This window comes from Thunnus maccoyii, chromosome 21 (genome assembly GCF_910596095.1).
Source record: "Thunnus maccoyii chromosome 21, fThuMac1.1, whole genome shotgun sequence".
Lineage (NCBI taxonomy): Eukaryota > Metazoa > Chordata > Actinopteri > Scombriformes > Scombridae > Thunnus > Thunnus maccoyii.
Window position 1 is genome coordinate 1,046,169 of NC_056553.1, and position 72,089 is coordinate 1,118,257.

At 39.1% G+C, this 72,089-nt stretch overlaps 2 protein-coding genes across 3 annotated transcripts in view; both read left to right on the plus strand.

The window, feature by feature from the left end:
- The first annotated feature begins 30,378 nt into the window (after window positions 1–30,378).
- LOC121888531 (5'-AMP-activated protein kinase subunit gamma-2-like) lies at window positions 30,379–57,743 on the plus strand. The gene is made up of 18 exons (XM_042400132.1): window positions 30,379–30,441; window positions 32,122–32,315; window positions 32,486–32,603; window positions 38,806–39,214; window positions 43,865–44,061; window positions 47,839–47,887; window positions 51,808–51,917; window positions 52,798–52,879; window positions 53,047–53,105; window positions 54,106–54,151; window positions 54,242–54,296; window positions 54,471–54,597; window positions 55,686–55,851; window positions 55,960–55,997; window positions 56,088–56,234; window positions 56,383–56,476; window positions 56,601–56,789; window positions 57,685–57,743. Exons 1-18 carry the CDS (start codon window positions 30,388–30,390, stop codon window positions 57,741–57,743), a joined length of 2,193 nt encoding a protein of 730 aa, XP_042256066.1. The 5' UTR covers window positions 30,379–30,387.
- Window positions 57,744–69,384: 11,641 nt separating this feature from the next.
- The window catches only part of LOC121888123, a 28,954-nt gene continuing 26,249 nt past the window's right edge, over window positions 69,385–72,089 (plus strand). Inside the window, exon 1 of one of the 2 annotated variants that reach the window (XM_042399496.1) lies at window positions 69,385–69,465. The gene's annotated coding sequence lies outside the window, so the exon portion shown is untranslated. Of the gene's footprint in view, window positions 69,466–71,750; window positions 71,954–72,089 lie in introns of those variants that run through there. The other variant, XM_042399497.1, reaches the window with a different exon arrangement.

Genomic DNA, 72,089 nt, shown 5'->3' on the forward strand with positions numbered 1-72,089 from the left:
TTCTATAGCAGTTTTTATCGCCTCCACAAATTCCATGAGTGCATATGAAGTTGTCCTCTTGTTTCTAAATCCTTATTGTTGATCACACAGTATATTATGTTTTGTGATGAAGTCGTCTAATCTCGATTAGAATATTTTTTCCAGAATTTTAGAGAATTGTGAAAGCAATGAAACAGGTCTGTTGCCCTTAGCCGTTTTCATTTTACTTGGAAAAACGTTGGTTTTTCAGAGACTGACTGTATATGTATGTAATGGGTTTCACCTCACAGTCAATTATACTTTTGACCAACGACATATCAATGTCATTCCAGTCTGTCTGACTTCTTACTCTGAAATCCTTTAACAATGATTATAATTTCTTTTTCATCTATTCCCTTTAAAAACATTGATTCTTTTACATGTACATTTTTACTTTCCAAACACCAACCAAATAATCGTTAAATTCATTGCAACTAAGGTCATATCATTAATAGTTTTATTGATCTTCATTAGGAAGTGGTGTGGGTATCCTGTTTTCCTAGTTCTATTTCTAATAATGTTATTCAGTACTTTCCATGTATTTTTATATTATTTTTGTTGTCCTCTAGTAAATTATTGTAATAATCCCTTTTACTGCTTCTCATAATTCTTGTCAGTTTGTTTTTATATGTCTTATATTTGTGTCCCACTTCTTTTGTTCTCTTCTTTAAAAAGTCATTCTATAATACATTTTTCTTCTTACATGCATTTAATATTCCTTTAGTTAGCCAAGGCTTTTCAGCAGCTTTATGTTTTACTACTGTCATTACTAGAGGACAGTTTTTGTCATTCAGAGTGGTTGTTATGGACAAAAATGTGCTTCATCTACATCTTCCACATAGACTTTGTTCCAATCTTGTATCATCAGATCTTTTTTTTTAAATGATTAATTGCACCTTCGGTTTTTTGTCTAATTATCTTATAAGTTGTCACATCTTTACTTGTCCTTGTACAGCTCTGAATGACTGCAAACACCAGAAGATGGTCACTTGTGTCATTTATGATTAGTCCACTTATTACTTTCATGTAAATTACATTAGTAATTATATCATCAATTAATGTAGCACTGTGTGATGTTATTCTGGATGGGTATGTAATTGAAGGGTATAGGCTCATACTGTACATTGATGAATTCTGTAGTGGTATTATGTTCTAGTGGGTTGAATAAATCAATATTGAAGTCCCACAAACAAAAAGCATTTTCTTGTTATTTATGTTCTCACACATCCCCGACAGATTATCCCTAATTGTATCAATACATGATCCTGGAGTTCTGTATACACAACTTATTAGTATGTTTTCTGATTTCTCTGTTTCTATTCCCACTGTGGTGCATTCCATGATATTTTCTACCACTTGTGACATGCTTTTGATGGATTTACTTTCATAGTTTTTGTCGACATATAAGGCAGCTCCTCCACCCTTTTTTGATTTTGATTTGTAAAATACATCTCATATCCCTCAATGTCTACCATGGCAGTTTCTTCCTCAGTAAGCCAAGTCTCAGAGATTGCTATTGCAGGGAATTGCCTGTTCAGTTGTGTTAGACAATGTCTGAAAGGTTTGAATTCAGGCTCCTACTATTGAAATGTATGATAGATATTACTCTATTCATCTCTAAATTTCTGTTACACTGTTCTTCAGTATCGTATTCGCAATGGCTTTGTGTGTTGATGTAGAAATTGTTCTCAGGATCAATATCATTTTCCATGTCATGTCCTTTATGTTCAGTGAATTCAAAGGTTTTCAGTCCAAGTGTTTCATATTCAGATATCAGTTCTTGTTGTTGATCAGTATCTCCAGTTGGAGATAAATGACATTTGTCATAGCTTGTCATTGGTTTTGATTGTCATGGTTTGCAGATTTATTACCTTTACTGATCTCCCATCGGTTGTCATCTCTGATGCTTATCCAGCTCTGCAATGTCTTTGATGGCCAGCATTTTGACCTCCTCTGGTGGTCCATTTAGTTATATGTGTACTTTACAGTTTGATGTCCATGTTGATTGAATCCTGTTTTGTTTCCTCAAGATACATGTCTGTCTGGCGAAGTCAGCATTTTACCTTGTCTGGTTCTCGTTGATATACACATTGGTTCCCTTCAGCTTTCTCACCTGCTTGAGCAGTGCTGTTTTTTGTTTTCTGCTTACAAAGCAAATTATCATGGCTGGTTCAGATCAGGCTCGATGGGCTCTCCATCCGCCGCCACAGCCCTGGCGTATGACTGGGGCCTGGTTTCCAAACCGCTAACAATAAGGTAATTCATCCTGGAGTATTGTTCCATGTCTGCCACACGGCCCCCAGACATGGTTATTGATTTTATCCTTTTCAATATTTTGTTTTTTTAGTTCCTTTATTTCTCCCATCAAGTCCGTGATCAGTTTCTGTTGTTTTGAGATATTTGCAATCTCTTCCGACATTGAAGTCATGGAAAAAACAACCTGATTGTGACTCAGAAGCAAGTGTGGAGTAAATTCTGTTGGCTCCACCAATCCAGAGTGCTGCTCTTTGACAATGACCTGCTCACCTGTTCAATCCCCACTTTTTATGCAGATTTCTCAAGAGTTGGTGGAGCCCAAAAAGCTGAAAGGTGAGTGAATATTGAACATATATTCATCTGATGCACACAAACTCTACTCCAGTGGGATGATCATGTTGATGTGGAGTTTAAAAGCTGGATTCAAATGTCTAAGTTTCTACATAAATGCTGATACTGACAGATCTATGATGAGCCTTTATCACCTGATAGCATCAGACATGTCACAGCTAAAGCACGTGTGGGTTTGGACTGCTCCAATGTGCTTGAAACAAATTTAAATGATTGACAAACATATAAATAATAACCATTTCATTTCAGCAGAAAACATGAATTCATTGGATTTCTTTAAACTAACAAACTGCCAAAGTTTGACTGGATTTTTGTTTTTCAAATGATAAGAATGATGAAGTTATGAAAACACTGAAAAACCAGCTGGGCTGAGTTTTTGATTTATTTGTTAATTCTTTGGGCTTTTAAATCCTCTTTTTTTACTGTATGTTTTCTTTAAAGATCCTGTATATTTTACTGTTTTATTTAAACAATATATGATTTTAACAGCTCTTTTTAATGTACTCAAATAAAGTCTAGATATATGTTAAACAGATGGTAAAAATGAGGGAATCATTGGGAATGTGTGTCAAACTTTTCACCACTGACCAGAAGACATGAAAACTTTTCCAACTCAGTCTTAAAATGAAACTGTTGAAAGGAGACTTGTAGGTTTTCTGCTCAGCAGCTGGATGCTGTTGGTGGTTTTGTTATGAGGAGAGCTGTTAATGATGTACATGGAGCAAGAGGAAGAACATTTATTCCTTTAGTTGTTCTCAGTATCGATGGTTTCTTTGTATCTTGAGATCTTTTGATGCTGACTGGATTCAAACCTGCACTGATTGCAATTGAAAGTTCTCATCACCTGAAAATAAGGAACAGCCACAGTGGTGATGATTTGAGACATAAATGTCATTTATTAAACCTTAAAGTTTGAAAATTACACATATTCAGTAATCTCACAGTGTTGTCAGTTTTAAGATTCTTACAAAATGTTGTTTAACAATAGAGAAACACTTGAGAACTGAAGATGTTGGTGGGAGACTTTCTGCTACTGTAATTTCAGCTCTTTTGAAAGACATGGATCCACCTCACAGAGTGCAGCGATCAGAGCTGAACTGGCTTCTGTTCCTTTTTTTCGCACCATGTCAATCACCTGCCGTGCTTTATCTGCTCTGTTCAGTTCTCTGGCAAACTCCATTTCATCATCATTTATGATCTCACGATCCAGGAGTTTATCCAGCAGCTTGCGTAGATTAGGTTCAGACACTCTGGCAACAAACTGTTCCCGAACAGACTTCAGCTTTGTTTCTGCGGGGACACTCTCTGCCACTCTCGGAGTCTCTGCCGGACCAGGACCTGGAAGATGAAGAAGTACCTGTGTTCAGTAACCAGCTGAGAGCTCGTAGACAAGGCAGCAGCAGAAGCTCTGATTTAGAGCTGAAACTGACGATTATTTTCATTACTGATTATTTTCTCAATGCCAAAAAGCGTCCATCCCAGTTTAAGGCGACATCTTGAAATGTTTTGTTTTGTCAAAAACCCAAAGTTATTCAATTTACAATTAGTTTACATTAGAGAAGCAGAAACTAGGTAATGTTTGGCTTTTTTTGATCAAAAAATGTCTTAATAAATTGTGATTAATTTTCTGTCTATTAACTCATTCATTAATTGATAAGTGGTTTCAGCTCTACATTGTTATGTGTTGTTTAATTGGTGTGTTGGTTGTAAAAAAAAAAAAAAAACATTAATTAGCTGCATGAAGCCCCTGTCACTGACAACTTTATGTTTTATTCATTTAATAAATATGCTTTTTTTCTGATTTTTCTCCCTGATGCTGCAGCTTTTGTTCATCAGTGATGTTCTGTCTCCATCTAGAGGTTGAAACAAAGAACAACACTCTGACCTGCTGACAGTCTGTCCTTTGTTTTTAATCCTGTTGCACATTGTTTTATTTTTCTTTTCTCCTCTCCTCATCTGACATCAAACCACATCATCTTCTGTCTGTATAAGTTCAGAATAAATTCATGTAAATGTGTCTCAGATGTTGAGAGCAGCTCTCAGCTCTGAAGAACATCAGCAGTCTGTATGTTACTTTGTGATTTAGTCACATAAAGTTCTCTGACCTCAGGAAGAAAAGTCTAAATGTTTTTATTCATGTTAGCAGCTTTATGGGTGTCAGTCTGTCTGTCCAGACTGAAATATCAACTATTAGATGGATTGTCTTAGAAGATAACTCCTACTGACTTTAGTGATCATCAATCCTCTCCTCCTCATCAGGTTTGTGGTTCAGACTTTTGTAACAATATGCTACAAAAATATTTTTTGAAGCTTGAAGACGATTCACAATTTAACTGATTTTTTTCTGTATAAATTAAAATGACTTTTTCTCAAAATGATGCAAGACTGCAACAAGATTGAAACATAATATTTTTTAGGACTTTGTCTGCAAGACAGCTGAACAAAAATAACAAAAACCCACACTTCCTGTTTCACTAAGTCACTCCAATCTGCTCCAAAAGCTGCTTCAGTAAAGTTTGGATTTTCAACAAAGCTGCAACATGCAAACTCAGTGGGACTCACAAATGACCTGCAATTCATGAGCAAAGATTACTGGTGAAATGTGACTTTGATAACATGAAACTGTAACACAGGTCTCAGTAATGACTATCATTACATCTAAAATCATGAAACATTTCAAACTGTTATGATGTGATATAAAAGCATTTCTCTGACTGATGTGATGTCATGTTTGTCTCTTCCTGTGACTGACCTTCTGCTCCTGAGCTGATGTTTGGCAGCTTCGTCACCAGATCATTTCTGTTGATCTTCTTTAAAACGCTCTTCATCACCCTCACAGCTCGATCAAGTTGATATTTCTGCACCATCAGATCCACAGTGTCCTGCCTGTCTGCCTTCGCCAGCTGGTTTGCTTTGATGGGTTCAATGTCATCTGCCTTTTCAATCTTCAGGTGCCACTTTAATTTCTTGAATTCATCATCTACTAAATCATCCAGAAGGTCGACGAGGTCCTCCTCCGTCATCTTGGCTCTCTGGTAAAATCAGAGAACATTGAAGGACAGTTATACAACAGTTATGTTTCTGTCTGTTGGTGTTTCTACTGGATCTTTTTCTACTGTTCTGGAACTTTCTATCATGTCACAGTCTTCCTCAGCAGATGGAGTTTGCACAGTTGTCATGGAAATGTAGATGTTCAAATATTTTACAGGCTTATAAATTAATAAAAGTGATACAATAGTTGACAAAATAATCTCCATGACAGGTCGAGTTAGTCTTCTGCTTTCAGTCCAACCTTTTTGTTGTGGTTCAGTGAGCTTTTGTGTCTTTATGTGTTTGTTTTGGTTTGTTGAAACTGTGGTGAAAATTGTCAACTGAGAGCGCTCTTGTCTTCAAAATTTAAAGGACTGTTAAATCCATCTGCTGAATGCAAAACTGTCAATGAAGACATCTAAGTGATTTCTAAGCCAAACAGTTCCCCAATAAAGAGTGAAAGTGAAACATGGTGACTATCCTCCTGTAATATCAACCTTTTTCATCCTGTTTCGTTCTTCCTATCTGTCTCTAGTTATGATGAATCACGTCCTGACTAATGATGCTGATGTAAGTTATTTCTCTTTGAACTCTTTGTGACACCAGAGAAGATCAATAAACTAAGCAGGTACAGTCTGTGATTTTGATGATTGAGTAAAGAGTCTCCAGAACATTTGGAACATTTTCTGTTCTGCAAATAAGAGTTTCTTTGTGTCAGAACTGGATCTTTAATTTCTAACAATGCATCAAAACAATGGAGAAAAACTGTATGTAGCATAAAATAGAAATAGTTAAGCACAGAACAAGTATCTCTGTTTTTTTGTACTTAAGAACAATACTAAATGTTCTTCCACTGCTGCCACACCTTCAAACCGTCTATCGGGGTATGTAGTCTGACTGGTCTGATAGTAAAAGACAGTCTTCTTATCAGTCTACACTACTTAAACTAGAACCATGTGTGTTTTCCAGATACCACAAAGATAGACTTTGATTCTAGTTTAAATCCAACAAACAGACATCAGTCTTACACCAAACGAATTTTATAACGATTTAACTGTTGCAGACAGATTTCCAATGTCGGAATAATTTTTTTTGTTAGAGTTGTGAAGCTCCCGTCATCTCAGTCGTTTGGTGTAAGGTCATAAAACTCAGTCCGAGCTGTCTTAAGTCACTGACATTTCGATAAAATAAAACATGTTTAATATTATCTGACGTCTTTAGTCTTGGCTCTTGCAAATAGTGAAGTTCAATGAAATAAACATTGTCAACAACCAATATTTGCGCCATCTCCTGCACCAAACCGGAAACAGCAAACAGGGTGTTACTGTAACGGCCGAAAAAACTCCTCAAATACCGTCTCACACAAACACTATAGACGGTGAGCTAACAATGTTATGAGTCAGTGTTTAATTCGGCTTGTATCTGATCCACCAACCAGCTCGTATTTTAGTGAGAAATGTATTTTTTGGAACGGTTCGCCTCTCATTTCCACCGTCTTCTCCCGCTAAAATGGCGCAGCTAACCAACGGAGGCTGGGGCGAGTTGAGGCGACAAAATCCAAAATGTTAAGTTTGTAGAGAAATACAGTTCATCTTTATGGATTATATTGATGCCGAATTGATAAGAAGACTGTCGACATATGATGCCTTTTATGTTGTGTTTCTAGAGTCGTGTGTTTTTGCGGACACATAAGGAATTATTAATATGTCATATTTCTTAAAGAGAGTTTGGTGTAATATTGTCCCCGGAGAGCGCATGGAGCTTCAGATGAATTCAAACCGCTTAACACCACCACAGAAACACCAGGTAACTGCTAAAATACGATAACTTTGTCTGACGTTGACTGCTGTTAGTTATTGGTTTGATTAATGGTTAAATAATGTGTTTTTATTGATTACTGACGGTGGCTGATTGTACTCAGTTTCTAACGGCGGTCTGCAGTAAATTGTCTTCCTTTGTTTGCATGTTTTTAAACTACTTTCCTAATGAAACATGATGTGATAGTTATTAATGACTCCTGATGAAAATTAAAAAGCTCAGTATTCTTTTTGCCCTTTAGTTTCCCTTTTTATAAATTCACATTAATATTTATTCACCCAGAAAAAAATCTCTGTATGATATGAGCTCCTCTCTGTATTTACTGCTTTTCACACATGATTTCAGGCCAGTTGGAGGAATTAAACCTGACTTTCTGCCTTTGTATAATTGTCCAGGCTGCTGCTGTTTATACTGTATTTCATTTAGTTTTTAAACAGAAATCCTCCAACATCCATCAGCTGAATGATGTGTCCATCCAATATTTACTGGTTGAAGTGGTTTCTGTGGGCAGCTGTATAGACTGTGTAGCTGTTTAGGACAAGTACAGTACAGGACGACCTTTTGAAATGTGATTGGCTTCACTGATATGATCTAAGAAACATTAACCCAAATATATTTTTAAAAAAAGTGAAAATGAGTTAATAACAGGAACAATCAGCGTCTTGTGTCTGTTGTTTCTCTTCACAGTTGTTGTTGTTCAGTTATAACTGAATGACTTGAGTCATTTACATTTCCTTTTATGGCTGTTATTTTTTTCAGAACAAACCACTGCACACACGAAGGCAGCTTCTGTTTCTGCTCTTGTAAATTTCTTGTAAATTTCAGGATAGGAAATAATCTCAAAGGGAATCTAGTTGTAGTCTTGTAAATAGTGACCCTGCAAGATCCCCAGTCTTTGCAAAATCTTAGTGTGTGACTGAAAACTCTGTGACTTCAGACACATTGTCTTTAGATGTGAGAAGGTCTCAAACTTAAGTCTTTTAAAAGTTTTTTCAAAGTCTTCTAGTGTAAGCTTGACATTAACTGTGACTTCTCTTTATTTTAACTGCAGCAGTGTGTCACGTTACATCACTGAAAGTATGCAGAAACCAGGAAAAGAACAAAGGAAACAACTTTGAAGACGTCAAAACACTGTGATTTCATATTTAATTGCTTAGTTGACACAATTTTCAACTAAACAATTAATCAGTAAATAATCAGCAGATTGATCAATAATGACAGTGATTATTATTTGCAGCTCTGATATTAACACTCACCCTGTCTCAGACTGTTTTCCTCCTTCTGATCTGTTGACTTTAAAATGGAGTCTGACTGAATACTTTAACTTTCACTTCCTATCTGTTTGCTCCTCCTGCCTTTTTCCGTACTGGAAGTCACGTGTGTGTGTGTGTGTTCATCAACTAGAGAGGGGGCAGCTTTGCTTGGGCTTGCAGGTGTTTGACCAAACCTGCATAATTTGGCCTCTGTTGGCGTCCTTCCATCTTCTACATCTGGTAAAGTTCTGCTAATCACCGTCTAAAATTGCTCTGAACTTTACAGAATCACTTCACCGCTCAACAGTTTGACTTCCTCATTTTACCAAAAAATCAAAAAAAGTCCATTAAATCTGTGTTCTGTATCGACAGATGAAGTCAAACACTCCACCACTACTGTCCACAGAGACCAAACCAGACCAGCTGATAGTGAAGTAATTATCATAGTAATACTACTACAGTTACTACTACTACTACTACTACTACTAATAATAATAATAATAATAATGATAATAATAATATGTCAACAATGTTCCTCCATCAACAGTATTTATTTAAGTATTGATATAAATTTAATTACATTCCTTCAGAATAAAAACATACTTTCTTCTATTTTGGACATTATTGTAATTTTTATCTATATGAATAATAATTCACAACAGTCTTAACTGTATGAGATTATTGCCATAAATACATTATAATTGTAATTCAAAGCAGTTTCTCATAGTACTACTGCTTGTAGTTCCATATTAAAGTACATGCGTTTAAGGTGTTGTGTCAACTTAAATTGCTGCCACATTTTCTGGAGATCCCCTCTGGTTTGTAGAAATAGAGGTATGTGTGTGAAAGAGAAAGAGATAATATATGAAGAGGAACTATCACTCGTCTTAATTTGTGTCCATAAATTCATGTTTTCTTAACGTCTCCTTTTAAACGCAAAACACAGAATAATAGTCAGAGCACTTCCTTGTTGCTGAAACACTTCAGATCAGCAGAGTAAACTACTGAGTGTGTGTTATAACGGCAGTAGTGGATCAAGGAGTGATTTTGGACACAGTGGGGACATGAGGAGTCTCCTGATGAACCTTTGAACAGTTGTTAAAGTCATAAACTAAAGATCCTGATAAGACGTGACAAGGTTAATGTTTAACTCCAACATTTGGACAGTTGATATCTCGCTCAACTACCAACCTAACTTGACTACAAGCTAACCAAACCTAATTAATTTTCTAAGTTATGTTAGCTGACAGCTAACGTAGCTAATGACTAGCTAAACCCTGTTATCTTACTGAGTGTAGGTGGCTAACAGCTATCAGACAATTAGACTCAACAACATGAACACAGTGAGGCTTACTAGAGAGCGAACTCTAACGCTACATTTTACATCTGAAACCAGAACTGCTCCAAAACACCTCCCTGATATTCATTGTTAACATCTGTAGGAGGACAACTGCTTGTTCTTTAATTCTGTTAACTAATCTTTGATTCTTAAGGAAAATAAGAGACAGACTCCCTGGATTCTTAAGTTTGTAAGAGCAGACCCTCGGCCTGCAGAACTGACCTTTCTAACTCTCTAAGTGGGGGTTGATCAGTGATACCAGGGGCGTCGCAGTTGTGGGTGTTATGGGTGTTGTGACACCCGCACTTCCACAGAAACATAATCCCCCCCACTTTTTCCTGAGGTAGTCATTGATGAAACGAAACTGAGTTTCCCATACATGAAAAACCTACTGGTCAAGTTAGATTAATTGAAGAGCCATCCAGCCAATCACAGCCATTTGAGTAACCCACCAGGTCAGGGAGGAGTAAACAGTTGAAGTATTTTTATATAGTAAAGTTACGTTTATGCATTCAGCAGCAGTGCTTCTGTTACTCTGCAGCTGGCTGTGATAACAGATCAGAGGTATGAAACAGCTATTTAACTAGTTAGTAATGTAGAATTTTCTTTTGTAACTTTGTCTTGTTATGTGATGTGTCAGCTCAGCTAACATCATTGAACATAAATGAAATAGGCTATCCTAAATGTAAGCCAGGTGGCAAATTTGGTTTTTAAAGTCACTTCTACTGTCGTTTTTAAATAGTCATAGACAAAGGTGAGCATTCATATTTAAGATGTGTGACATCTGTCTGCCTTATGGTAAAGTCTTAATGACCAAATTAATGTTTATTAGCATGCTAATCGCTAATTAGCCACCATGCTTTGGCAAGAATATGTACAAGTTCCCTCTGTGTCCAAAATGTAAACTCACATAGTTTATGCTGTTTTAAGCTAAATGTCAAAGGAATATGTTGCTTTAGACGTCATAGTTTTACTCCTGATGTCAGGGAGTAATGTGTGTTTTGAATTTAATATAAGTGAGAATGAGCTATAGCTTGTACTGTGTATTAAAGCTAGACCACAGTAATAATACTATTTATTATTGAGCTTAAAAGGGTTCAGATGGTTGTAGCTGTGGTTTGTGAGAGCTTGCTCATTCTCTGCACTCACTAGCCTCAGCCTGAAGACAGCTTAGGTCGCACTAGTCCATGGACTCAGAAATGACTCTTTACTCATACTGATTTGTTACCAGGTTTCAATTTGTTTTGCATCTATAACTATCCATTTCATTTTAATGGAAGTGTAAGTTTCCTTTCATTTCATGTCTATAAGGTATGTAAGGAAGTAGGATAAAGATACTCTGTGATTATCTTAAGCATAATAAGGATAACTATGCTCCAGTGCAGCAATTCATACAAATAACTGGATGTAAGTAGTAAACTGCTACCAGACCCTAAATAAATTCTCCTGAGTTGTTACACTCATATAGTCTCAGTAACTATTTATGATAAGCTGAAGTGGTTACAACTACAGTAGTAGAAAACATTGTTGAAATGCATGGCATTCATTTTGATTTTGCATGTTGCCCCTGAGTGATGCTCAACAGACTCAGAAAGACCTCCTAAGAAACCATTACGTTGACAACCATAAGTTGAATCATGACACAAACTAAAAGCATGATCTGACCCTAAAGGCCACTTGGATCGGAGAAAAACAACTCCCACCTTAGAGGGAAGACAGACTCTTATCAACAAAGCCATAAATCTAACCCACATTCCTGAGGATTATGGGAAGGCTCCCTGCAAATCTGACGCAAACCTGAAATTCATGTGAATTAAATGTCTGATCATTATGCAACTTATATCATGTTATTTGTCATGTAAATAGAAGAAGAATGGTATAACTTTCATATGTGTTGACTATCTACTAAAGAGATATAAGACTTGGATTTTATTAACGTTTTATACTAAGAGGTAACAACACTGCTCCTCTATTGACAAGAGTTAAATTCCCTTATGTGAACGGTCAATGAATGTTTGATAACTATGTATTTGTATTTTAAGTGTTTAACTTGTGATCTATTAACCTCATAGACAATCATACTCTAGTAGTTAAATTAGACAAGTAGTTGTGTTGAAAGAATGAAGTTTCTAAATAATAGGAATGTAAAGATAATATTTCAAGGATATGAGGTTTAAAGTTTTCTCTTATTGTTAAACAATAGTCAGTGAATGCTTTTATATTATGAAGTAAGTTTAGCAACTTATATTTAAATATGTTTCTAAAGTAATCTTATCACATAAATGTTGCATAACTTCATTTCTTTTCACTATAGTATTAAACTTTATTTCAGTATATGGTTTAAGATGTGTAGATAGTTTGAAAAAGTTGAATCAATGCAGGTTGTATGTTTAAACATCATGAAGTGTTAATATGAAGGTTAATGTTTGTTATTAGAAGAACTGACTTATCATGAATCATGTAAACTGTTTAACTGTTTCTTGAATGGTTTTACAAATATGAAACAAGCTGACAGGACCGTTATCAATCAGAAATATCATGAATGCTTGGACATTATGAAAAGAATGTGTTTACAGCTTTAATGTGAAATAATAGGCAACAGTAACTTGAAGTGTGAGTTTTTGCATGTAAAAACTCAGGATGAGATTTTCCCAAATTCCTTTACTTCAGGAGGCGCAGACTGCAAAGCACCAGCCACACCTAAAGCCCCTAGAACAAAGAAATTGAATATTCATCAATAATTCAGCGCGAAGCCCTTTAGAAAACGCCCAAACTCCTCCCGTTTTATTCTTCGAAAAACAGCCTCGAGGAGATTCCTCTTTGAGCTGGCCTCCATGAATTCAAGAAAACTCTTAAGACGTCTCTTTATTTTTCAACCAAATATATCCGTATTTAGTCTTTTATTGAAACAAGTTAATTCGTTTCTGTTTTATTAGTAACATTAAGTTTTGTATTTCCACGTATAGTGATTTAATTGTGAAGTAAACACGTACAGTATTTTATTTTGAAGTAGACGCCGCCGACGATTTGAGCGTAGTCAGACTAAACTTTATTCGACACTCAACTTAATTTATTACAAGCCAAGTAAAGCCTGGACGTAAGCTCCTGAAGAAGAAGAAGAAGACGAAAAAGAAGGCTTGATACTGAACCTGCTCTCTGAGAGCGATACTGAAAACCAGAAGTGAAGCAGGCCTAAAGACTCTTTCAGAGCAGCCTGGAAAGGCCTGATTCTTCACTGGCCTTCAACGCCTCTGCATGAGATGCGCCACAGCCCACAGCTGATCCGGGCTCTTTCACTGCAACACCGCTGGACCTGCCAAGGTGACGCTCCTACAACGACGCTTCAGCTCAACAGTGAGGCACAACATGGCTTTGTGATCAAGGGCTGAAGTCGAAGAAAAAAAGTTTAAGAGTTTATTTAGAGAAGTTGAATTAGCTTCCCCCTCAGCCAGTCTTGCTGAATAATTTTCTTTATTATTTTATAATCATCCTTAGGCTTTATTTATTTATTTATTTATTTTACTTAAGACGTTTAGCTATTAATAAATGTCTTCATTTATCCTAAAAGTGTTTGGTTGTTTCTTTGAGCTGCAGTAAACAGAGGTCACTGTTTGGGACAAGAACTTACGATCATCAGACTGATTTATTGATTAAATTGAGCAAGGGTTAGTGCTCCCCCCTGGCATTAACAGTCATTACCATCAACATGTAATTAACATTCATACTCCTACATCTTTTGTAAAATAGTGGTGCCTTGTAATCCCATGTGGGATGGGCCAAATGACACACAAATAAAAACAAAAACTAAAATAAAACTATATTCATTCATTCATCAAAACGCCTCATTTATCATTAATGACTTATTCAATCTGCAGAAAATACATTTTATTTTGCTTTTTTTTCTGACCAGAATAATAAGTCAAGAATCAGAGTCAGGATTTAATAAGAACCAGAATCAGAACTGATTCAGAACTGATGAAATCTTAAAGCTCATCTATAACTTGGAGATTCTTCTGTGAAATAAACAGAGTTGGAGGAAGTATTCAAATCAATTATTCAAAAGTATCAATACTACAGTGAAAAATACTCCATTACAAGTTAAAGTCCTGCATTGGAAATGTTACTTCAGTTAAAGTACAGAAGGATTAAAAGTGATTACAAGTAAAAGTACTGATTATGCAGAATGGCTCCTGTCAGTGTTATTGATCATTATTATTGATGCAGGTAGGAGGTATTTTAATGTTGTAGTTGGTCGAGGCTCATTTTAACTGCTTTTATTTATACCAATGCATCATATTTTATTAACTGTTCACATATTTAGTTTGTGAAATCTAAATCTGAAAACTACTATAGCTGTTAAAGAAATCTAGTGGAATAAAATGTACAAAGTATTATTAAAATGTGTGTACTCAGGTTAAGTGCAAGTAGCTGATAATTGTAGTAAAGTACAGCACTTGAGTAATTGGACCAGTGGAAATAAAAAAAATAAAGATGATGTTTTGGTTTTACTTCAACATTGAATCTAATCTAGCTGCAGCAGCAGTTTTACAACCTTAAAGCTACTTAAGTGGAAATATAAGGTAGATTAGAAAAAGTGAATAAAATGTCAAAGCTTCTTGTTTCACAGTTGATATTTATGTAGATTTATTAGAGTTGTGTCCATGTCACAGGTTTGAACCCAGCTTGTCTCCCTGTGAGACAAAAACACACTGTTGTATGTTTGAATCTCAGCTGATTGTTGATGCAGCAGCACCACCTGCTGTCCAAACCAACAAACTACCAGCTGGAGTCAAATCTCTCCATCTGTTTTTAAACCTCCACACATCACTGCTGTGTGTGAGTTGTTGTTGCTGTTTGACTCATTTCATCATCTGCAGCTCACTGAAGGACAAAACACACACCTCTGGAGGAAATGTGCAACACTTGAATCTTCATTTACACCAACATGTATGAAATATATCAGTCTGTATAGAAGTTGGACTGTGTGAGAAGTACAAGTTAGAGGAGCTGCGAATGTCAGGATGTGTGTATTTTCTACAGTCTGATACAGAATATTAGCAGATTATAAACAGAAACATGATCTCACACTAAGAAGAATATCTGTAGATAAACATCAGTCATTAAATGAAACCAGTCACACCTGCTTACATACATATAAATACATGATTAGTTCTGATAAAGCTCAGTCATTCATTAAACAACAGCACCACCTGCTGTCCACAAGAATACATTACACCCAGGATCTATATTTAATCACTGACACATGAAATATGATCAAACTGTTTTGTTTGGTTTGTTATTGAAAGAATACAATTTCATGTTAACTTATTGTAGAGCCCATTTTATATTATGAGTTTTTTTTTCTTTTTCTCAGGTGGACTTAGCGGTGAATGAAGTAAAAGTAATAATACTATAATGCAAAAATACTCTGGTAAAAGTCCTTCATTTAAACTTTTACTCGGTACAGAATTATTCTACTTAATCAATGGAAAAACACTTATTATGCAGATGTAAACACAATGGATTCAGTTCTTTGTTTAGAATCAGAAATTTAGAAAGCCCAAATAAATAAAGAAATGATGGTTGCAGATTTTTTTGATGTAGAAAAAGAATACAACATGCTGTGGAAGGAAGGGCTCCTCATCAAGCTAGATAGACTAGGTGTGGGAGGCAAGATATATAACAGATTTCCTGTTTGGGAGAAAAATACCAGTGAGGGTAGGTGTAGGTGTAGTGTATTTTAACACTGTTTGAATTAGATGAGGATTATTTAAATACTTTATATACTGTTGGTTTGTGTAATCTATAAAAATGCATTATATTTTATGATTTGATCTTGTTTTTTTTATTTTTTATATGAAATATGACGGGAAACAGCTGTCAGATTAATGTGGAGTACAATGTACAAGTTCCTCCAATTGAGTCTCACTGGACTGCAGCTGAACACATTAGTTTTATTGGATGGCAGCAATTGTGATGGTAATTAAGATAGAATAGAGTGGAAATGTTTTTTTTCTTTTCTGCTCTTTGAAACATAAAAGCAACCCAAGAACATGTAACATAAGACAAGTAACAGACTGGGTGACATGTTCCTTCATCATGAAGAGTTTGGTCACGTTAGTTTGTTTAGAAACGGCTCCAAAGACTAATAACAGCATCATGTTTCCAGTCTCTGGAGAGTAGTTCTGTGTAAGGCAGACGCCACTGAGCATGTGCAGAAAAACAAACTACCATCAACATCATCTTCTTCATGATGAAGGAACATGTCTTCCAGTGCAGCGGTGTAACTCACTGACGTGTTTTAAATAGTTTCTTGACAACAACGGAGGAATTAGATATATCAGGCTTTGATACACACACAATACTTGTTAGTAGATCAGTTCACTGTTGGTTTGGATCCAAACATGAAGACAAATATAGAAAATCAGCAGAATGATGCTTTAATGCTTTATCTCCTAGCTCACTCAGCTTCATCTGGAGGTTCCCACTTATTCTGCTGGTGATATCAGCCTCTACTCTAACAGTTTATTCCTGATTCTACAGTTCAGGTGATCAGGTCAGGTCAAGTCGAACTTTAAAACACTCTGAATCAGGGTTTTGTAAACAATTTCTGAGATTGGTTGTCTCACTTGAAAACTGTTAAGTCTCCTCAGAAGATCAAGTTAGTAAGAGAACCTCAACTTAAGGTCCAGAACTGAAGATATTTGAAACTTTCATCAAACAGAAGCTCCTCGGTTGAAGATCTTGCCATTGTTGTTCTCTGTAAATAGACCATCACTAACAGTCAGTCAGTCATTGCTTTCCACTCTGTTGGGTGCTTGTATCGTTCTGTGGTTACACTGTTTGTCCAGCAGAGGGCGTCTTTGACCAGCGCTTTGTCAGTTATATGTTGCAACCTTTTTGGCTTTTGACGTCTTACAAAAAGCAGTGTGTAGTCGGGGTCACATTTCACATGTCTATGAGTTGTTAACAGCTCCACCAAATAGTGATTTTTCCCTCTAAACTTCTCATATGCTTTCATTTCAATAAATGTTCAAATGATCCAATATTTCAGCAAAAATCAAAGATTAGAGAAAAAGTCCAAAAACTGAAAACAGATTTGTGTATCAGAACTTTGTTTTTTCTTCTTTCCTCTCCCATTAATCATCTCACCACCCCTCAGATTTATCTGCTGACCCTTTGGAGGGGCCCGACCCCTAGGTTGGGAACCACTGGACTAAACTAGCTAACTGTATATAAAGTAGTGTAAACTAGCTCCACCTCCAGCAGCTACAACAGTAACATGCTGCTCTAACACTGATGCTTCACTATTAATAATCTAATGATGTCATATATAATAATATATCAGTCAGAGGGACCAAACCACTACTTTTACTGCAATACTTTAACTACATCAAGCTCATAATCCTTATGTACTTTTACTGCAATACTTTAACTACATCAAGCTCATAATACTTATGTACTTTTACTGCAATACTTTAACTACATCAAGCTCATAATACTTATGTACTTTTACTGCAATACTTTAACTACATCAAGCTCATAATATTTATGTACTTTTACTGCAGCAGGATTTTTCATGCAGGACTTTTACTTGTAATGGAGTCTTTGTACACTGCTGTATTGGTACTTTTACTGCAGTAAAGGATCTGAGTACTTCTTACACCTCTGTATTAGCACATAAGGAGAATTAAAGTCATGAATTTAACTGATTCAAAGCGCCTGACTTGATATTTCGGGGGTGTGGACGCAGGTTAACGGGCCTCTGGAGTCATTTTAGTTGTAGTAATTGTAGTGGTACTACTAGCAGTAGTAGTAGAAGTAGGAGTACAGTAGTAGTAGTAGTACTATATCAGTAGTAGTATTAGTAGTAGCAGCTGTAGTAGTCATAGTAACAGTATTTTCTCTCCTCCAGTCCAAGAGCGCGCGTTGCGTCGTGCGTAATCCCGTGTCCGCGCGGCTCTCCGCGGCGCTGCGCTCCGGCATGGAGCCGCACACCGCCGCTCTGTGTTCCCGAGGATTCACCTGACTGTTACCGGTTTAAATGATCCGACCAGCGTCCTGACTCCTGCAGGGAATCTGCGTCGGACTCACAAACCGCTCACCGCGTCGGAGGAGCTCCTGCTCGGCTCGTCTGGATCCGACCAGCGGGGCGGAGCAGCGGGGGGAGAGGAAACACGATCCGCCGGTGTTTTCATCCTCCAACCTGTTCACAGCGCGGACTCCACCTGCGGACAGCTCACCTCTAACCTCCTCTGTATAAGCTGCATATTGTTTTCTCTCTATATATATATCTTAAAAGTGTCATTATACTGTATATTATAGTAACCCTATAATATACATTTGAGATATAACTCAGTGAGGGAAATATTACAAAGCACCAAAGGACCGACACAGTATGATGTGACATGAAAGTGTCATCAAGTAAACTCAGTGTAGAGCAACACTAACACTCTGAGTCCTACTGACGAGTATTATTATTAATACTATTAATATTTACTACCAAAACACGCCTGTATACCAGCACAGTGATACTACAGTGATACTACAGAACACACAGTACTGTAGTAGTACTGCACAGAGCCGCAGGAGCGGTGTGTCTCCTCTGGACGTTTGGAGATAATCTGATAATTGAGCTCAGCGGATTTTGCTCCTGGAGATGAGAAGCACCGCAGAGAGGAGTAAGGGGGAGAGGGAGGAGGAGGAGGAGGAAGAGGAGGAGAGGAGCTTCAGGAGGAAGAGGAGGAGACCGCTGAGACTCCACATGCCTGTAAGTCTGTTGATGTACGTTAAAGGACAAAACCGCTGTTTTTATCCAGTATAATATCAATGCAGTCTAATGATTCATGGTCAAAACTCAGATCTCAACCAACTGAAAAACTTCTTCGTATTTATTTAAACATTTTCTGTACAAATAACAACATAGCTACTGACCACAGTATCATGTGAGGAGAAGTTTCCTTTGTATTTTATTCATTGGTGCTGATTGACGAGACATAAAGACAAACTGAAAGACATGAAATACACAGAAATCCCCCGAAATGAAGAAAAAAACCACATATACACTTATATGTACAGTCAAACTGAGGAAATATGACAAAACAAAAGAAAACAACAACAATAATAAATTATAACATGCGAGCCAGTTATTCTTGATCAGACTGGTTATACAGGTCACATGTGTGAGACACTCCAGTACACCAGCAACTACGACCTCAATAATAAACATGAAGTTGAATTATCACTTTTCTGACAACGTCAACAAAAACTGAAAATTCACTCTTCATTCTTTGACATCTTCAGCACGCCGTTCTGCAGTGCAGCTTCATACTGAAATGATTAAATAATCTTTATTCACTGTGTTCGTTGTTGTCAGGCTGTTTGTTGTTTCTTCAGTATTTGAACTGAGACGACAGAAGAAGAAGAAACTGATAGAAACAAAAACTGCATCTGATGAGAGAAAGAACTTTTAGACGGAAGTAGACAAATCTGGTTGTGATGTCACATCCTGTCCTTTAGTTCACATATTTTCAAGTTTATGTTAAACCAACAGTCAGGAGCCCAAATGAACATTAAATCTGTTTTTCTTGCTGTAATCATTCCTCCTGTTCATACTGACCACTAGAAGATCCCTTCATAATGACCTTACAATGGAAGTGATGGAGGACAAAATGACATCACTTCCATTGAAAGCACATTTGAAGGATCTTTTAATATCCAGTATGAACAGGAGGAATGATTACAGCGAGGAAAACCTCTTTCACTGCTCATATGGACACCTGACTGCTGGTTTAACACACATCTGCCCTTTAAATGTATGTTAACATAAATGAAGAGTTTAACTTATAGATGACAGGAGTCTTTATTTCAATGAAAAAACTGCTGATTAAATCCAGTGAACATCATCATCATCAGAGCAGCAGACTGAAGCTTTAAAACACCTGAGTCAGCATCGCACCATCTGATTCTCACCGACATCATCACTGTGATGACGAGGCGGGAGTGAAGCATGAGGGCACACACACACACACACACACACACACACACACACACACACACACACACACACACACACACACACACACACACACACACTCATGGGAAGTGCTCCCCTGTGTGTTCTCAGATGTAATGAGATATGTTGTTGTTCAATGCTAATCAGTCCCAACATGAATTAAAGGATCATTCTGGTGATTTTTCTATATGTTTCTTCTTGTCAACAAATCTCATGTTTGGATCCAAACCAACAATGAACTGATCGTTAGTTTATTCAGAAGTTGTCTGAGAATTAACACAAATATATTCAGTCCCTCCAAAAAGATCTGAAAGTAGAACTGACGGCAAATTTCTCGCTTTAAAATATAATTTCAATCAGTGTTTATGTACAAGTGTTTAAAAGAGATTTATCATTTCACTCCTGCAACATCATCTTGATATTTACGTCTTTCTTACTCACCACTTTCTTCTCTCTTGTCAAAACGTGGCACCTACATTACCCACAATGCACCTGGAGATTGAGGATGCTAATTTCAACTGTGATGCGTTCACAAAAAACAGTGAACTGAACTAACGATTCAAAGTGATTCGTTATCTCCATCTCTAGATCAAACCAAAATCTATTTCCTGTAACGGCGGTGAAAAAGGATTTTATTTCTTCTCAGGCAGCAGCTCGTTCAAACTTCTCCAAATAGATCAAGTTCATCTCTAATCCAACACTCAAAAATATCTGTTTGATCTGTGGAGATTGCAGTTAAAGCTCATTATTAACATGTTGTATCTGGTTAGTTTAACCTGTACGCAGTGTAAAAACGACGGTGTGGTTTTATGGAGTGAAGCCTGCAGCCTGCAGGGGGCGCTGACAGCACTCTATACTGTTACTATTGTTGAAATAGAGAAGACGTTTTCTCTCACAGTCGCTCCAGCTGATTATAAACCACAGAGCAGGAAACTCTCAGGTCAGAGTTCATAATCTGAGCGATAACACACTTAATGATGTGACTTTCATGAATCATTAATCCAGATTTTATTTATGACCCATTTGTATTCAGTTCAGACTTTATTGTCCTGAAGGAAACATGTTTCTGAGGATTAACAGTAAAAACATGTTGTAAAAAATATCATGATATTTTTTAACCAAATATTGATATTGGAACAATATTGTAGAGATGAATACTGGTGCTTTCACAAAATATTTTCACACTGATATTTTTGATAAGTAACCATCAGTAATGTGGATATGATGACTAAGTGGGTAAATAGGATAATAGAACAGCTTCAACAGTCTGATAAGTTCAGAAAGTTACATCATTTTACTGTAAAGCAGCTTTAAAACCAAGAAAAGACAACACCATGTTACCATATCTGTAAACTAAGACGATATCTAGACTCACATCATGATATCGATATAATATCCACATATTTCCCTACTTCAGTGTATTAAATGTGATTCACAAACTGGTACGTATGCAAACACGATCTGGTTAGAGTTATCAGTGTCTCAGTGTACTTACAGCTATGGTGGACACTGCAGAAAAAATATATAGTATATAGTTTATATATATATATAAACTATAATGCAGGACTAACTGGAATACTGTTATATTTACAGACTATACTTAAATGATGGATTTCTAAAGTGGAAGTGTTGGTTGCTGCTTCTTCAGCTCTTTTCTGGCTTTTAGTGACTGACAAAGATGGAGGTCAAACATCTCTTCAGACTGCTGAATGTTTACAGCAAGAAAACACCTGAGCTGCTGTCTAATGATTCAGCCCCATAAACCACCATAAACAGCTGCTATCAGCCCGCAATCTGACCTGAGAGCAGCGTCGTGTGTGTGTGTGTGTGTGTGTGTGTGTGTGTGTAGATGATGGTTGTTTGGGTTTCTACTTTAAATCTACTGTAATCTGTTTAAATCTGTCTGTTGTCCAACAAATAGCCTGATCCCTGAAGGACGAGACAGAACAGAAGAGTTGTGAACCAGGTGATGCAGCAGAGCACTGCTGTGTAACTTCAATGTGACATTTAAAAACAGCAGAGAGACATGAACTGCCTGTAAAACAGCCGAATACAAATTATTTCTCAATTTGAAGCCAAAATACAGAAGCGAGTGAGTTTCTCCTCCGACAACAAAAACAACAATCAGACGTTTTTTCAGACTGACGTGAGAAGAGAGACGAAGAAGTAAAAACTGTGTTGACTTCCCACCACAATCACATCACATCCATCAGTAGCTGTTCTTCAGCTTTTGATCACATCACATGTTCTTCCTCAGCAGTAATTGTCATTAAAACTATTTTTAAATGTCAAGTGTCATCTTATAATCTGAGACTGAAACTTCTTCTGGACCTTTGAAACAGCGGCTGAAAGAATCTCCATGATCGTGTTATCTGATCAAAAGCTCTGGAGCAGCCACTAAATGGACCTTGTGGTGTTTTGTTTTGTTTTTTTTAGCAGCTTCTGTTCCCAAAGTTAAGAGTGAACTTTGAATCTCGTTTCTGACTGTTTGTACTGTACCGTCAAACCCGCAGTGATTATGAGCAAAGGAGGAAATCAGGTGACGTTAAAGAGCGACAGAGTCTACGTAGAGAGGAGGTCGTCAACAAAACATCAGACTTTAACGCCACAGATCACTGTTCACTTGCTTATTACAGAGTTCCTATTTTAAATATTTATTTAATTCCTCCTCGATGTTACTGAACGTAGAAACTCTCCTGGATAATTTAACGATCCTTCATGTTTATATTCTGACCACCAGTTTATATTATTTACACTTTGTTTCTGAGAGATTGGCTAAAAAAATACTACAACACCCATGAGCCTCGGCTGCTGTTGCCATGGAGAAGGTATGGGTGCGAATCAGAGCCGTTAGTGGTGCACATGACTGAATTTTGAGCTTTTTCCTCCTGAAATCAAACTAATGTTCTACCTCGAAATATTTATCTTTATTTAAGAGTTTCATGTTGATCAAACTGTAGAAGAGAGAACTGAGAGTCTCCGAGAGAAACACGAACAGGAATTTTCTCTCTGGAACACATAGCTCCTCCCACTTCCCCAGCTTGACTGTAACCATGACGACAAAGGTCCCTTAACCTCAACAAAGTTCTTATTTTAACCCAAACCGTGATCGTCCCCCAAACCGAACCATAGTTCAACATCATCACCAAACATATTTATCGTCCTGCTGATCAGAAAACTTGCGGATCAACTATGGACCTGGTTGTTTAATTTGGATCATTTATTGCTTATAAATCCAAATATTCTCACATTTATGTCACAGATGTGGTTTGTTGACTCACTGAAGAGAATCCTAAAGAGATTTTCTGTTTCCTTATTTCTTCTGTTTTCATTACATTGTGTTTGTTAAACGTGACTCTGCTTCATATCGGACAAGTTTGTTTTACTTCCAACATGCAGAAGAATGAAAGAAACACACATTTGCTTTACTGTGTGTGTGTGTGTGTGTGTGTGTGTGTGTGTGTGTGTAAGTAGGTCACTGAAAGCTGATCTCAGACCCCCTAATGAGACATTTTAGTGACGTCGGCACATCTCACAATGACCTCGCTGGAGGTCAGAGGTCGCAGTGATGACTGGTCTCGCCTGTAACCGTAGAAACTGGGTCAGGAACTGAACAGCTAACAGTTAGCCACCAAGCTAAGCAGGTGGTTATTTTTATTGACAAGTTGCACATAAAAGGAATTTGTCCTGCTGTTCTGGTTCATAACAGTCAAAATACACAAAGTCAGAGGAAATACAAACACTACAACGGTCAAGTATTCATAAATATTATGGATAATAATAATAAAAATGTGCAGTATTGTCGTTGGTCATAGCAGCCGTCACACTGTGAGAATTTGGTAATAAATTTTAGTCTCTAAAGCTACAAGTCAGCTGTCAGCATCTGTCTCATAATATTTGCCCGAGTTTGCAGTTTTGCTGAATTACAGCAACTTTTCTGCATGAAATGTTCAAATCAACAGCTGCTTGTGATTCGGACCAATCATGGCGTTTGGTGTGGCGGTAACTGACGTCATTCAGGTGGAAGATGCACAAATCTCACCTGCCAACAAACATGATGCCATAGACGAGCAAAACAATTCCCAAATGTTCCCAAATGTTCCCAAATGAGGTTTGATTCAGTGAGTCAGAAGAATACAAGCTGATGTTGTTCAGACATAATCTGCCTCAAACATAAACATCAAACTAGATTTATTTTAATAACATTATTGATGATTTTATTTGCTGCTGATGTTGAGCTGAAAGTTTATTTAATAAATGTTATAATGGAACTCAAGTACAGTATTTTCTTGTTTATAGAACTTTGAGTCCTCATGGTTCTCATGTTCAGAAAATACATTAAACATTAGAGCTGAAATATAGATGTTTCTGTGATCTGCAGTATTCAGTTTTTCCCAATTCCTGCATTTTTACTGCAAAAAGAGAAATTGTATTGCAACTTCCTGACCCTGCAAACATTTTGATCACAATTATCACACAAAAAAAACCCTCTAAGAAAGTTTTGTAAAAGAAAAAGTGTGAAATCCTGCAGAGAGTGAAAAGTGAACACATGCTGTTAGACGTAGTCCTCATCATCCTCTAAAAACAGTCTCATCATTACTCTCAGTCAGTCTGTGGATCCGCCTTCATTATCTAACTAATCACACACACAGAGTGTCAAAAAACAGGAAGTAAGACTGATATGGAGAGAGAGAGAGAGAGGGAGAGGTAGCCAGAGGTGTGTGAGTGTCAGTCAGAGACACACAGGACAGGAGTGTGTTTGAGCTCTGAACTATTTATTGGATTATTGATTTCTGGACGCTGGAGATCAGAAGGTATAGTCAGTATGTGTGTGTGTGTGTGTGTGTGTGTGTGTGTGTTTTGCAGATCAAACTGAGTCTGAATGTTTGACACCAGAGTCTCAGTGATATTTTTCCTTTTAGACTCTGAGGTGTTTTTGCAGTAAACTGTGAGTGGACAGACGTGTCCTAACCTTCACATCCTGTTCAGCTTCTTTCACCCATTTTTACATCTGAGATCAGTAAAAACACTTTATACACATTTCTTTTAATCTGACTTTCCCTAAAGCCACCCAGAATATACAAAAATGGGAATAAAATGTATGATTTTTTTAATGTTTGTGCAGCTGATACACATTTTTGTACATACATATGTGCAAATATGACCCGTATTTATTAAAAAAAACTTAAAAATCATCATTCAAACATACTGTTTTATTCTTCACATTCTATAAATGTTCTCCCGGACCGTAATATAGTAAAATTGTGAAGGTTTTATCTCCGTAAATGAATAGAATACACTCTGTCTGCTCTCTGACAGCTTCATTAAGGATTAATCACACATGATTAATGGCTAATGAGGTGTTTATGAGTGTAAAATAGATTTGTGGTTCAGAAGTTTGGTGTAGAGAGAGAATTATGAGCCAGAATATGAACAGTTAAACGTCTCGTGTTCACATTAAGGTGGGATGTGCAGAAAGTCAGTGACTTTAAGTGAAAAACAGTTGAATTTATTCCTTGAATGTTGCTGCTGTTATGTTCTGAGTCTCTTAAACACACTTTTATCTGAGCTCGTCCTGTTTTTTTATTTCTCTTATTTCATTTGAGTCAAAGTTAATGTCTTTTATTTCCTAAAACTTCTCCGTTTAATTGATTTATTGATTTTAATTCACTTACGTGTGTGAAACACTTTGTAACCTGAGTTTTAAACACATAAATAAAGGTTATTATTATTTATTAACTTAATTTAAAGGATAATTTTTAAATCCTGGTCTTGCAGGATCAGGGACATTTGAGGTCTTTAATTCAGAGGTTTAAGGGAGCCTGAGCTTATATTAAGGTGTGTGTAGAGTTTGTGATTCTTAAAGTGTTTTAAAGCTTTTTTAATGGATGTTTGTCTGCTCTAACTCTGTTTGAACATGTTGACTGCAGCTCTGCAGCCGAGCTGCTGAACGGACTGAAAGTTCTGATTCATTCATGAAAATATATATTCACATATATACTGAATATATAAATCAGCATTACATACACAACACTTAACACATGAAAAAAATGGAAAGGTAATAAACTTAACACAGCCTGGCACCTCCTCCTCATGCTGGTCACCAGCCTGGTCACACTCTGCTGTGGGATGGCGTCCCATTCTTCAACCAGCATTTGTCACAAGTCAGCCAACGTGGTTGTGTTGGTCACTCTGGCATGAACAGCACGCCCAAGCTGATCCCACAAGTGTTCAATGAGGTTGAGGTCAGGACTGCTGGCAGGCTGTTCCATCCTCTCCTCTCCCAAACTCTGGAGGTAGTCTCTGATAAACCCCGCTCTGTGGGGGCGAGCGTTGTCATCTTGGAGGATAGAGTTCGGTCTCAGACTGTGGAGATTTGGGATTGCCACTGGTTGCAGAATCTCATCTCGATATCTCTCTGCATTGAGATTGCCTCCAATGATGACAAGCCTCGTTTTCCCAGTGAGGGAGATGCCGCCCCACACCATCACACTGCCTCCACCAAAGGATGTTACTCTATAGGTGCAGCAATCAGCATAACGTTCTCCGCGTCTTCTCCACACTTTGACCCTACGATCCAACTGCCGTAGGCAGAATCTGGACTCATCGCTGAACATAACGTTCCTCCACATGTTCAGGTTCCAGTGCACGTGTTACCGACACCAGCGCATTAGAAGATCCCTTCATAATGACCTTACAATGGAAGTGATGGGGGACAAAATCCACAGTCCTCCTTCTGTGCAAAAATGTATTTAAAGTTTATCTGAAGCTAATATGAAGCTTCAGCGTCCAAATGAGTCAAATCAAGTAGATATCTTTCAACGTTACAGTCTTTTTAGTGCCAAAGTTCCTCTTTTTGTTACTATACTTCCACCTGCAGCTCAACAGGGAAACACTGTCCGAGGAAACACAAAGAGGGAATTTGATGCTAAAAAGACTGTAAATGTGTCAGATATCCACTTGATATGACTAACTCAGACTGCTGAAGACCCATATAAGCTTCACACAGACTTTTAAATGACTGTGTGGACACACTGTGGATTTTATCCTCCATCACTAACATTAAAGCACATTTGAAGGATCTTTTAATATCCAGTATGAACAGGAGGAATGATTACAGACACCTGACTGCTGCTTTAACACACAGTTGTAAAATTGAGAACACTTAAAAGAAAAATCAGGCAATATGAACAAATGAGCTTTTTCCACTGTCAAACCTCCAAAAGAAGAGAGAACAACAGCTGAGAAATGAGGAAGAGGCTCAAAATCCACCAACTCCCTGTGTGTGTGTGTGTGTGTGTGTGTGTGTGTGTGTGTGTGTGTGTCTGTGTGTGTGTGTGTGTGTGTGTGTGGGCGGACATTTTCAGTCCAGATCTAAACCGTCAGTCTCCAATGGCAACCAAAAAATATTGAGATTCATGTGAGAAACAGAGTGATGATGATGATGATGATGATGATGATGAAGATGATGGAGAATAAACCCTTAGCTCTGCCTCACAGGAAGGTTTCCTCAGCATGTGGTGACCTTTGACCTCTGAGGTTGAGGAAGGTTGCGTGCTGCTGATTTGTCGAACACCTTCAAGGAAAATTAAATATGAGTTTATTTTGAGATTATTAATCGGAGCTTTGGCCTCTGATGGCAAAAATCTGATCTTTAATAAATCATTTTGACAATTTAATCATTTTGCACCTGGAAACAGAAGAAAAAAGTGTGTGAATCTCTGTGATCCTGTGGTCAGAGTGGGGCGGACTCATTTACAATAGTAGTTAACTTAGTTTGAACTGCTACATTTATTCAACTTTTGAGTTTTTGGGGGTTTTCGAGTATTAAGGCGTTGAGCACCTGTCAGACCACAGGAGGGCAGTAATATGTGTTGGTGTCCCCGTAAGACATAGAATTGTTTGGTTTTTGTACAGATTAAACAAAGGAGATATGACGTGTTAATCAGCTAGCTTCAGAGCTGCTGGTAGGTGGATTTTGTTACGTTTGGACAGAGCCAGGCTAGTTGTTTCCCTCTGTTTCCAGGCTTTATGCTAAGCTAAGCTAACCAGCTGCTAGCTGTGGATTGATCTGATCCAGATCTCAGCAGTCCCTGTGGTTATTTACTGCTGGCTCTGATGTCTTTTGATATGTAATATAATTCTTTTTTAGCCTCAGAGATTAAATCTAATATTTGTTGCTGCCACATTAGCTTCATGCCACAATAGCTCCTCTGTGGACTCTGTATATTTACAGATATCACCACATTTCAGTAAAATCTCTCTCTATATAAATACATTAAAATGAACTGTCTATATTTGTTTATATGCTGTAGATTACAGATTAGATAACATCACTGACTGCATCTCACTGTCAACTAGTTTTTTTTCCCCGATAAAGTCTGTTGGTGGAGCTTTGAGTTGAGATGATGATGTCACAGTGCAGTCAGGTACAGGTGTGTTGAAACAGAGCTGGTGACTCCAGAACGACACATAGCAGCGTTTTCTAATCTGGCGTCTCTATCGGCAGGAATCAGCAGGATGACGTCATCTGTCTGTGTTTTATAAAACCGTCACACATCACTGTTAAACATAATGATCATGGTTGGAAACATGTGGTGGGTTAAAGTTACTACTTCCCTAAAGTTAGGTCACCTTCGTTGTCATGGCTACAGTAATAACCACGGGGTTAAAGGTTAGACAGACAGACAGTCTCTTCGTGTCTCTCTGATCTTCTCACAGTGTTTGGTTTCGGTCGTGTTGTGAGCTCAGCAGATGTTTTGCTGATAATCTGAGACTGTCTCTATGTTTACCCCCAAACTGTCCCATGATGCAACAGGAGGGAAGTTTTGAGCTCAGCAGATCTGAACCTTCATGGCTCTGACTTTCCACTGCTGTCTGCAGTTTGAGACTTTCAGAGCGAACACAGCGGCTGTCTGATGTTGCTTCACTTCAGTCTGAGTCGTACAAACTGCAGAGTCAAAGCTGAACTGCTCTCAGAATACTTGAGACACTTCATTCAGTCGTTATCATCATTGTTCTCTGAGATTTTAACCCTGTTTTTGAACCTCAGCATGAAGAATCTTTGAATTGTGATTTGACAGTTAATTACTGTAAAGTTGCAGAAACTCTGAAAGGATGACACAAAGTAGTGATGAGTATAGTGGCAAACTCTGCTGATGGTGAGAGAGATTAAATTAATTAACAAAAAGATTTAGAAAGTTTAAGCCAAAACCTCCTAAATTATGATTTAAATAATTTCCAAAGGCAGCAAAACATAGTAAAGTAATTTTTAACTCAACTCCGTGTTGCATTTCAGTGGGTCAGTGGGAGGGTTAGGTGACAGAGGGCTATGACAGCAGGATTATCATATTGGACTCGCCTAATTCTTGATATTATAAATGCGATTATAGTTTCAATTTAATAGAACTTCCAGTCGGCTAAATACATATTTTGTGTAGGTCTTTTCTTTTACTGTGTGTGGACATTAAACATTTTAATAATGCTTATTTTTCTAAACACAGTGTAGTTTTGACCATATAAACTTTAACTGGAATTATGTAACCGTAGTAGCTGGGTGTGGTGCGGTGCAGTGCAGGTTAATATCCTCAGTCACATGACCTGATCCACTCCCAGGTTACACCAAACATCTATAGTAAAAACTATATCTGTAGTCATGTTTCTCCTAAAGTATTTTGTTACAGAGGCTGCTCAGCACACACTACTGAATGATCATATTTATAGTATATAATTTGGAGAATATTATAGATCCAAGACGAAACTGACAGAAGGGCGGGACTGAGAGAAAAAGGCGCAATTACAAATCCTTCTGCTACTTCAGCACCATGGACAGCACCACGGGTTTATCAATACACAGCTCAGTCAGGCTACTGATATTTCAGAGCCAACGTCGGGTCCAAATATTCTAACTTGCACAAACTTCAGTCAAATAAAGGATCAATGAGTCAGGCAGACTAGACTAACATATTCAACTAAACAAGCCTTCTGCCCCTGCAGTCTCTCTGCTGCTAGGAGATGGAGAGGGGAGATAGCAGGGTAGTAACAAGGGGGGTGGCATCCCCCTCATCACCCCCTCAAATCACCTACTGGTTCTATTGGTTTGTGTGTAAAAACTTCCCTTTCATCACATTCAGCTGGGACTCATAATGCCCAGTGATACAAAAAGAACAAGATATGCACAGTTTGGTGATTTTTGTGTCACATCAATAACTGTTTCAGTTATAACTACTGTAGGTTTTTAATTAAAAGATATAAGAGCTTAAAGTCTCTCTGTTTGTTTCTGTGTGTAGGATCTCGGTGTGTTCGTGATGCCCTTCCTGGAGGGAGATCCAGGTCGAGCAGAGAAAGACGGCAGCAGGAAGGTTTGTTTTTTAGCTCATTTGACTCATTGTTCATGTGGAGAAGTGTTGAAGTCAGCAGCAGGTGACCTGAAGCTCATAGGTGATGACGTCACTCACATTCCCCTGAGCTATTAATCAGCTGATCGCTTTGATCAGTCTGCTGCAATCAGCAGATAAAAACAAGGAGATCCACAGTCTGAAAACCTGCTGATCTGCAGTGTTTGTTACTTACTTTGATCCAGATCTTTCAGGCTGAAACACCTGTGAGCAGCTCAGTCAGCTCTCGATGAATAAAAACTTTATTTATACAGAACCTTTCATACACAAAATGCAGCTCAAAGTGTTTCACACAGAGCAGACAATTTAAACATAAGGTGTTTAAAAATAAGAACTAATACAGAATTACCTTGAGATGGAAAAGGAGAAGTGTGGATGCTAAAAGAAATGCACAATAAAATATCAGTTATACAAATCAGCTTAATGAAATTCAATGGCAGAGATTTCAATGAAGAGTTGAAGGAACATTTTGGTCAAAGTAGTATTAACAGAACTACTACACATCTGTGGTGTCCACAGCTGTCCATGTACGCGTCTGCCTGGGAGTATATTCAGGGCTTATGCGTAAACCCTTTGATGACGAAATTTACATCATGCGGACCCTAATGGACCCTTGCGTACTCGTGGACGCAGACAGTATAATATCAGCTAAAGGCTTTTGCTTAACAAAAAGAAAAGAAGTTGAACCAGACACAACTTTTGCCAAAACTCAATGCAACGTCAGGGTTCGAATTACAGGAAAGCCCACTTTGAGAAATCTAGGGTGAGCTCTAAAACATCATCCATTTTTGTGTCATAGGTTATAGATTTCTGTACATTAAGGTTCATGAAATAAATATATCAATGTTGTGTTTATTCGCTCATTATATTCCAATTTTCAAACATTTGTCTCCACTATAATAAACGTGACATCAACGCATGGCGGCGCACTTAAATCACTACGTTTACATCACCACGTTCAAGTAATGAGGAGTGATGTTGCGTCCAGGATGTTTTACTATGCAGCACACGTTTAGAGTGTGACTGTTGTCCTGCTGCTGTGGGCGTGTTCTGATGTTGTCATGTGATGTAACCTGAAACCATTGGCTGATTCACTGTGTGGACTTTTTTTTGTTGTTGCTCGAGTGACACAAAAACATCACAACGCTGAATTGTTCTTCTGTCTCCTTGCGGTACCTGCATGGCCACGTTTTCTCTGTATGAAGTATTTACTGTATCTAGAATGTTTTTCACAGTAACCCTGCAATTGACCGTGCACGTCTATGTATGCACGTGCATGTGACATGTTTAGTAGAGCATCGGAAAATAGGCCTCCCCTGTAGGCCACCGTGTAATCTGAACATCACGCTGCTTTTTAAATCCTGATGAAAGATAAAATAGTTGCTGCTGTGAAAACTTTCCACAGCTGTAAAATCCTGTCTGTGAGTTTTACAAACCACTGTGAGGCGTTTTTCATCCTGAGAAGTTCTTGAATGCATTAATCTGTAACTCCAGCTTGACTTCCTGGATCTTATTGTATTGTCTCACCGGTACCTCAAACACCATCGTAGCCCCCACTATCGTAGTGCCAGATTGCCGGATTTGGTGTGAATGCAGCCTAATGTGGGGCAGTGATGTAATGTGATGAGTCCTCCCGCCCTGCAGGGGGAGGCTGTGTGCCACTCCGCCAGCCCCACCAGGGGCTTCTTCCATCGGGCTCCGTTCAGCCGGCCCTCCAGCCCCCGCTCCGCTCCAGCCAGGACCTCCAGCTCCAAGATGAGTCCCAGCTCCCCCAAAACCATCTTCCCCTACCAGACTGCAGCCCCACAACAGGATTCACCACCCAAATCTCAACGCAGGTACACACACCTGATACACACCTGATACACAGGGGGGAGATAAGCATTAGAAACACTGTAAAGCCCTTTGGATAAAATGATCAAGCATCCCTGTAACATGATTGTGACTCTGTGTGTGTGTGTGTGTGTGTGTGTGTGTGTGTGTGTGTGTGTGTGTGTGTGTGTGTCAGGCTGAGCTTCAGTGGGATCTTCAGGTCGGCCTCCAGAGAATCGAACCAGCAACCCTCATCATCGCCCGTCAGCATCAAACTGTTCACCCGCAACAGGAGAGACAAGGCCCGAGGTACAGTGTGTGTGTGTGTGTGTGTGTGTGTGTGTGTGTGTGTGTGTGTGTGTGTGTGTGTGTGTGTGTGTGTGTGTGTGTGTGACAACACTGCCACCTACTGGTCATCTTGTAGAAAACACTCTGCACTTTAATGTTTTTATCTTCTTTATCATTATTTTTTGCTATTTTATTTGCTATTTTTCCTCAATTTAACATGAAAACACGAAACAGAAACTAAAGTCAGCACACAAGAGGAGAAAAGACATTTTACTGTAACAATATGCAGGTTTTGTAGTTCTGTTCATATGGCAGTAACTGATGAATCATCACTCTTTCTCCAATATTCTTCTTCTTGTCAATAAATCTGATGATGGAACATGTTGTGGACTCACTGACGTGTTTTAATAGTTTTTAACAACAACGGAGGAATAAGATATATCAGGCTTTGATACACACACAATACTTGTTAACCTGTTAAACGACACTGTCCCACCTGTTGGACACTTAAGCCTCTGTAACTTTGATTCAGGATCACTTATATTCAGAGGTTAATATATCAGTTTGTTGACAATAAGAAAAATATAAAAAGTCGCCAGCCTTATGCTTGACAAAGTGTTTAATGTGTGGAATATCAGATCAGATGTTGCTGTTGAATTTCTTCGTGTCACATTCAGTTTAATTCTGAGATGAAGACATGACTCGAAAAACTTGAAGGATTAAAGTTGAATTGTACAAAACTTTGCAAAAATGAGGCGTTCTCCTCAACCTGCCAGGCTCAGCTCAGGGCTAACAGCACACACACACACACACACACACACACACACACACACACACACACACACACACAGAGTCTCTGGGCAGCTAATGCTCTCTAATGGCTGCACTTTATTCGCTGTTTCAGAGATGTTTAACGTTTTATCCGTAATAATGAATCACCATTAAAATAATAAAACGTGAACTTTTCACCCTTTTAGCTTCATTTCATTTTTTAAAACTCGATCATTTCATAACAGCTCATGTAAAATTTAAAAAGTGAACCCTGAAGACACTTCTGTTAGTCACATGGTCTTTGGATTATAATCAGCTGGCAGAGTTGAGAGCAACAAGCATCTCAATTTATTTACACTGAATGACGTTTATTATCCGTTTACCTGTTAATCACATGATGCTGCAGCTCTGCTTCTGATTGGCCCAGAAAAACCTGCTGAAAGTTTACAGTTTGTCTTACAGTTTATTTAAAAAAAAAAAAGTCAAAAGTAAGATTTCTGCTCTTCTGATTGGCCGACAGACATCAGTGAGGTGTTGCCTGACAGGTGAGACTTCTAACTGTGAGGTTTGTTTTATTCCAAGATTATTGAATTAAAAATCAATTCAGAGTCTATTAGAGGAAATAAATCAGCTTAGCTGGCACTTTTATTAAAGCACACACACACTCGGCTCCTCGCTGCCCCTCCCAGAGAAATTTCCGGAAGCTGAACTTGGCATCTCTTCAGTTAGAAATTTTTGGCAGCTTGTTCACACACACACTGAAGCTCAGCCTGACACACACACACACACACACACACACACACACACACATTCCAACACGTGTACTGTGCAGTGAAGCAGCTCCGTGAGAAATAAAAGCAACTGAGTCCATCCAGTCGATGATTCTGCTCTGTGACATCACGGGCGTCACACCTCTGACGTCATGCCTCTGTGACATCACACATTTGTGACATCACACCTCTGTGATATCACACGTGGCACAGATCAGTGATGAGTGCAGCAGTTTACCTGGCAGTCTGCAGGGTCATGTGACTGACGTGTCTCCTGCCTCGTCACTATCTGACAACCATCTAAATTCACGACGTTTCTGTTCTGTCGTCTTGCTTGTGTGACGTCATTTGGAGTCTGTGCAGTGGAGTCGGGCGGCGGGATGACGGCCCTCCGCCTGACGGCAGTTTGAGAGCGTCTGGCGTCTGTCACAGCTGTTAATCATGACGTCACACTCTCTTTTTATATCGTCAAATAACTAATTAAAAACAAACTTATCAGAAAAATGAGCACTTGGTCAAACATCAGCGTGATAAGAACGATCTAAAATGACAGAAACCATCTCTGTGTACTTTGATTATTTAGTTTGGCTCATGTCCCATCCGCTAACATGGAGGGGGGGCGGGGCTTATGACCTATACTGCAGCAGCCACCAGGGGGCAATCCAGATGTTTTGGCTTCACTTTTGGGATGTCGTCCACTTTATATACTGTATACTGTAGACTGTAATATTCTCTCCTCTAATATCTCTGTGACTGTCACATGACTCACATCATGGAGCTCTTTGCTTTAGAAAGATGTTTTTTAGCATCTAACAAAGCGTTCTGCTCTGATGGATTCATACTGTCGGTAGTTTTAGGTCTCCTACCACTAACACTCAGAAATTAGTTCTGTGTTTGTCTGATTTCTGACAGCAGGACTTGCAGCTGCTCTGTGTTTTTACTCTTTGGGAACATTTGAATGAAACTCGCCCACAAACAGAACAGAACATGAAGCCTTATATGGACATTTTAGGTGATGATAAAATCTCAGGAACGTTCAGCTGCTCATGAACAGGAGACTTTCATCAGGCTGAAACCTGATTTAAGACAAGTTTTGGGCAGTTAAGAGAGTTTTAGGAGAAAAATACAAAGATGTTCTTCCAAAAGGGCCAAAAATTCAATTCGATGTTCCTCGAAACCAAAACCTGTTTTTTGTCTAAAATCTTTGTTTGAACTGTGACTCCATCTCGATCATGGTTTGTGTTTTTACTTTTCTTCAGCAACTCGTAAGATGAATATTCTGTATATGATAATTCTGTGTAAAAATAACATTTAATTGCCTATTTATATATCAATAAAGACAGAAAAAAGTAAACTACAGTAATGGTCAGAAGTCTGGACACACCTTCCCATTCACTTGAATGAGTAAGTGAGACCAAACTTGGCCGCTACTGTATGTTGACGTTTACCTGACAGTGACCTCTAGTGGCTGTCGCAAGTATGTCTGAGTCCGAGTAAAGCTGCAATGCTATTGGCTGTTAATCCAGGGATCAACACTTGTTAGCATGTGGTCCTACCTACGGTCACATGCTGGCAGCGTTTCCATGGTTACGTGGAGGCACATATCAAATGGCTTTATACACAATGTGGAGTTTAACAGCCAATAAAACTCGAATTTCTGTTGCTGTTTCAACAGAAAAACTCACAAAATCTTTTTAAATCGTCCAATTTTTGTTTTTCAGTGACGTCCAACAGAATGAATTATTCTGAACACAAGTTAAATTTCAGTTTTAGACATTAGTCCGACTCTTCTTCATACTGGCAGCTGCACCAACTAGGAGCAGCTAGTTCACATTGTCATTTGTGCTATTATTTGTATAATTACTAATAATTACCTAAAGAAAAGTTAAGAAGACATAGCTAGCCTCTATCATTAGCTTCTATCAGGTAGTTGAGAGAGAAATAGAGAGGGGGGGGGTCATTTTAGTTCACTTTTAGTTACTTTCTGAGAGTAAATGGCCGACGGGGACGCAGCGCTTTGTGTGAAACCCCGATCAGAGACAGAAAAGTGGAGAATATTGTAGGTACAGTCCATAAGTTTTGTTTGATTCTTGGGAGATTTTGTTCAGTTTTTATGAAACAAATCTAATCCCATAGCTTTGTCTTTATCAGCTTTTCTGAAAACCTGTGATCCAGTTTGTGGTTTAGTCTGAGTCAGTCCAGCAGTTTGATCTTACAGGCTGTCAGATGTGGTACCTGTAGCTGAATCTAAAACTTCAGTTTAAGTTAAGCAGAAGTCGACACTGACTCTTTGTGATTCAGAGTAATGGAGTTACACTCGGAGTGCTGAACAGTTGATATGGACTGTTTGTTTTGTGCCGGAGCCCTGCTGATGATTCCTGCTGCTGTGTAAGTAAACAGTGACCTGATATTAGAGGCTGCTGCTTTATTATCTGCTCATAATCCCTGTAACTGTGATCCTTTAATAAAGCAACCGAAGCACATCAGGCCCAGATGGAGCAGAGTGCTTTTGTTTCTGTTATCATCAGAGAGAAGAAGAGACGTACGCTGCAAAAAATATCAGAATGTCAGAACAAGTCTGTTTGTAAGGTTTGGTGATCTGTGGATGAATCAGCTCCAGACTGAACTAAACAAACTCACATGTTACTCTGACTCCTTCACTCTGATATCAACACAAACTGTTCTTAGATCTGATTGGACGAAGCTTGTCTTTACCACTGATTTTGATTTAATTTCCAATTTTGTCTTTGAATTTGTCTTACTAATTGTAATTAGGTTAGTAATGTCACCATATTATCATTGTAAAAATAGGATACTATCTTATTATTAATAGCAGGTTGCTGTATTACTATTTACTTCTGCCTCATTGTTTTATTTTACAGGTTGCTTAATTTTATACTTATTTCCCTAAAATTTTCTGGGTAATTCGCAGGTATTTAATGGTTAATTTTTAGGACATTTGACAGAGAGGGTTGTGCGATTTGGTAGAAAAAAAAGAAGAAAAAATGATAAAGTGTTTAGCTGGTAGGTGTCTGCTCATTATATTTGGGTTTGTTGTTGCAAACATTCTTTCTAAACGATTCTTTAACCTAAAGAAGTTTTGTGTGACAGACGATATATTAATAGAATAATACGAGCTGCTTGATAAAACACAACTTTATAACAAATGAGTCAATAGAAACTAAAACTCATAAAATCTTCAAACAGAGTCCTTCTTCCAGACCAGAACCACAAGAAGGAAGATGGAGGACCTGTTCAGACTGGACTTCACACGACTCATTAGTGGTTCATTAGGTTAATGTGGAGTAAACCGTTTGTTAATCCAGACTTGTTAACGGGAACGAGCCGACATGAGTCTTTTCTTTTTGCAGTGTAGACAGACAGCTGAGGGAGGTGTGGCTATAACACACACACACACACACACACACACACACACACACACACACACACACACACACACACACACACACACACACACTGAGCAGTGATACTCTGCAGAGCTGAAACTCAGACGACTCTGCTGCTGGACAAACACTTTCACTGACTTTTTACTGTCTGTCTGCTCTGCAGAGGAAACTGGATGTACGACAGGACGGACTCTCCTCGAGGATTTTAGCTTTTTGTCCAATGAAGCAGTTTGAGAACTTTTCTCTACAGATTTTAATTTGCTTCAGTTCAGTTTTTATTTTCCTGGCAGGCGGATGTTTGACCGTTAGATTCAAAGTTCAGGGTCGGAGGTTCTTTGGTTTGGTCGAGAGATTTACTGTCTCTAACAAAGTCAAAACAACTCGGTTATTAAAGATTCTGCAGCAGATGAGAGGATACGAGCAGCGGATTTACAACAAGGAAAACAAAGAAGCAACAGCCAATTAGAAGAGGTTTTCTGTCTGTGGAGCCTTGTGATTGGCTCACTGCTGATGAAGCTTGTCAATTGTTTTTTTAATTAGTTTAATTGGATTCTTCACAGCTGGGAACCAGGACACATTTACATTTACACCACATACTTTAGTTTACTTTGGCTCGAACATTTTTATTTGTTTTTCTTGGTTTAGTTTTAAAGTGTAAAGCTGTAAGTATGTTGTTTAGTTTAATTTATAGTTTATTTGATTGATTTCTGTTGCTGATACTTTGATTTATTAGTCAGATTTTGTCAATAAGTTTACGCCTATTAATGATATTCTGTGTATTTTAATTGTCCCACATTAGTTTAAGTGATTAATCTTTTTAATCTTTTGATGAATTTATTGATTAATCTTTGTTTTAGCTTAATTACTTTAGTTTAATCTTAATTGTTTCATCCCAGAGGCTTATTCATTGGGTTTAGTTCAGTTAATTTGCTAGAAGTAATTGATAATTTAATTTATTGATCACATAGCTTTATTATATATACTTTAAAGTAGTTTAGTTAATTGAGTTTAGTCCATAAATGTAGTAGAGTTGATCACATGTAGATTCGTCTTTGGTTTCATTTAGTTTTGAATAAACTGATTTCATGGCGATGAAGCGTCTGAGCAGCCTGATGCTGAAAAAGTGGAAGGCGAAGGAGAGATGGACGGGGAGGAGGAGGAGTGAACCTTATGGAGGAGAAGATGAGGAGGAGGAGGAAGAAGAGGAGGAGGAGAGGCAGACAGACAGGAGAGACAGACGGATGCTGAGGAGAAAGTCTGAACCCTGTGGACCGATGGAGGGAGACGTAAAGATGGAGGAGAAGAAGAGCGAGCGCGGCAGGAAGAAAGAGCGGCGGAAGTCTGAACCCAACATGGAGGAAGAGGACAGGAAAGACAGGGGGAGGACAGACACAGGCAGAGGGAAAGAAAGGAGGAAGTCTGCATCGTGGATGATGGCGGAGGACAGAGCAGGAGGACAGACGGACAGGAGGCAGCGAGAGGCGGACAGACGGACGTCACGGCGGCGGTCGGAGCCTTGCGGGATTCTGTATGTCCAGCTGCTTCCTCTGTCCAACAGGAAGAGGCGGGAGCTGCTGCAGAGACGGACAGGACGCAGGATGTCCTGCAGCGAGGACGCGGACGGACCAACGGACGAATTTGGACAGATGACCAGGGGGAGATCTGAACCCATTGGCCCTCTGGGAAATAGTAAGCAAAAGAGAACATAGTTGTAGTGTTTTACAGGACATACATTTATAATCAGGCAGTCTGGTTGCTGTGAGAGAAGAATTGATCTTCTCTTGACTAATATAAACACACTGTATACCTTGTAGTTATGCAGAATCACCATAGCAACTGCCTCACATACAGCACCAACAACTTTACAACACGGCTACCTAAACAAACATAGTAGCCACTTACTAATGTCCTTATTACTGCCTGAGAACACCCTAGAAACCCGCCTAGTGTTTCCATAACAACTACCTAGAACACCTTGGAAACTACCTAGAAACCCCAATGAATACCATAGCAACCACCTAGCAACACATTGCCAATCATCCAGGATCACTACAAACCACCACAAATACCTTAATAACCACCTAGCAACACCATAGCACTGAGGGAAGTCATTGCTACTGCCTGAAAACACCCTATAAACTGTCTGGTTACTACCCACTATTTCCATTACAACCACCTAGAACACCTTAGAAACCACATAGAAACCACTAAAAAACACCATAGCAACCATTCGGGAAAACAGCTGCTTAGCAAAACCATTAGGGCTGCAACTAATGATTACTTTCATTAGGGACTGATCTGTCAATCATTTTCTCATTTTATCGATTAGGTGTACAATCTATGAAATGTCGGAAAGTAGTGAAAAACGTTGATTTGTTTGTTCAATGTTTCCTAAAGCCCAAGATGACGTCCTCAAATGTCTTGTTTTGTCCACAACTCAAAGATATTCAGTTTACTAGAGACTAAAGACACCAGAAAATATTCACATTTAGAAAGCTGTAATCCAAGAGTTGTTACATAATTTCTTACAAAATTACTCAAAACAATTAATCAATTATCAAATAATTGATGATTAATGTTCTAAAATGCTCTAAAAACCATAGTACTTAGTTGAGTCCTTGGTACTGCCTGAAACACTCCAGAAACTAGTTACTCCCCACTATTTCCATAGCAACCACCTAAAAAATCACCTTGAAACTAGTCAAAATACACTAGCAACCACCTTGCAACACACAACCAACCATCCAGGATCATCTCCTCAAACCATCACAAAAATCCTAGCAACCACCTGGCAACACTGTAGCACTTAATAATAGTTATATCCTTGCTACTGCCTTAAAACATGTATAAACTATCTAGTTTCTACCTACTATTTCCATAGCAACCACCTGGAACACCGTAGGAGCCACCCAGAAACTACTCAAATTACCATAGCAACACTCTGATCACCACCCACATCACTGTAGCTACCACTTATGTATCACACATGCATGTATCTCACAACACCCAAGAATCCACAATCACTATAAAATCCATCTGGTAGGAGCTTTCAGTCCTGCCACATGATCTTCATCAACAGATGAAGTTTGTCAGTTTTCATGGACTTGAAGATGTTCAAATTCATTATTCTGAGTATTTCTGGTCCACGTTGGCTTCAAAGCTGAGGTTAAAAGTTTATTGAACTTGGAGACAACAGCTGAGTAAAAGGTCCATTTAGTAGCAGCTCTGGAGCTTTCAATCATATTACAGGTTTTAGCTCTTGAGTCAACATAAAGTCCATAAATCCAGTCCAATGACAACTGGGCAAACTCCATCTGCTGATGAAGACCATGTGATATGATCAAAAGGCCTGTTTTCAGTTCTCGTCACAGAATCTTTGTGAGTTCAGGAACTCAGAGAAAAGTATAACAAATCTAATCCTGTTATCGCTGCACAGGTTGACCCATGCAGTAAGACTCAGTGTCAGCGTGCGTCATTCCACCACAGCAGACACGTTCCTCCCAGCAAAACTAAACCTGTAATCACTGTTTGTGTCTGTGGCTGTGTGATTATTATTACTCTGTATCATTTCACTGAGCGCAGTTCAGACTGAAAACACTCAGAGGAGTTTTTAGTTGTAGGAACAGTTATGTTACAGATGTTATGTTTAGTGACATCACAGCTCCTGTGAAGGAGAGAACTTTTTCCTCCCTGTCTTTATGATGCTATGAAGGTCAAAGTGTATGCTGTGAAAAACAGCTATCTCCTAAACGTCAGTCTGTTGTGAGTGAAGAAAAACTGCTTTGTTTTAACCTTGGTGGTAGATTTGCATTTTTTTTTAGATAATCCTCTTGGTGTTTCAAACATTCTGTGATTTTTTGAATTGTCTCAGTCTACAAAACTATTATTAAACTACATAACTATTATCTAAAATCTAAAAGCATAAGTTTAATTTTATTCTGTTTTTCTTAATGTGAACAAATCTTGCAGCTTGCAAGCAGGTTTACTGAAGTCCAAACACCGAACACTGTTCTGTATCTTTGGTTGTTTCTAAAGTTGTTGCTGAGGTTTTTCCAGATCTGATTCAGCTCCAACATGTACGGATGGATTTGAGAGGTTGACATTTGGAGTAGAGAAGGAGAAAAAGAAGTGAAATCCTGCTACTATAGTTTGTTTACGTAGCCTCCGGAGCCGGAGGAAGCTTCCTGAAACTGACCAATCAGAACAGAGTGGGCTCATCAGGAGGCGGGCCTTAAAGAGACAGGAGCTAAAACGGCCTGTTTCAGACAGAGGCTGAACTGAGGGGCTGCATAAAGGACCAGTAGAAGATAAATAAGGAGTTTTTAACTGGAAATCATGTAAAGATATTCCAGTAGAGCCCCAGAATATAAATATAGAGGCTGGAAATGTGCAGAATATGAGTCCTTTAAGGATTTTTAGTTTTGTCGTCAGTTTAAAAATGTTCAGACTGTTGAGAGTTAAGTCTGAGAAAGAAGGTCCTCATAGAGTATTAATTCTACTGTGTGTGTGTGTGTGTGTGTGTGTGTGTGTGTGTGTGTGTGTGTGTGTGTGTGTGTGTGTGTGTGACTCTAGCTAAGTGTGTGTGTATTAGACAGAGGTACAAGGTAACCTACATTATTTAACACACACACACACACACATAGTCTGTACTCACTGTTCTCTGTTGTTGTGTCTGAGGTTGTGTTGACGACATTATTCACATATTTCAAACGTTGTCCACAAACATGAGATGATCTGGCAACAGAGAGAGAGGTTTGGGTTTGTAAAGCTGGTCAGTTTGTTCTGAATCAGCTCGAAATGAAACTTAAAGCTGCACTGATTAATATCTTTACATTAACAATTGACTTGAAGGGAAACACTAAGATCTATGAGTTTGCTGGTACACTTCACAGGAGAGTCCAGGATTTCAGGTTTTTTCTGATTCTTGCTGCCAAAAATGTTTGATTTTGCAGCAGCTTTTCTCAAAAATTGAGATACAGTTTGTGATGTTTTATGTCTCTATTTGTGGTAAAATTGCGGGAGCTGGTAAAAAACTGAAAGCGAAGGAAAATAATGTGATTTTTTAAAAAACTGCTACCAATGAAGAGTCATATGTAATGACGTCCTTGGATGAAAAGCATCCTGCAGATCACAGAAACATCTATATTTCAGCTCTAATGTTTCATGTATTTTATGAACATGAGAACCATGTGGACTCATAGTTCTATAAAACAGAAAATACTGTACTTGAGTTCCATTTATAACCTTTATTAAATAAACTTTCAGCTCAACATCAGCAGCAAATAAAATCATCAATAATGCCATTAAAATAAATCCATTAATATAAAAATCTAGTTTGATGTTTATGTTTGAGGCAGATTATGTCTGAACAACATCAGCTTGTCTTCTTCTGACTCACGGAATCAAACCTGATTTGGGAACATTTGGGAACATTTGGGAATTGTGTTGCTCGTCTATGGCATCATGTTTGTTGGCAGGTGAGATTTGTCCGTCTTCCACCTGAATGATGTCAGTTACCGCCACACCAAACGCCACGATTGGTCCGAATCACAAGCAGCTGTTGATTTGAACATTTCATGCAGAAAAGTTGCTGTAATTTAGTAAAACTGCAGCTCTCACAATCTCTCAGTTCCCTGGAGGAACTTGAGAGTGACTGCCTCAATATTATTCCTAAATGAGACCCATGTGTTTGTGTGTCTCTGTTTGTATTTATTATTAGTCTTTATAATATCACCTATCAGCTGTCACAGAGGACCGCCGTCCACCATCGCTGCTAAATATAGACGGTTATCATGGTGTGTGTGTGCGTATTTGTGTGTTTGTGTGTGTGCGTGTTTGTGTGTTTGTGTGTGTGTGTGCGTATTTGTGTGCGTATTTGTGTGTGTGTGTGTGTGTGTGCGTTTTTGTGTGTGTGTGTGTGTGCGTGTTTGCGTGTTTGTGTGTGTGTGTGTGTGCGTATTTGTGTGTGTCTGTGTGTGCGTGTTTGTGTGTTTGTGTGTGTGTGTGTGTGTGTGTGTGTGTGTGTGTGTGTGTGTGTGTGTGTGTGTGTGTGTGTGTGTGTGTCAGTGCAGTGACTCAGTGTTTCCTCCAGAGGGCAACGTCTCCTCAAAGACTCATTATGTGAATCTTTACCTTTACTGAAGTGGATCAATAAAGGTCCATTAAAAACTCTTCTTCTTTTCTGTCTCTATTTCTGTCCTTCATCACTTCTTTCTGTCCCATCCTTTTTCTTCTTTATCCCTTTTTTCTCTCCTCCTCTTCCTCCCTCTCTCACTCCAGCCTACAGCCTCTCCTCCCCTCCTCCTCCTCCTCCTCCTCCTCCTCCTCCTCACCCTCCTCATCCTCCTCATCCTCCTCCTCGTCAGGAGGAGGTGAGTGTTTTCCGTCTGGAGACATACCTGACGGAGCCGAAGCGTCCGGAGACCAGGAGGCTGCGCTCCTTCTCTTCACCCCCTGACACCGGACAACGCTCCTCTTCCTCCTGCTGCCAGCCGCCTCTTCCTCTTCTGGCTCCGCCTCTTCCTGTCAGGAGGCTGGTGAGTGAGGAGCGTCTAATGATCCTCCATGTTTGTTGGCAGCTTGTTGTCTGTTCTGTGTTTGTGAGCAGCTGAGGTCCTGATGCCTCTCACGTATCGGCGTTACAGTCGAGTCACAGATCAAAGCGTCCGTTTATTCTCAAAGATGAATAAATACGTGGAACACAGTTCCTGCTGTCCTGAAGGAATTTCCAGAAAATATTCTCTCTGCTGCAACGTAAAAAAGATTTTATCTAAACCAAAGATGTTCACTGACACGTCTTTAACCTCGCCGCTGGTCGTCCCTCTCTCTCTCTTTCTTGCAGTTTCACTGTAATCAGGATGTGTTAACAAAAACATGGAGCCTACAAACGTCCTTTTTTTGGAAATCCGTCTGAAGCTTTTCATGACAATAACTGTAGAAGTGTCACATTTAAACAGCTCTGAATGAGAAAAACCCTTGAATGAGCAGGTGTGAGTCTGTAAAAGCAAAATTCAATCATATGATTCAGTAAAGCCTGAATCACATAAACCATCAAAGAAGAAATAATTATGACAAATACATAAAACAAGTAGAATAATAGAGGGTAATAAGCTACTTGACCAAAACGGTTGAAATGACAAAGCAAGTGCAAACTAGCAAAAACAAAATTTGCATTAATACGAGGAAATGCTGTCAGTCCTTTAATTATTGATGCATTAACATGTCGACTCAGCAGTAATTTAATGTTCCAGTCGGCAGGATACACACACACACACACACACACACACACACACACACACACACACACACACCTCGGCTGCGTTCGGCTGTTTCCGGTCGGGCTCGGCACCGTGATGCTGACAGAGTGCGTGAAAGTCACAAGAATGTTACCGGAAGCGATGCTTCCAAAATAAGAAACTAGATCACGAAAATGCAGAACACGCATTAAAAAATAATATTAAAGCAGGAAGCAGTTTGAATGTTATTCATAAAAACAATTTAGTCTAAAGATGGTTGCTAAGGAGAATGGAGTTCTGAAAAGGCAAAGTTTGCATTCAACATGTGGAATTCTGGTGGAAAAGATGAAGTTTTTTACGAGTGTGTTTTTGAAACTGCCTTTTTTGCAAGTTTCAAGCAAAGGACCAAATTCTTAAGCAAACTTTTTTTCTAATACATGTATGCATACACGCATGCAGCACGGTTGCTCAGCGGTTAGCACTGCTGCCTCAGAGCAACCCAGCCGTGGGTTTCCACTGGAAGCTCTGGTTTCCTCCCACCATCAAAGACATGTATGTCAGGGTTCATACTCTTTTACTCTCTACAGAACTGGAGATGGTCTTCGTACGCTGCACTGCGGCTGCTCACCGGACAAATTTCATGTCAATGTATGTGAGTGCTGAGAAATGACAATAAAGAAATCTTAATCTAATATATCGTTACTAACTGCATTATGAACAACAACGCCAACAATAAACCAGTGAAGACTGAACAATAACATTATAACAGACAGATCTGTGAGCAGAAGAAAAGATTCATGTCAACAGACAAAACAGAAGATGTAAATAATTTTTTGAGTAAAAGTCAAAGACTCAGTGAAAGTAGGAATATTGTTGTCAAAAAATACTCCATGACAAGCAAAAGTCCATTAGTACTTGAGTAAATGTACGCAGGTCTTCCCGCGACTGCACAGACTCCAGAGAGCTCCTATCTTCACTTTTTATCACATTTTGGTGAAACTTTATCCTCGCGACAGGTGTGCTTTTGTTGTGAAATCCTGTACCGGAAGTTTGGTGTGTTAGCTCTGCCAGCTTGTTAGCTGGCAGAGTGGTGGTCCATATTTTTTTCCTAGGATGGCGAAGTTATAACCCGCCCTACTCTGCCTCTGATTGGCTGACCCTGACATTCTTACCTTAACCCTAACCAATCCTACTCCTCATGCCTGAACCTAACAAACGAAGGCAGCGAGTGCTAGCCAATCAGAGGTAGAGGAGGGCGGGTCATGACTTCCCCTTCCTAGGAAAACAAATTTGGCCTCCGACGGTCGCATCTGCTGTTTTTTTAACCTGGCGGACAGCGGCGATCTTTACCGACAGGAGACGACCGTTCACCGGCAGACAGCAGGTCCCTTCAGCCGCACAGAGACACAAGATGGAGCCGTGAGGAGTTTATCATCACCGGTTAGAGCTTCCAGCGGAGAGAAACGGAGAGAAACGGAAGGAAAGGAGAGAAACGGAGAGAAACGGAGCGCTTAATGAACGGCGACTGTCGAGTAGGTGCCAGCTGACGTCACACACGGACAAATAAGCTTAAAAAATCTGCGTGTTTCTCACTAAAACCGCTCTCACTTCACGGTAACACCGTTCAGGACGCGGTCACTCCATCTCGTTAATGATAACATGTCAACCTCATCATCGGCTGCTGTCTCCATCACCGTTAATGAATCACATGATTACCTGATTACCAGACGATCCGTAACACCGCGCTCCTAAAAACGCCTCAAAATGACTCCAGACCGGTTAACGTGTGTCCACACCCCCGTTAACATCCAGCCAGGCCGCTTTACATCCGTTAAAAACATGTCTTCAATTATCCATATGTGCTGTTATCAGAGGTGGAAGAAGTACTGAGATCCTTTACTGTAGTAAAAATACCAATACAGCCACGTACAAATACTCCAGTACAAGTAAAAGTCCTGCATGAAAAACTACTACAGTAAAAGTACATAAGTATTATGAGCTTGATGTAGTTAAAGTATTGCAGTAAAAGTACATAAGTATTATTAGCTTGATGTAGTTAAAGTATTGCAGTAAAAGTAGTGGTTTGGTCCCTCTGATATATTATTATATATGACATCATTAGATTATTAATAGTGAAGCATCAGTGTTAGAGCAGCATGTTACTGTTGTAGCTGCTGGAGGTGGAGCTAGTTTACACTACTTTATATACAGTTAGCTAGTTTAGTCCAGTGGTTCCCAACCTAGGGGTCGGGGCCCCTCCAAAGGGTCAGCAGATAAATCTGAGGGGTGGTGAGATGATTAATGGGAGAGGAAAGAAGAAAAAACAAAGTTCTGATACACAAATCTGTTTTCAGTTTTTGGACTTTTTCTCTAATCTTTGATTTTTGCTGAAATATTGGATCATTTGAACATTTATTTAAATGAAAGCATGTGAGAAGTTTAGAGGGAAAAATCACTATTTGGTGGAGCTGTTAACAACTCATAGACATGTGAAATGTGACCCCGACTACACACTGCTTTTTGTAAGACGTCAAAAGCCAAAAAGGTTGGAAACCACTGGTTTCATCTTTAACAATGTGTTGTATTTTAAAAGCTTGTTATATTATCCATTGTGTCAAATCTTCATCTGAAAAGTAACTAAAGCTGTCAAATAAATGTAGTGGAGTAGAAAGTACAATATTTCCCTCTGAAATGTAGAAAGTAGCATCACATGGAAACACTCAAGTAAAGTACAAGTACTTCAAAATTGTACTGAGGTACAGTATTTGAGTAAATGTACATTTCTCTCTGTCCTCATTACAAAGTGTGTGTTGGAGAGAAAACACCTCCTGTGGATTAACGTCCTGTTTCCTGACACACAGACTCAATGTTCAGCTCAGAAAATGGTGAAACATGTTGATCACTGTTTCCTAAAGGTAATATATGTAGGAAAATGTTTGAAGGAGACATTTGTCGATTGTTACAGGCTGAAACTTTGAGTCACTCTTTAAGGTCTAAAGATAACATACAGCAGTTTTGATGAGAATGAAAGACTCATGAAGGTCCTGACTGACAGTGTTGGTGCTCTGTTGTCGGCAGGTGGAGGTTGCTGACGGCATGTCGGAGCAGCCGGATCCTGATGATGCCGGTAAGACTCTGAACTGTTGAGGGGAAGAGTGACCAGATTTTATGTCTGTCATGATGCCTCCAGAAGAAGAAACATTTCTGCTATCTAATATTATTGAAGTAATGTTGAAACACTCACATGGATTAATGTTTGGAAGAAATGAAATCTCATTTTTTCAACAATTAACAAATAAAAATAGTATTAATTTAATTAGGTAAAGAGTAACTGAACACTAAGATAAGTTTTTATTGATCCCAGATGGGAAATTCATATGTTACAGCAATGCAGGAGACAAGTAAACAGATACTACTACTTTTATGTTCATCTGGAGTAATTCCAGCCTGACCAGTTCAAGGTCCTGACTGGATGCTTTTTGCTGTTTTCAGTTTCATTAAATGGGATTCAGACAATCTCACACAGACTGTGAAACAGAAGCTGTCAGTCAGTGAAACGTTTCTAAACGTTTAAACCTGAAGATGTGAGTTTTGTTAAAGAGCCGAGGCTAAAAACAGTCTTCAAAACAATCACAAGAAGCTTTTCTGTTGAAAAAAGCTGCAGCCGGAGTTCAGTTTGGTCGACTGTGTTAATTATTACTTTATAAAGAAAGTTGATTCCGGCAACCGGCCATCAGCTGTTCTGTTGTCATGGCAACAAACAGCTTAGAGACAAGCTCAGCTGATCACCGTGGCAACCAGCCTGCAGAGATTAGTTGCTGACCAACACACACACATTCTTGTTAATACTGTTATGATAATCTGAAGGGTGAGCCGTGATTCAGCAGATTTTGGGTCTGTGATGTCACTCTGTGTCATGATTAGAGATCATTTAACACTTTTTTTTCCAACATCTTTGTTGACATTAAAGGTCACATATTTGACATTGTGGGTGTGTGTGATGTGCTGTTGTGTGTAGCTTTGTATTTTGTATTTTGTATTGTGTGTTCTGTGTTTTTTGCTTTGTACCGTTTGTTGTTTTATTTTTTTTTTGTTTTATTTGTCTCCCTCTTTTTTTTTGCTGATCCTAAAAATGATCCGATCCGTGACATACGATCTGAACCGTGAGTTTTGCACCCCTAGTGTTAACATGTCAGCTTTGTAGACTATATTTTGTATGTGGTTCATATAGATCAGAGTGTGTAAGTCATGTATTTGATACATGCATTAATACTTTCTGATGTGAACCTACACTTTTAGATCTGTGAATCTTTTAGTGTTCATATTTCTGTATACTAAGAAAATACACAGGAAACATGTGTAAATCATGTGATATCTTGTCTGTTTTTGATTGATTGTTGTCACAATAGAACAATACTATAAATTTGAATTTCACTTTGTTGGTAAAATCACACATCTGAACCAGTCCACGGCTAAAATGAGCTCTTCTTTGTTCAGAAACAGTATGTATATGCTAAATGTCTGTAAAGAAGCAGCCTTTACACCACTCAGGTTTTTGTTTTTAAAAGCAAATTGTTTTATTGGTATATAAAATTGCCCCCCCACCCCTCTGATTTCATCAGATGGGGACAATGATATAGTTTGATGCAGTATGTTGGTTTTCCTCCTGCCCTCCCCAATTATTTGAGTCACCAGCTGCCACTGGTGTGGGGGTTGAATGCAACTCATTTTTGTAGGATACAGCAGAAAGGCCTATATACATACAGTACATTATATACAAACTTTGTATGAAGTTTGGTGTTATTATCATTTATTTTACAATAATTATAGGTCTTATATGTATAATTCAGTAGTGGGGATGACCTATGAGGGGAAGGGAAAAAATGGAGTGAGAGTGACAGTTTAGTGATAAAGTGCTGCAGAAAAATACCATCAATACTAAATTTGTAGCTCTGTACTGCAGTTTTTCCTTTATTAGGGCCCGAGCACCTAGCGGTTCACTCACACTCTCCATTCAAATATATGAGTATGTTTCTGTGTCCAGCTGCAGTTACTTGTTGTCTCTACACACCTGACAGTACACATGTCAATCAAACTTTGACCAGGTCATGTGGGTCAAAAGTCTTTACTTTTCTAAAAATAGACTTGATGAAAATTAGGAAAATAATTTGTTTTACACACAAACTCATCAAGAATTTTCAATTTACTAATTGAAATGCAAGTGAATGGGCCCAGAACTTGCATGATTTTGATGCCACAGGTGTGAGCGAGACAGACATGTCTCACACTGCAGAAAACTCTCATCCTCACACCGTTGAGATTTGATGTTTCGCCATGACAGAGGAAGTTGCTATAACTTTATTGTAAATGCTCCAGTCTGCACCAAACTTCTCCCGGCCTGAAGACGTCTACATGACAATATTCCATCAGTGATGCAAACTGGCTGAATAGCGCCCCCTACGAAATTTCAGTGAAGCAGCCCCAGCAGCAGGCAAAATAGTGGACAAAGGAAGTGATGTTTGTCTCCTTCTTGCACTGTCTGAAAACAGCCGGGTCTGAAGACATCTACATGCCCGTGACAGAAGACCTTCGCCTGCACCGCAGCCCGACGTGTGCGGAGGCGCGAGGGCCCGATCAACGCTGCTCGCAGCTTCAGTTTATCAGTTGTGTTACAGATCTTCTTATTGACAAACAGAGATTAATGCATATAGAAACCTTCAGCTTTCATCAGTAACACTCGCCCTTCTAAGGATAAGTGTCTTTGTAACCATTGGTTTAGCCTTTTCTTCATTTTATTAATAATTACGTCTCAGTACATCTTTTTTCCTAATTTTTCATGATGGTAATCCCCAAATAAGTAACCTTTTCTTTACAGTATACTTTACAGATGAGTTATAGTCTTCAAGAGAGAGAGGCTCACATTTCTTCAAGTTTAAACAAAGTCCAGATGCTGCAGAGAAAGATTCTATTAATTTGATAGCACTGGGTACTAGAATTTTTTAGAAATAAGGTCTTCAGTAAGTCGACTGATTATACTTTCTCTGTCTGCATGGAAATTCCTCTTAAAATGTTGTAGTCACTATTCAATAAAGAAATAGGCCGACTATATTTTTCTTCTTGTCAACAAATCTCATGTTTGGATCCAAACCAACAGTGAACTGATCTAGTAACAAGTACTGCGTGTGTGTCAAAGCCTGATATATCTTATTCCACCGTTGTTGTCCAGAAACTCTTAAAAACACATCAGTGAGTCACACCGCTGCACTGGGTGACATGTTCCTTCATCATGAAGAGTTTGGTCACGTTAGAAACGGATCATATTTTCAGTCTCTGGAGGTCAGACATGCTTGTTGGACGGTGAAAATACCCCTCAAACCTCCTCCCCCTGCACCTATCTGATGGTGGATAAGGGGGGGGCTGTTTCATTCATGACACAACTATTTCTGTCACTTTTCATATGAACAGCTGAGTACAACACTAGGACCGTCTTCATAGCGTCAAGCCTGGATTCTGGACTGTTGTGCTCACAAGAGACAAACTTCTTTTCCCCGCTCATGATGAAGTGTGAGAGGAACAGAAGTGACTCTACAGCTGACGCATCCCTCTGGATTCCACCATATTTCTCTTTTGGGCGTTGCCATGGCAATGTGCGTCCATGAATTTGGGGGGCAGAGCTTCTGAAGGAGCACAAAGGGAGGGGTGTATTTGTTTGAGTGTTTAGTTCAAATACCAAAAGTTGACTCTGGCTCAACTTTCCAGCTGCAGTCCAGCGGGGTGCCGCTGCAGTCGAAACGCACCACCTCCATTCAAATGAACCGCACCTCACCGCACCGCCTGAATTATTCTGAATATCCACTAAGAACTGTGATCCTCTGACTTCTCATCTACGACTAGTTACTGCTAAGAGAGCAAATAAGTATAGATATTGATAAGCAGTACAGGTATCCATAGTCATGATATCAGTGAACAGATCAGGATGATGATGATGATGATGATGATGATGATGATGATGATGATGATGACGACAGGTTTTCTGTGTGTTTGCAGCCTCAGAGGAGTCGGAGAGAGACATCTACATGCGCTTCATGAAGTGTCACAAGTGTTACGACATCATCCCAACCAGCTCCAAACTGGTGGTGTTTGATACCACACTGCAGGTGAGACAGACAGACAGACAGACAGACAGACAGACAGCTGACAGACAGACAGACAGACAGCTGACAGACAGACAGACAGACAGACAGACAGACAGACAGACAGCTGACAGACAGACAGACAGACAGACAGACAGCTGACAGACAGACAGACAGACAGACAGACAGACAGACAGACAGACAGACAGCTGACAGACAGACAGACAGACAGACAGACAGACAGACAGACAGACAGACAGACAGACAGCTGACAGACAGACAGACAGCTGACAGACAGACAGACAGACTGACAGACAGACAGACAGACAGAGAGACAGACAGCTGACAGACAGACAGACAGACAGACAGACAGAGAGACAGTTCTACAGTTTGAAGGCTCCTATCAAGACACACTCAGTTATCCATATTTAATGATGTCCAGGTTAGTTTTTGCTCACAAAAGGTTTTAATGCAGTTCATGAATCATTCAGTGTGTTTGGAGAGACACAGTACAGACAGACCAACCTACAGGTCCTGTAAGTTCAAAGAACTTTGATGCTTTTAAAGGAAAAATACAAACAGTACATGACGTAAGTTTTAACTCTTTAATTTAAAAGAAACATTAAACTATTAGTAAGAGTTTAGTTCAGTATTTTAATGAATAGAAACCTGATTTAAACCAGAGTGAATACTGATTCATTATAGGAAACTTTATTGTCTATATTTGCTGAATTGTAGTGCATTCACTAAAATTAATGAACTATAAAGTAAAGTGTTCATTTCCTCTGTTGTTAGTACAGGAACCTGGTTATGAATTAACATATATGTACATGTCAGATGTCAGCATTATTATTATTATTTTTTTAATTTATTCTTTTTTTATGAATGTTTTGTTGTGTTTCAGGTAAAGAAAGCGTTCTTTGCTCTGGTGGCAAACGGAGTGAGAGCTGCTCCACTGTGGGAGAGCAAGAAACAGAGCTTTGTAGGTAAGACTGATCTTCTCAGGCTGTTATAATATTCACAAAGACCTTGAGAGCACATCTATATTTAGCAGTAACACACAAACACACAAACACACACACACACACTTCATCCTCACTCTGTATTTCAGCCTTCGTTTGTTGTGGAGGTCATGAATCTCTCTCTGTTTCAGGAATGTTGACCATCACAGACTTCATCAACATCCTGACCAGATACTATAAATCACCCATGGTAACACACTCACACACACACACATGTCTGCACTGCATTGCCTCATAATAATAATAATAATAATAATGATTTATGGTCGCCCCCCTCTGATTGGCTGGATTAAGCCATAAAATTCCAGTGACACCTGGTGGTTTGTGGAACTTGTAGCAGCTCTTTGAGACTGGAGCTGAAGAGCTACAACACTCTCACCAGTATTGATTTTATAATACTGTTGTTCAGAAGTGCCGCAGTAGATGCACATATATATGTAAACAGAAGCGCATTCCTGCACATGCTCAGTAGTGTCTGCCATACACAGAACTACTCTCCAGAGACTGAAAACATCATCACTGTTTATCATCTCCACCAGTGAGGCGCATATTAACTAGTTCACAGCTTCACACTGTCTGAACACAGAGGCAGTCACTTACGCTGAAGACACTTTTTTATTTTTCAGTTTTTAAGGACTTCACAACCCTAACCCTGCTGCTGTGTTTCTGACACTTCCACAAGAAACTTTCCTTTTACGGCCGAGAACTTATTCAAGCAGATAGAGAGGAGCTACAGACATTTTAATTTTTCATGTTAGTTTTTGCTCCAAAAATAAGGCTGGGAGTGGAAGAGGTAAAAATACTATTATTATTACTTTATTACTTGGTGTCAGGTGGAAATGTTCCCCACGTTTCTGACTATATCTTTACAATGTACATCGACATATTTCTCAACTATTCTCCTCTCTTCTGATCCAACTAAAGTGCGTCTACTAAGTGTTATTTATCTTTAAAAGTTTCAACACTGTCAAACTGACTGAAGCTCTTTCCACACGTCATCAGTCATCAGACACAAGCGCCGACTTAACTCGAGTGAAAAACGCCTCGGTATCGTCCGCGCGTCACTACCGTGATATACATTCCCCTAGTAACGGGCTACAACATGACAAACCTCTGACATGGAGCTGCTGTTCATCAGGCTGGTAGTTCAGTTCAGTGTCATGTAGCCTGACAAGCGTCTCTGTCTTCAGGTTCAGATCTACGAGCTGGAGGAACATAAGATCGAGACGTGGAGAGGTTTGATTTCTCTTTGTTTGTTGATGTGTATCAAGTTGTAAGTGTTGTGGTTTCATACATTAATAATGATTGATGTGTCCATGTTGACAGAGCTTTACCTTCAGGAGACCTTCAAACCTCTGGTCCACATCTCACCTGATGCCAGGTACGTGTGTGTTGGTATTTTTATACAGAGTTGCATTCAGGCTCTATAGTTAGAACTACTGAATAATTTATTGTCTGCTGGAAATAAACTGAGGAGGAGACGAGGAGAAAAGAAGTATTGAACAAATATTCCTGTAACTCAAAAGTGATGAACCTTTCTTTCTGTCTCTCTCAGTATATTTGAAGCTGTGTACTCGCTGATAAAGAATAAGATCCATCGTCTTCCTGTCATCGATCCGGTCAGTGGCAACGCTCTCTACATCCTGACACACAAGAGGATCCTCAAGTTCCTGCAGCTGTTTGTGAGTCTTCAGCCGGTTTACATGTGACACAGCGGGGTGGGGGACAGCGGGGGGGGGCATCTGGGTTTAACACCAGTGAGCAGGCTGGTGAACTCATGTCCAGTGACAGCAGAGATGTTTGTATTGACCACAGATGAAGAATGTCTGTTCTTCAGTCTTAAAACGTAGCTTCTGTGCGACCTCCACAGTCTGGATGTGAACCTGCTGTTAAACCAGTCAGCTGTTTCAATCATCAAACTCCTGATTTCTGTCACTGTAACTTAAAGAAATGCATCATTTAATACAAACACATGATGCTGTATCGGATGGAGGAATGTGACTCCAGTTCCGTCTTCAGCGCCGTTCCTGTCGGCACACCGCTCAGAATGAAACACAAAGATTTAATGGAGATCTAAAAGTTAAGTTAAGTGCTACAACTAATGATTATTTCACCATCAATTAGGTCTTATAAAAAACACCCATCAGTTTGCTTCAAGGTGACGCCAACGACTTATTTGTTCTCCTGAACAACACCTGAAAGATTAAAAATAGAAAAATAGCAATTTTATGAAATTGAGAAGCTGGAACAAGAAAATGCTTTGGCATTTTTTGCTATTAACAATTAATCAGTTATTAAAATAGTTGCTGATTATATTTTCTGTCGATCAATTAATCTACTAAATGTTTCAGCTCTGTATGATTCTGTAAAAGAAACATAACACGAGCGCCAGGCTGACAAAGCTCCGTCCGATGTAGACACCTCATATCTAGCAGCTCCTGGTCGGTCCGCTGTCAGCACGCCGCTCACAATGAAACATGACGATTTAATGCAGATTTCTGAAAGTCAGATGGATTTGATGGAGCAGCTGATAAAAAGTTCAAACTGAAACATTTAGTTTGTGATATGTTCAACACAGAAGTGCTGCTACAGGATGGAAATGCTTTATAAATATCACAGTAATACGCCTCCACAGCAGTAAGAGAGATTTATTTACTTCCACCTACAAATCCACATTCGTTTATAGTGAACTGGTTACGAGCCAGTTCAGGTTTAGTGTCTCTGTTTAATGTCAAGTCACTAAATAAAGTCATAAATCTGTGTGTGTCAGGTGTGTGAGATGCCCATGCCAGCCTTCATGAAGCAGACTCTGGAGGAGCTGTGTGTGGGGACGTACACCAACATCGCCTACATCCACCCCGACACGCCGCTCATCACCGCGCTGTCCGTCTTCACACACCGCCGCGTCTCCGCCCTGCCCGTCGTCGACCACAACGGTAACTGTTAACACAAATATCAGAGTGACTGACTGAGTGCACAGAGAGGCCGGTGAAGGCTGGAGGATGGAGGGATGATGGTAGTTAAGAGGATGTTTCTGTTTGCAGGTAGAGTGGTGGATATCTACTCCAAGTTTGACGTCATTGTGAGTAAATCTTCTTCATGATCAGAGGTGTTTGTACTGTATGAGGAAACACCTATTTGAGCACCTGTGTGTGTGTGTGTGTGTGTGCAGAACCTGGCGGCAGAGAAGACATACAACAACCTGGATGTGACGGTCACTCAGGCTCTCAGACACAGATCGCAGTACTTCGAGGGAGTCATGAAGTGCAACAAACTGGAGACACTGGAAACCATCGTGGACCGCATTGTGAAGGCTGAGGTAACACACACACACACAAACACACACACACACACACACACACACACACACACACACACAACATACACAAATAAATGATTTTTAGGTATTTGTTCCTTCTGCTGCTGAGAACTGAGGTGTGTGTGTGTGTGTGTGTGTGTGTGTGCAGGTTCACAGGTTGGTTGTTGTAGATGAGGAATCTCGCATTGTTGGCATCGTCTCTCTGTCTGACATCCTGCAGGCGCTGGTCCTCACCCCCGCAGGTACACACACACGCACACACACACACACACACACACACACACACACACACACACACACACACACACACACACACACACAGGTCTCTTATTATAGTTGTGATGACACTCATCTGTCTCTCTGCAGGTCTGGGTAGGAAGGAGTCTCTCCCCTCTCAGCCAACAGCCTTGGAGCCTGGTAGAGAGACAGGCTGCGGGGACACTGATACTGCAGAGACCAGCCAGCAGGGGGAGACAGAGAGGCTGATGGAGGGGGAGACAGGTGAAGGAGAGCGGGAGGAGGAGGAGGCAGAGAGGCTGATGGAGGGGGAGACAGGTGAAGGAGAGAGGGAGGAGGAGGGGGAGATAGGTGAAGGAGAGAGGGAGGAGGGGGAGACAGAGAGACAGGAGGAGGGGGACACAGGTGAAGGAGAGAGGGAGGAGGGGGAGACAGGTGAAGGAGAGAGGGAGGAGGAGGAGGCGGAGAGACAGGAGGAGGAAACAGGTGAAGGAGAGAGGGAGGAGGGGGAGACAGGTGAAGGAGAGAGGGAGGAGGAGGAGGCGGAGAGACAGGAGGGGGAGACAGGTGAAGGAGAGAGGGAGGAGGAGGAGACAGAGAGACAGGAGGATGGGGAGACAGGTGATGGAGAGAGGGAGGAGGGGGAGACAGGTGAAGGAGAGAGGGAGGAGGAGGGGGAGACAGGTGAAGGAGAGAGGGAGGAGGAGGAGGAAACAGGTGAAGGAGAGAGGGAGGAGGGGGAGACAGAGAGACAGGAGGAAGGGGAGACAGGTGAAGGAGAGAGGGAGGAGGAGGAGACAGAGAGACAGGAGGAAGGGGAGACAGGTGAAGGAGAGAGGGAGGAGGAGGAGACAGAGAGACAGGAGGAAGGGGAGACAGGTGAAGAAGAGAGGGAGGAGGAGGAGGAGACAGAGAGACAGGCAGAGGGGGAGACAGGTGAAGGAGAGAGGGAGGACGGGGAGACAGAGAGACAGGAGGAAGGGGAGACAGGTGAAGGAGAGAGGGAGGAGGAGGAGACAGAGAGACAGGTGGAGGGGGAGACAGGTGAAGGAGAGAGGGAGGAGGAGGAGGAGGCAGCGTGACATCACCATCAGCTGTTTCTCTGGACTTTGTTGCGACTCGCTGCACTCGAGTCGAGCTGCTCACCACAGAAGAAGAAGAAGAAGGGACGGGAACAGGAGTACTAACGGCAGGCTGATGTGTGATTGGCCAGAGTCCCTGCAGGGCTATGATTGGACAGCTTCTCTGGAGGTGGGAGGGGCAAACAGGTGACTGACATGTGCTTTGAGCCATGTCTCTCTGAGGATCATTTATTGTTGATCACCGTTCAAACTTTTGTTTCAAGCTTCTGAAGGAGTTTCATGTCTCTAAAATCACCATAGCAACATAAATCTAAATTACGCCAATACTGCAGAAGTGTTGAGGTAAACTTAAAAGCAGCAATGTGGCACCAATCCTGAGTATGAATTTGTTCCTATAAAAATAAACATGAAAGCAGCTATAATCAATATCTTTATAACTCCACAGCCTGATCTGTCAGTGTGCAATGTGTTAGTGATGAACCTACAGAGAATTATCAGTGACTCTGCAGCTCTTCTCGGCTTTACGGAGCTTTGTGGTGAGTTTCAGCTCATTGTTCACTCTCAGCGCTCTCATAGCATCGTTTTAGGCCGCAGCAGGCAGCTGTTTTCAGAGAAAAAGCTCTAAAAAGTCACTGTACACTACCTGCCCAGCACCAAACAAACAGACACAGTTAGTTGTAGACTAGCTGGTGAACATAGTGGAGCATTAAGCAGCTAAAGAGCCAGATATTTCCCTCAGGAGTTGGTAGAGAGTAAAAACAGAGCTAAAAGAGAGTGAATATTGGACTTACATTCACCAGGTGGACAGAAACACGACTCCAAATGCATGATAATAATAATAATGATAACTGCTGGATGTGGAAATAAGCAACTGTTTGCTAACAAGTTCAACATGTCAACTTAAAAGATGATGATGTGTCAGAGTTGAGTTCACTACTTGTTTCTTGTGAAAACTAGTGGACAAAACATCAGTTGATGCAGGTTTAGGTAAATAAATATAATCCTCAGATATTAGTAAAAATGTAAATGATCAGGTAAAATTCTGGTAAATTCCTTTCTTCACTTTTGTTGTGGAGATAGAGATCCGCTCTCACAAACAGAAAAGATTAAATAATGACAATTCCAGCTGCAAATTACATTTCTTTGTAAATTGTAAAATAAAAGTTTAAAATATGCTCACTACTACAACTTGTGTTAGTAAAGGAGTCACACTCTTATTTATCTCATGGACTGTACGTTATTATAAACAGCTTTTACTATTTATTTTTACAGCAGTTTGTCCATCCTGATAAAAAGCACCAACATGTGACTGTGGAAAATAAGTGGATAGCAATGGACAGCCCATTTATTCTTCATACTCACACTATACTAACTGTAATGTTGAAAATGCTGAGAAAATTTAAAAATACATAAATAATAATTCATACACTTATTTACAGCCTTACTTGTGATATTTGAATATTTCTGGTGTTTCTACAGATTCTTATTCTATCAAAGTTGTGTGATTATATCATATTTACTGGCTGAATATAACCAGCAGGTGTTGCCAAATCAGCCAGGACTGAAATCTGAAGGATTGATGATGTAAAGATAAATTATAAAATTATAGGTAAATACTCAGTACGAGTGTTTTATTGATGAACAAAGAGCCATGAAACTCAATCAGAAATATGATCAACAGAAAGAAGATCAAACTCCTGTATAAACATGATTTATTACAGATATTATCTCTTTATTTTAATTATTCTGCATTGATTATTGCCCCCACAGTGATGTCATGTGTGATGTCACAAAGAGGCGGATCCATCATGTTGTCATGGTGCCTTTCATTTCAGTTTCTGATATAAATTATTATTATTATAAGAAGTTTTAATTCCAGATATCACTGATTATCACTATTTATCAACTTAGATTATCATGATTCTGATATAAGAAATATTAATCACTTTATATGTAAAGATTGTATTTATATTGTTTTATAGATATATAAAAATTAAATATCAGTTTTGTTATTTTGGTGTAAAATTTTAAATGAATCTGTAAAAAAAGATTTTATTGTTAATTTATTTATAGTTTATAGTTGTGTTCACATGTATCACAGATTTTGTGATACTCAGTGAGACTGTAGGTGGCGCTGTATGATGGTCTGTACAGAGAAACTGATTTATTTCAATCAAAAGTCAGAGTTAGTCTCACTGTAAGACTGAACCTGATCACCTCCTGAACCTTTTTTTCTTTTCAGTTTTAATGTAACGATCAGGTGGAAACAGTAAAACTGATAAATCTCAAACACAAGCAGAACGATTAAACACCAGCAGCCGCTGAAAAATTTTAAACCTCTCCCTGAAATATTTTACTGTAGAAATATTAAAATGTGTTTCAGCGTCTCCCGTCTGATAAAACAAAACTCAGAAAGATTAAAAAAAACACAAACAGCTGCTTCATGAGTGAAAACAGACTCAGCAGTTTGTGTTGATGTGAGAGGAACAGACAACAAAAAGCACAAACGCTCTTCACACAGAGACACTAACTAACATGTTAGACCTTGTCTGTGTAATCTGTAGGAAATGTCGATTTAGCATTTTAATGCGAGTTAGACTGTTGGACTGTTTCTCGACTTTACCTCTCCTCAGAGCCATGAAATAGTCCGACACATAACTCACTGTAACACCACGGCCAGTCGCTTTTACACTTTAAACAAACGAGATATGACGTGTATATCAGTGAGTCTTTGAGGTGTAGGTGGCAGCTTCATACTTACTGTACAGACATGAGAGCGGAATCAATCTGAACATCTGACTCTCAGATAGAGAGATTTCCTAAAATGTGAAACTGCTCCTTTAACTTAAAGATGTTTGATTTTGTTGCAGCATCCAAAACCTGAAATGTCTGTCAAACTGAATGATGTGAACTTTGAAATCATCTTTTGGTCGTCTGTTTTAACTAAAATCTAAAGGTGTGAGGTCAAACTGATCTGACTCTTCACCTCACTGCGCCTGTTTTTATAAATGTTCTGTATATGTTGCTGTTAAAACAATCAATAAAACATCTTGATGAACTTTCTTTTTATACGTCGCGTTTTATGTTCACAACCACAATACATTTCAACTCAACCATAGACTGTAAAAAAAAATATGGATGCGGTCACCGTCACATCACCCATTGGTTTCCAAACTGCCGTTTTGAAGCCTTGAGTATAGCGATTTGACCATCGCCATCTTGGATTTGACTGTCGCTATGTTTGATTTTTAGAGCATAGAAATGACCATATTGGGATGAGAGGGTGGAGCTGACCATAGCACTAGCTGCTAGCTTGGTTAGCATGGTGCATTTACAATCTATGGTTAACACTATTAAAAAGACAATTACATCTGATTGACAAGAGCCGTGACACTGTTTACGTAAAAGTTGGTAAACTCTTCAAGTAAAGGCTAATGCTAATTTTCCCCAGCAAAAACAGGCCTAAAACCTTTAAAACAAAATGTACTCACCGAAAAAACTGATCGTCCAACTCACTGATGGGTCTTTTATTACAACCAAACGCTGAACAACACTCTGTTTGGGCGACCACAATGTTACAATTGACTTCAGTGAACTGCAAACACACTGTGAAATAGCAGCAGCTATGCCTAAATGCAATGGTTACATTACGTAAGCAACGTTGTCACCATGGTAGCGACTTGTCAATCAGAACGTAGCCACACCCTAAAGCATGCGCTAAGAGAAGTAGGGTCATTTTCATAGACTTCCGTACAATCAGACTTCTTTTTACAGCTAGTGGAGTCGCCCCCTGATGGCCATTAGAATGAATGCAGGTTTTTGGCACTAGCTTCATTGGCTTCATTTTTCAGCCTTGGAGGTTGCCGCTTGGTCCAGACTGAAACATCTCAACAAGTATTGGATGGATCGCTATGAAATTTTGTTCCCCCAGAGGTTGAATCCAGATGACTTTGGTGATCCTCTGATTTTTCATCTAGCACCATAATCAACTCAAATTTGTAACTTGTCCAACTACAAACTGGTTTTTACGTTTATGTTTGTATACAAACACACTAGATGTTAATCAGTGCCCTTTAGAGGTGTTGAAAGGTGTATTTTAAAACTTTGGTCAGGCTAGCTGTTTCCCTCTGCTTCCAGTTTTTATGTTTACCTAAGTTAATCACTCTTTGACTCCAGCTCTGTACTGAACACACAGACATGCAATTGGTTTCCATCTGGCTCTCAAAAAGAATGATTCTGATGCAGAATGTTCTGATAAAGATTATTTCCCAAAATGTTGAACTATTCCTTTAAAGATCATTGTTTCATAAGATTTAAGCTAAATTGAGCATTACTAGTCAGAAAAGAGGAAAAGGCAACAATAAGAAACAAAGGAATTCTTTATTGCTTTAAACAATGATAACAAATGATAAAGCTTAACTGCACCCAATTTAAAATATTTATATATAGCATTTTTTAGAATTGAGAGTAATACAGTTTGCTTCACAATAACATACAATTCTAAAAAGTCTTTATAATATGATTAAAAAGACGCAAAGTTCATCATGGACTACCATTGGTGCATTATTTTCTCTGCGGACACCTGGAATTCATGTCAGTGTATTGATTTTTCTCCATAAAATAAATAAAAATATATTAACACCAATAAAATAAAACTGAAGTTTTAGGCCAAAATTAAGGTGCATTTAAATCAAAAGTTTTTGTTGTTTCAAAAAGTATTTCAGCAGCCAACTTTATTTTATCATTTGTGGCAGGTTGATTACATCTCATGTAACAAGTTCAGCTTGTGTAATTCATTAAAAGAAAAGTATTATTTCAATATTGCACATGACCACAAGCCTACATCCTTTTTACTGTGCATCCAACTGATTGATTTATATACCTAATACATGCTACTGTATATATTAATCATTTTTATCAGTGCTATGATTAAAAATGTACATCTGTGTGGTCATCTATTTTAGCTTCTTTTTAATTCCAATTTAACAGATTTTAATTGTATTTAAATGTCTTTTTACACTGCCTTGTGTTGCTTTTATAGTCTGTCTTGATGCCTTTTATGATCTATGTAAAGCACTTTGAATTGCGTTGTTCTTGAAATGTGATATACGAATAAACTTGCCTTGCCTTGCATTACAAATATGCTGACCTTCTCAACAAGCATCCAATGGTATTCTGTCATTGATTGGAGGAGGAAGTTATGGTAATTTTACTGTAGAGAAAAATGGAGGACAAGTTTTGAAAATAGAGTATCTCTCAGTTCCTGGAGTGATGTGAATCTACTCTTCAATGCTACCAGTAAAACATCTCAAGCATATTAGAAAATATCAGAGATTGGCGATTGTTTAGATTCAGATGTAGTCTGTAGCATACTTGTTATCTGCTTTGTACTGCTCTTCATTCTTGGTCTGAAACCGCCATAATGCAGTCGATGTAGAAAGCTGCACTGGTTAAAATAGAAGCATATCAGTTCCATCTTTTAAATACCAGGTGGACAACTGAAAAATCCATCCTGTAAAGACATGGTCTAAGATTCCGTCAGCTCTCAATCAGCGAAGCTGGATGGAATGGAAAACAGATCTGTAAGAACCGTTATCATGTCATACCAATACTCACATTTTGTGGGGTTTTCAGTTTTAAACAAGGTTTATGTCACCCTGTAGAAGTGAACACAACAGTCACTTAGTCCACTTATACACTTGATCACAACCCTACTCACAGTAATTACTTGGTTCAATATAAAAGTTATAATCCTTGTAATCTTCATTAAATCATCCCAGATTTCTGATAAAATTTATGGTCCGTGTTTTTTCTTTGAATGCACACCATAAATCCTCAGCAAGCTAACCAACTCCTTTTTCTGTGTCTTGCTATACTAATTACTTGTGCCGTGTGCAGGCTGAAATCAGATTAAACTTGTAATTATTGTTTATTGACTTCTTTACTGAAACAACCTGAGTTTGTTTGGCTACTCTAAAAATGGACACATCAGCTGCTCCTCTGTTGGATTGCTGACAAAGTAGCTGCTCACCCAGAGTTTGCTGTAATGTTACAAGTATTGCTAACCAAGACTGAAATCTTAAAGATGACAACTTCAACTGTGTTGAGTGCTGACCTCAGAGTCTCCAATCTGCAGTATGCACTCTCCAGTCCAGCAAACAGCAGCCTCACTCCAGAGTCCTGCAGCCTGTAGTTGAATCCCCGATCGAGCTCTATCAGATGAGATGGGTTTGACTTCAAAGCCAAGGCCAAATAAGCACATCCCTCATCTGTGACCTTACAATATTTCAACCTACAGAAAGATTAAAAAAATAATATAATGCTGCTCCTCAAGTTGCATTTCTCATACAGGGAAAAAAAGAAAATCCACCTCAGATTCTTCAGTTTACAGTGTGGACTTTGGTCCAGCAGACAGTAGCTTCACCCCTGAACCTGCAGGTTGTTTTCACTCAGTTCCAATTCTCTCAGATGGGAGGGGTTGGACTTCAGAGCTGAGGCCAGAGAAGCACAGCTGATCTCTGACAAACTGCAGAATCTCAATCTGAATAAAGAGGACAGCAATGAATGATAAAATAATGCATTCCTGAATAGAAAATCTGCTTTTACATAAAAGGGCCCTTTTTCCTGAAAATGTTTTTGCAATTTTGGTGACCACCAGCAAAGTGATAACCAGGTGTAGCTTAGCACAATGTGAGCTAAGTAGTGAGGAAACTGTCTCTATAAAAATTGTTTCCAGTGATGTTTATTGAAATTCCAGTCCCCTTCTTTGTATTGGGGTGGGTGGAGACAAAAATCTGACAGATGGACAAATAAAACCAAAACTTGCAGCATTTTATACCAGGTAACATAGGCCTACCTCAACCTAAAATGCAGTACCTCCACTAACATCAGCATCACATGTCCAACAAAAAAATGAAACACCTTTAAACAGTCCTTATATCAGTAATCAAATACAAAATGGGGTTTGGAATTTTGCTAGTTAGTGCATAGAAAAGTACTCAAGGTGTTGTGGTCATGTTTTACAACTTAATAATTCATTTTTATCATTTATTTATTTGCTCTCATGCATTGTGGGCTCTAAAATGTCCTGCATCTGAGCTTTTGGGCTGGGTATTAGTTTACATTTTAGTCTACTCAGAATTTTATAGTTATCAAAACACACTGCCTGACCTCAGAGTCTCCAGGCTCTCCAGTCCAGCAGACAGCAGTTTCACTCCTGAATCCTGCAGGTTGTTTTTCCATAGCTCCAGCTCTCTCAGATGTGAAGGGTTTGACTTCAGAGCTGAGGCCAAAAAAACATAGCTGTTCTCTGTCAAACTGCAGCAGATAAGTCTGTAATCACAACACATGCACTATTTAAGAAACACCCATACATTTGGGGAATTTGCTTATTTGCTTTCTTACCAATAAATAGAAGAGAAGAAACAGGAAATTTATTATTTTTTAAAGATTTTTGGCTACTTTTTGCCTTTATTGGATACTGGGCGCTGAAGTGGCAGACAGGAAACAAGGAAAGAGAGAGGTGGGTACAGTATGACATGCAACAAAGGTCCCTGGCTGGAATCAAACCAGGGACATTGCAGTTACATGGCAAATGCAGTAACCATTCAGCTAACCAGGGTGCTCCCAGTAAATGTAAATTTAATCACCATAACATAAAGGGCAGAGATAACTAATAACTGATGTGTGGCCAAGAAAGCAAAAGGAATTATTGGCCAATCTGACCATGTTTTGTCCAGTGAATTCACTGTAATGTCCTCAGGCTGATGTTATAATGCGCCCCTCAGGAAAACAAACCTCCCCTCTAAGTCCTTCATTCCTTCAGCTTATCTATGCTCAATGCCGACAGTAGTCATTTTGAATGAATCTCACATTCTTTTAAATTTACGTGAACCATAACGGATGTTTTTTTTTTAAATCTTTGTTTGCTTTTCACCTCACTCCTTGTGTTAGCCTGCATTTTGGGGCGACCTGAGGGAGTGTGTTGCTGAATGCTTAATTCCATTAAACTTAAGCGAATTATTTTTGTTTTGTTTGCTTTTCACCTGATTCCTTGTGTAAGCCCGCATATACGGGGCAACCCAAGGGTGCCAGAATGTGTTTGCTGCTTGTGTTCCTAGTGCCCATGTGATAATCTCTGACATGTTGCTGCTTGCCTTTGAGTTTTTTGTGGGTGGACTGGGTAAGCTGTGTAACTGAATTGCCCTTCTGGGATAAAAAAAAAAAATCATCTAAGTCTGAGTCTGCTATAACTGTTACTTATTTAGCCAAGCTTAACATAGTTAAAAAAAAACTCCTGATTTGTTCCTCACTTGTTCTTTAGAAACTGCATGCAATTTAGTGTATCATACCAAGGGTTACCAAGGTAAAGTTATGTCCTGACCTCAGAATCTTGAGTCCACAGTTTGGATTCTCCAGTCCAACAGACAGCAGCTCCACACCTGAAACCTGCAGAACATTGTAGCTCAGCTCCAGCTCTCTCAGATTGGAGGGGTTGTAATTCAGAGCCGAGACCAGAGAAGCACAGCTGATCTCTGACAAACTGCAGAATCTTAATCTGAAGAGATAATAAGGCAACTAGGCAGTGTCATAACCTGTAAGTTTCATCAAAATAATTTCCACTGTTGTTGATTTTTGATCACTTGTGAAATTAAGATGTCTAACTTTCTGGCAAATAAATTAGCCAATTCATGCTTATTTGTTCTTTTTATTTATCTACACATTTAGAATGATTCAATTAGGCGTTAGGAAGTCTTACCTCAGAGTCCCCAGTCTGCAGTTTGGACTCTTTAGAAAATCATACAGTATGGTCAATCCTAAATCCTGCAGGAAATTTTTACTCAGATCCAGCTCTCTCAGATGGAAAGGGTTGGACATTGGAGTAAGAGCCAATGAAGGACAGGGTTCAACTGTGACCTGACAGCCTGTCAGCCTGCAGAGAAAAGATGACTTTACCAAAGCACAGGTGACATTCATGTAGAGTTTCAAAGAAAGGGAATAAGATTCTGCACCTCAGGGCCTCCAGTCCACAATGTGGACTCACCAGTCCAGCTGACAGCAGCTTCACTCCTGAATCTTTCAGATGAGTGTTATAACTCAGCTCCAATTCTCTCAAATGTGAAGGGTTGGACTGCAGAGATGAACTCAGGACTTGACATTGAATCTCTGTGAGTCCACACCCAGAGAGTCTGCAAAATTAAAAAAATTGGCAAAAAAAAATACATTGGCAATCCAATTTACAATATACTGCACCCATACTAATGGCACCACCGTTTATTTACTGTTAAATTATGATAATCACATCTGGACTCACAGAGCCCTTCTGTAGTTCCTCACAGCCGGGATCAGTCTCCTTTGTCTCTCCTCTGATGTGTTGTACTTCTTCAGGTCCAACTCATCCAGAACCTTTTCTGACATCTGCAGCAGGTAGGCCAGAGCTGAACAGTGGATATCAGAGAGTTCCTTCTTTGATCTGTTTTCTGACTTAAGGAATCTCCTGATGTATTGAGCAGTCGCTCATCTCCGTCAGACAGTGTAAGATGTTGATGCTTCTGTCGGGAGAGATATCCTCAGTGCTCATCTCCTTCAGGTTGTTGATGACTCTCTGGATGATTTCTTGACTGTTCTCTGTCTGACCAAGCAGGCCTCCTAGGAGTCTCTGGTTGGACATATATGCCATATATATGTCAAAAAATATAAATATCTTCTTTTCTATTCCTATAAAACAATGAAATATTTTTGATGACTTGGCAGATACATAAATGTATTCAATCAAATGTGATTTGGAGCTAACCCCAGGTTATTGTATAAAACTGCTCTTAACCGTTAGCTTGAAGGCCATAGCATCTTGCAGGCCAATATCATGGCCCATTGATCTATAATTACATGGTCAAAACTTTGTTTACATTTACAAAAGAGCATGGTTGAGGTCAAAGTTTAATCATTTAATAATTTCATTATTCATATTTATTTTTTCATCAGCACTCAAAATATGTAAGCATGCTGGGTCACCCTACTCCTCATACTAGCAGAAAGATGTTTTCAAAGTTTGCAAAGAAAAGTAAGATTGATTTTGAGAACAGAGAATTTAAAATGGAAAGGAGATAAGTATCCACCATTAATTCTCCTGCAGTCCAGCAATAAACTGTGTGCTTATACTGCACTAATCACATCAAACACAGCAACTGTGCAGCAACAGTCTCATATTCAGTTAGAATATATAATAGTTAGTCATATATCAGAACAAAACGCAGCTGCTCGGTTTTTAACAAATTCAAGAGACATGATCATATCAGCCCTGTTCTGGCCTCTCGTCACTGGTTACCAGTCAGTTTTAGATTTTACACATTACATTTAAAGAACTTCAGGGTTTAGCTCAGTTATATTGCTGAATTGCTGCTCCCCTACGAGCCAGAGCTCCAGATCTTCAAGCAGGTCTCTTCTGGCTGTTTTTAAGTCCCAACTCAAGACTAAAGGTGGCTTTGGCAGTCAGGGCACCTCAGCTCCGAAATTCCTGCCTGAAGATTTGGGGCTGCAGAACATCTTTGAGACCTCTTTCAAATCACTTAAAACGTATCTTTAAAAAGGCTTATATTAAAGTTATCTGAAAGTTTTGTGCTTCCAGTTCAACTTGTATGTTTTATGTGTTTTATTGTTCCTTTTACTGTTTTTTTCTCATTATTTTAGATGTTATATTATCGGTAAATTTATTTGTCTGATGTTATTGAATTATGGCTCTGATTTGTTTTAAATTTTGTTATTCCTATACAAAGCACTTTGTAGCCTTTTAAAAGGTGCTATATATAGGCTGTGTGTGTGTATGTGTTTGTGTGTGTGTGATATTTGAGATTTTGATATTTAAAACAAAAATAACATTTACAGCACATGTGTGAAAGTGGTGGAACAAATCAGTGACATCAAAATGCATTAAAAACTACAGTAATACAGTATAATTAACTCAAAGATCCTGGTTCATCTGGATGAATTCAGAGAACTGTCTGCACTTCAGGATAAAAAATGTTTGCTTCATGTCCGTACTTGTTTTGTCTCCAGAAAGTTTAAACTAAGGCCTGCTGCTGTGGAAAACACCAGGATAGCTCATTATACTGACAGGAGAGCAACGTGTTTTTACTGCAGTGAAGCAGCGTAAAATATAATATCCAGGAAGCATTTGTGTGTTTTTTTGTGTGTTTAATATCTCAAACTGCTGACAAGGTGAGTTCGAAGTTAGTGTGTTCTGTATTGAGAAAGAGACATTGAGAGTAGAATAATAATAAATTTTTGTTAACACTCACCCTGTCTCAGTCTTCTGGTTTTCCTCCAGCTGGTCTGCTCTGTTGTCTTTAAAACTAAATCTGTACACATCAGCTGACTTGTGTACTTTCACCTGTGAGCTTTACCTCCCTGATATATGGGCGTGTGGGCAGTCCTCAGACTGATCATTTAAAGTTCATTTCTATTTATTTCCTGTCAGTTATCACATTTAACTGATCAGCTTCATAGCAGAGATCTGGGCTTATTTCTCAAAAACAGACTTTGACTGTGACTTAAATCCAACATGTAGTCAGACTTAAGGCAGATGTCTAAATTCACCAGTCTTACATTGTGAGACTAAACTGCACTAATGTGCACATTTAGGTGAAAATTAGGTGTAGAAATCCTGCAAAAATCACCTGCAGGACTTTAAGGCACTTTGACCTTGACTGTACAGCTTTTTTTTTCTTCCGATAGTATCGTATACAGTATATTGTACACACACACACACACACACACACACACACACACACATACACACACACGTGACTTCCAGTAAAGAAGAGGAAGGGAGGAGCAAACAGGTAGGAAGTGAAAGTATGCAGTCAGACTCCATTTTAAAGTCAACAGCGCGGAAGGAGGAAACAGTCTGAGGCAGGGTGAGTGTTAATATTATTGCAAATAATGATTACTGTCATTATCGATCAATCTGTTGATTATTTTACTGTAATTTACTTATTGTTAAGTGGATTAAACTGTGTCAGAAAAAAATCACAGTGTTGACGTCTTCAAACGTTGTTTCCTTTGTTCTTTTCCTGGTTTCTGCGTCCTCACAGTGATGTAATGTGACTCACTGCTGCAGTTAAAATAGAGAGAAGTCACAGTTAAGAACCACACAGATGTTTATCTGAGGTCTGTTTGTTGGATTTAAACCAGAGTCAAAGTTTATCTTTGTGATGGCTGGAAAACACACATGGTTGTAGTTAAAGTCATGTAAACTATTATTATTATTATCATTATTATTATTATTATTATTAATAATAATAATAATAATTATAATAATAATAATAATAAAAATAACTTTATTCGTATAGCACCTTTAATACAAGAAATGCAACACAAAGGGCTTTAAAACAAAAATGACATGACAAGGACATAAAATAACATAAAAGCGTGTAGAAAAAAAGAAAAAACATTTAAAAGTGCAGCAGAGAGCAAGTGGAAAGCCATTTAAATGCTTGGGTAAAGAGAGGGTTTCAAGCTTTCTTTTGAAAGTATCTAGTGAGCTGCTTCCCTGATTTCTATCGGTAGTTCATTCCATAGTTTGGGACGTAATTGATTTGATTTAATCCAGGGAGTTAATTTCCCCAGATTATTAAATAGCATTTCTCTTTTTGTTTTGGGACAGACCAGAAGGATTTCAGTTTTATCCTCATTTAACTTTAAGAAGTTATTGCTCATCCATTTATTTATTGCTAATAGACAGTTGGTGATGGAGTTAATAGCTGCAGCATCATTTGGTTCTGCAGAGATGTACAGTTGTGTATCATTGGCGTAACCATGGAAACATACATGGTGCTCTCTGATGATGTCATGGACCAAGGCAGCTGTCATGTTCCTCAGACACATGATCTCCAAGACTGACGTAAAACTTTCTCCCTTTGATGTTTGTTTTGAACCAGTTTAACACACAGTCAGAAAGACCAACCCACCTTTCAAGATGATTGATTAGGATGTCATGGTCAATCTTATCAAATGCTGTGCTTAGGTCTAAGAGGATAAGAACTGACACCTTATTCTCATCATAGTTCAGTCTGAGGTCGCTGATGTTGTTTTGATGTTTGTTCTAGAGCCTGACTGAAACTCCTCCAGGTTATTTGTCTGGACTGAAACTATCTTTTCAAGTAATTTACTAATGAATGGAGGGTTGGATATCGGCCTGTAGTTAGTCAGTACATTACTATCTAGGTTTGGTTTCTCTAATAAAGGTTTTCCAATAGCTGTTTTGAAGGCATCTGGGAAGATTCCTGTTCTAAGAGATGTATTTATAATGTTCAGTACATGACTTGAGACACTATTAAACACCTGCTTAAAAATGCAGTAGGTACAGGATCAATGCAGGAGGTGGAGGAGTTACACTCGGTGACAGTTTTGCAAAGCTCATTCAGTGTGATACATGTTAATCTTCCCATGGTTACATTACAGTGTTTGTTGAGGTCATCTGTGTTTACTCCAGCGACTCTGATAAAGGTTATTTTGTTGTTGTATAACAGTGCGAGCTCCTCACACTTCGCTAGTCAAGACTGTGGAGGGGTGGAGGCAGTGTTGAGCAGCTGGTCAATAGTGGAGATCAGTACTCTAGAGTTTCCAGCGTTCTCTGTAATGATTTTAGAGAAGTACTCCTGTCTTGCCATGTGTACAGCTTTGTTATAGGCAGTTATGGCTTCTTTGTATATATCACAGTGAACTGTGAGCTTAGTTTTCCTCCATTTTCTCTCAGCTGCTTGACAGTTTCTCTTGATCTCATTAACATTATTATATTTTAACCATGGGGAGATTCTGTTGGTCCACTTTTTTGACTTTTAGTGGAGCAACAGTATTTAACACAGAAGACACCACTGAGATTTTCTACCATGTCATTTAGAGAGCAGTCATGACTGTGTGGCTTGAATGATCTCATAAGATCAGAATTTACCATCTAAAAGTCTCTTTTGAACTTTAAGTTCCTTTTTAGTTCTAGCTAAGGTTATCTCAGCATCAAAGAGTACACAGTGATGGTGAGAGAGAGGTAATTCAGTTACTGAAACATTATCCAACATCATTGAAACATTAAGAAGCTACAAAGTTGAGAAGTACGACTGGGTTTATTATACTCTGTATGTGTGTGTGTCTCCAGTGTGTAGATGTACCTAATAAAGTGGCCGGTGAGTGAATGTGTCCAGGCTCTTTGATTCTGATGGTTCACATGTCACATTGACTGGAAACCAGAGGATGAGCGGTTGTGTGGAGGAAGAGAACAAATCAGAGTCTCCAGTATCCACCTGTGTGTCCAAACATCATCCTCCAGACTTCAGTGATGAAGCTGGACCCTCAGACTTAAAATAAGAGACTGTTTCTACTGAAAGCAGTTCAGTAATTTACCTTAATGTGAGCAGGAACATTTTGCATTTTTTAATCATAAATTCAACTAACTTTGGGACACAGGACAAGTCCAGACTATAACCATACTTGTGTAAATTAACTCATGGCCAGAATGGAAAGTCCGGATGATGATTAACAGCTT

Excerpts from the sequence above, each read along its gene's own strand:
- LOC121888531 (XM_042400132.1), top strand. The coding sequence starts at position 30,388 with ATGCCCTTCCTGGAGGGAGATCCAGGTCGAGCAGAGAAAGACGGCAGC. Across the intron at positions 32,316-32,485 it reads CCACCCAAATCTCAACGCAG|GCTGAGCTTCAGTGGGATCT; the intron begins GTACACACACCT and ends TGTGTGTGTCAG. Across the intron at positions 32,604-38,805 it reads GAGACAAGGCCCGAGGTACA|GGAGACGTAAAGATGGAGGA; the intron begins GTGTGTGTGTGT and ends GGACCGATGGAG.